Source organism: Actinia tenebrosa, unplaced genomic scaffold (assembly GCF_029948245.1).
Source record: "Actinia tenebrosa isolate PJP-AT-01 unplaced genomic scaffold, QUT_ActTen_1.0 PGA_scaffold10__47_contigs__length_13832649, whole genome shotgun sequence".
NCBI lineage: Eukaryota > Metazoa > Cnidaria > Anthozoa > Actiniaria > Actiniidae > Actinia > Actinia tenebrosa.
In genome coordinates, this window is record NW_028292570.1 from 2,354,014 (window position 1) to 2,424,417 (window position 70,404).

At 39.5% G+C, this 70,404-nt stretch overlaps 9 protein-coding genes and 1 long non-coding RNA gene across 10 annotated transcripts in view; 4 read left to right on the top strand and 6 right to left on the bottom strand.

Annotated features, from left to right (window-relative positions):
- Nucleotides 1-4,383, bottom strand: part of LOC148912769 (uncharacterized) — a 4,706-nt gene extending 323 nt beyond the window's left edge. Inside the window, exon 1 of the mRNA XM_089026502.1 lies at nt 1-4,383. This exon is cut by the window's left edge and continues 323 nt beyond it. Coding sequence (XP_088882628.1) covers nt 1-592 — 592 coding nt within the window. The 5' untranslated portion in view covers nt 593-4,383.
- On the bottom strand, nt 1,001-1,666 carry LOC148912770 (uncharacterized). The gene has a single exon (XM_089026290.1). It carries the CDS (start codon nt 1,664-1,666, stop codon nt 1,001-1,003), a length of 666 nt encoding a protein of 221 aa, XP_088882416.1.
- Nucleotides 4,384-17,890: 13,507 nt separating the features above from the next.
- LOC148912771 (uncharacterized) lies at nt 17,891-19,621 on the top strand. The gene is made up of 3 exons (XR_016119131.1): nt 17,891-17,995; nt 18,586-18,733; nt 19,371-19,621. It is a non-coding gene; the product is annotated as an uncharacterized LOC148912771 (long non-coding RNA).
- Nucleotides 19,622-22,701: 3,080 nt separating this feature from the next.
- LOC116294160 (glutathione peroxidase-like) lies at nt 22,702-24,128 on the bottom strand. Its single transcript, XM_031701704.2, has 2 exons — nt 23,529-24,128; nt 22,702-23,132 (listed from the first exon to the last, which is right to left on the bottom strand). Exons 1-2 carry the CDS (start codon nt 23,982-23,984, stop codon nt 22,884-22,886), a joined length of 705 nt encoding a protein of 234 aa, XP_031557564.1. The 5' UTR covers nt 23,985-24,128; the 3' UTR covers nt 22,702-22,883.
- A 1,040-nt stretch (nt 24,129-25,168) lies between these two features.
- Nucleotides 25,169-28,076, bottom strand: LOC116294183 (uncharacterized). The gene is made up of 2 exons (XM_031701732.2): nt 27,703-28,076; nt 25,169-26,735 (listed from the first exon to the last, which is right to left on the bottom strand). The coding sequence occupies exons 1-2, from the start codon at nt 28,013-28,015 to the stop codon at nt 26,446-26,448; spliced, it is 603 nt and encodes a 200-aa protein (XP_031557592.2). The 5' UTR covers nt 28,016-28,076; the 3' UTR covers nt 25,169-26,445.
- A 4,356-nt stretch (nt 28,077-32,432) lies between these two features.
- LOC148912772 (electron transfer flavoprotein regulatory factor 1-like) lies at nt 32,433-36,257 on the bottom strand. The gene is made up of 3 exons (XM_089026509.1): nt 36,119-36,257; nt 34,514-34,640; nt 32,433-33,943 (listed from the first exon to the last, which is right to left on the bottom strand). Exons 2-3 carry the CDS (start codon nt 34,556-34,558, stop codon nt 33,731-33,733), a joined length of 258 nt encoding a protein of 85 aa, XP_088882635.1. The 5' UTR covers nt 34,559-34,640; nt 36,119-36,257; the 3' UTR covers nt 32,433-33,730.
- Nucleotides 36,258-36,450: 193 nt separating this feature from the next.
- LOC116294180 (thymidylate synthase) lies at nt 36,451-42,492 on the bottom strand. The gene is made up of 8 exons (XM_031701729.2): nt 42,408-42,492; nt 41,291-41,465; nt 40,522-40,734; nt 39,861-40,052; nt 39,253-39,353; nt 38,874-38,948; nt 38,321-38,392; nt 36,451-37,503 (listed from the first exon to the last, which is right to left on the bottom strand). The coding sequence occupies exons 2-8, from the start codon at nt 41,457-41,459 to the stop codon at nt 37,366-37,368; spliced, it is 960 nt and encodes a 319-aa protein (XP_031557589.1). The 5' UTR covers nt 41,460-41,465; nt 42,408-42,492; the 3' UTR covers nt 36,451-37,365.
- A 110-nt stretch (nt 42,493-42,602) lies between these two features.
- Nucleotides 42,603-44,645, top strand: LOC116294176 (uncharacterized). The gene is made up of 3 exons (XM_031701724.2): nt 42,603-42,734; nt 42,878-42,939; nt 43,621-44,645. Exons 1-3 carry the CDS (start codon nt 42,608-42,610, stop codon nt 43,741-43,743), a joined length of 312 nt encoding a protein of 103 aa, XP_031557584.1. The 5' UTR covers nt 42,603-42,607; the 3' UTR covers nt 43,744-44,645.
- A 615-nt stretch (nt 44,646-45,260) lies between these two features.
- Nucleotides 45,261-47,591, top strand: LOC116294175 (uncharacterized). The gene has a single exon (XM_031701723.2). It carries the CDS (start codon nt 45,282-45,284, stop codon nt 46,635-46,637), a length of 1,356 nt encoding a protein of 451 aa, XP_031557583.1. The 5' UTR covers nt 45,261-45,281; the 3' UTR covers nt 46,638-47,591.
- Nucleotides 47,592-61,891: 14,300 nt separating this feature from the next.
- Nucleotides 61,892-70,319, top strand: LOC116294162 (uncharacterized). Its single transcript, XM_031701706.2, has 6 exons — nt 61,892-62,034; nt 65,017-65,621; nt 66,694-66,961; nt 67,279-67,480; nt 68,074-68,306; nt 68,986-70,319. Exons 2-6 carry the CDS (start codon nt 65,039-65,041, stop codon nt 69,215-69,217), a joined length of 1,518 nt encoding a protein of 505 aa, XP_031557566.1. The 5' UTR covers nt 61,892-62,034; nt 65,017-65,038; the 3' UTR covers nt 69,218-70,319.
- The last annotated feature ends 85 nt before the right edge of the window (nt 70,320-70,404 follow it).

A 70,404-nucleotide genomic window follows, 5' to 3' on the forward strand; every position in this document is an offset into this window, starting at 1 on the left:
GCGTGTTTGCTTGTCCAAAGCTAAATCTCGGTAGAGGACGGTAAATATCAATGCCACGCTTGTACTCCTCGATAATCGACGGAAGTCGCCAGTCGTTAGTCACCTCTATCGGGATTTTGTTAGAAAGAGCCCTCTGCAACACCTGAAGATCTCTGTCGAGCACACTGCGCTCCACATATTTGGCTTGATTTTGTTGCCTGAGTCGCGGTCTCATTACTGCAAAAAAGTTGGATTTTGCACGCTGTCGTGAAGCAACGAAAACATCGTTATCGTTCTTTGCTTTAGAGTACTTATTCTCAAGTTCCTTCAATTCCTTTTGCAACTCACGAATTTCGTTTTGTGTTTCTGGGTGTTTATCTTGTAGTTGACATAAGTTGATATCAGTGCACGGAAATCCTTTGCATCTGGCTTTATTATGTCCCGATTTATGACACACATTGCAAACTTTTCCTCGGCGACCATCAGATTTAGCAGAAAAAATTTCAACTGCCTTTCTCTTCACCTCTAGATGTTGTTTTACACTTTCCACCTGTGCGCTTAGGAGCTGCAGATTTTCTGTGTGTTCGATAGCTCTTTGATCGAGTGCGCTCATTCCCACAGCTTCCTGCCTGGATGAAGAACTGGAACAGGTAAGCGGCGAAGCTTGAGGAGTATCAGTCCAGTGTAATTTTCTCGCAGACTCTGGACGTTTAGGCTGGCTTTGATTTTCTGCTGTTTTGATCTTGTCCAATTCGGCTTCTAAGACTCGTCGTTCAGCCAGTAACAACTTGTTAGGCGACGGGAAAAATACATCGAGATCATCCGTTTTCACATAAGCCAGTGATCTTCGCTATCTAAAACCTCTTGCTTCGAAATGAGGTGAAAGTCGTTCGAGTTTCATACCCGGAGATAATGATTTTAGCCAAGAGAATACCTCCGTTTCCCGTTCTCCCGCCATCTTCTGGAACACAAGCTAGTTTACTTGGCGCCTTCGGGTCTTTGACATGTGCTCGAACTACTGTCAATCAATGTAACCGCAATGTCTGAAATATACAACCGAGTTTGCAGCAGTTATCGTAGAAACACCTTCCCGAATCGCAATTTCAGTTTCTTTGATAGTTAGTGTAGTATTTCGTCTCAAATAGCATTTTACTTGATGGAAACAATATTCGCATGGATTTAGATGAGGAGAGTAGGCAGGCTGGAACAACAGCCGAACGCCGCTATCTTGCAAGATATCTCGCAGCAACGGCTCTACGAATTGTCCATGGTGGAATCCGCAATTGTCCATAACTATAGTGTCACCATATTCGATTACAGCTGAACCATCTGGTCTGTAAACGGACAGGGCTTCGTCAAAAAAGTTCAACATTTCCATGCCATTTGAAGGACCTCTCACGATGTCATGACAGCTCACACCATGCATAGAATGAAATAAATTGAGAGTGTAGTCGGCATTAGAAGCGTAGCGCTGAAACTCGACAGCTCGTTCACCTTGGTAAGAATGGCCGAACGCGCGGTTTCCTGATGTCACAATAACACTGGATTCATCAAAGAAATGGATTTTAGTAGGGTCTAGCTGTGAGATCTGATCCAGAAAATTGTTTGTGTAGTCGACATTTGGTTGTGACAATGCTTCTGTTGGCACCAGTAGTATAGGGGGTGGGGGTTCCAGCGCAACGACCATCGGAGGATTTCCCGTCTAAAGTGAATTCCTCGATTCGTACCGTTATTACCCGCATCCCATGTCTATGTAGTTAAATATGTTAGTCTATATATGGAGTGCGAAGATTGTAAGAGAACTTTTAAGAAAGAAGCGGACTTAAAGAAGCATTTGAAGATGAAGACGAAATGTATGAGCAGCTATGATTGTGGATGTGGTAAGAAGTTTGAGACTAAGGTTAAATTGTTTTGGCATTGTCAGGATTGTGAGTATGACTACGACGATCTGAAAAGGGTCTGGAATTAGGTATAAGATATTTCCTATTATATAGATGGAATCCCAAAGCAATTTCGAAACGGTGTCAATACCCGGTAACGGTGAGATTGACGTTAGACAGTTTTGGCGTCAGTCAGAAAGGAAGGTCAAGAGAACGCTTCGAAAAGGTATAGAAGAATTAGGAGCCCTGAAAGCGAGTATAATGGTAGAAGTAAGTTTGTCAAAAGATGAGGTAACGACGACAGCAATGCTGCGATCAAAGTCACTGGTTATATTAGAGTCCACGAATCTGGATAGGTCACTCAGCGAAGCCTTAGAAGCAATAATGGAGTCGCTGTCTAACTACACGAAAGAAGGATCAGGTTGGACAGTGGAGGAGGTAGAAGGTATGGAGGTTAGCATGGCAAGGTACGTGCCAATACGAGGAGGAAGTTACGTGCCCCTGCCGGTGTGGGTAGAAAGGAAGAAAGCCATAGTGAACGTAAAGAATGACGACAACCGCTGCTTTATGTGGGCAATGCGATCCGCACTGTATCCAGTAGATAAGGATCCATGTAGACCAAGCAAGTACCCAACAGACGATTTGGAGTGGGACGGCGTGGAAGTTCCCAATGCAGCTGACAGACATACCGATATTCGAGCAGGAAAATGACCTAGCCATTAACGTTTACGGAGTCAGAGACCAAACGATAGTACCACTAGTGTTGTCAAAGAGTAAAGGAGAACGAATACACCTTTTCTACCACGGCGGACATTATTCTTGGGTTAAACATGTTAGCAGACTGTTTTACAGACACACCAAGCACAAAGGTAAGAAATACTTCTGCGATTGCTGCTTATTATCGTTTACCTCCTTAAAGTCTCTAAAGGATCACGACGAAATATGTCGCGGAGTCGAAGAAGTGGCGCAACGTATCCAGATGCCCACAGATAAGAACCTATTGTACTCAGACCATCAAAAGCAGATGCAGGTGCCTTACGTGATATATGCAGACTTTGAAGCGTTGATAACTAAGGAAGAGCAGAAAAGTGGTGCCACGAATAAGGTGGGATTACACGAGATCTGCTCCTTTGGTTACATAGTAGTCAGATCAGATGGTAAGGCCGATCCTCCTGTGATTTACCGAGGTAAGAATGCAGCTAATAAGTTTCTAGAAGCATTGCGAGAAGAGGAGGAAGAGATAAGAGAACAATTAAGACGTCCAAAGAAGATGGTATTTACCAAAGAGAACCAGGAGGCTTTTACCAAGGCAAAGAAATGCCACATTTGCCAACATACGCTTCTCCAGTTTGGAAGACGAGCCAAGAAAGCGTGGGACGAAGATGGAAAGTATCTAGGAGAAGCTCATTTTAAATGTGGTAGGTATACAAGGAAGGGGGAAAAGCCCAACAAGCCTTCCACCCACTGCATTCATCGTCATAAAGCATTCGTTGAGGATTTCTATGTGGATGAGGTTAGAGATCACTGCCACATCACGGGTAAATACAGAGGAGCGGCGCATTGGAAATGCAATATAAACTTCAAAGTAGATCCAGAAATGGAAATACCCGTATTCTTTCACAATTTAAGGGGTTACGACAGTCACTTACTCTTACAAGGAACAGACGGCTCCGAAGTAAAGTGCATACCCAACAACAAAGAAAGGTACATGTCCGTAACCGTAGGCAAGCTAAAGTTCTTAGATTCGCAGCAGTTCATGGCGGACTCCTTAGCAAACTTAGTAAGGTATAACACGGAGTTCCCCATTTCCAGTCAATACGGCGCGGAAAGGAAAGGAGTCTACCCATACGAATACATGGACTCCTGGGATCGCTTTGAAGAACCCCTACCACCCAAAGAGAGATTCTACAGCACCCTAAACGAGTCTGGTATAAAGGACGAGGAGTACCAGCATGCGTTAGATGTGTGGGAAAAGTACTCCTGTGAGAATATGGGAGAATACCACGACATCTACCTACGTTCAGACGTAGTGCTGCTCGCAGATGTTTTCCAAAGCTTTCGAAAGATGGCAATGGAATACTACGGGTTGGATCCAGCGAACTTCTACACGGCTCCTGGGCTTAGTTGGAGTGCGCTGCTAAAGAAGACAAACGCGCAACTGGATCTCCTAACGGAATACGACATGTACCGCTTTATGGAGGACGGTATCCGCGGCGGCGTTTGCGGACCCAGCAGACGATACGCAAAAGCGAACAATCCCACGGTGGAGTACGACCCGGAGAAGCCAACCACATACATTTTCTACTTAGACGCAAACAACCTCTACGGTTGGGCAATGTCGCAGTACTTACCTGTACGCGACTTCGAATGGGACAACATAAAGCCCATAGAGTTTTACCTAAACGTAGGCAAAGAAGACGACAAAGGTTACGTGCTGGAGGTTGATTTGGAATACCCAGAGCACCTGCACGACGCACACGATGAGTTTCCCCTTGCCCCAGAAGCAATAGAAATACCATTTAAGCAGCTGAGTCCGCTGCAGAGGGAAATGTGCCCTGGTTACAAACCGTACAGGAAGCTAACGATGAACCTGATGGACAAAAAGAAGTACGTGGTGCATTACCGCAACCTGCAGTTCTACGTGCGGCACGGAATGAGAGTAACGCACATACACCGCGTTTTGAAGTTCACGCAGGAACCATGGATGCGCTCCTACATTGACTTTAACACGCAAAAGCGTACGCAGGCAAAGAATGACTTCGAAAAGAACCTGTTCAAACTAATGAATAATAGCGTATTTGGTAAGACCATGGAGAACATCCGTAAGCGCGTAAGCATAAAGATAGCCAGCACCAGAGAGGAAGCAGAAGCATACGTGTCACAGCCTGGATTCGTCAGATACGTAGAAATGTTAAACTTCTACGTGATTCACATGAAGAAGGCGAACCTCTTCCTGAATAAACCCATATACACGGGGTTTACCGTGTTAGACCTATCAAAGTTGCTCATGTATGAGTTTTACTACGACAAGCTAAAACCGGAATACGGTGATAAGTGCTGCCTCTTATACACCGACACCGACTCTTTAATCCTGGAGGTGCAGACGGAAGATATTTACAAGGATTGCCTACCCGACATTGACGAGTACGACACCAGCGATTACCCAAAAGACCACTTTCTTTACTCTGCGAAGAATAAGAAAGTAATTGGGAAAATGAAGGACGAAATGAAGGGAAAACCTATAGTAGAGTACGTAGGGCTAAAACCAAAGATGTACAGCGTGCTAAAGTTAGACGGTGTAGAAAAGAAAGCTAAAGGCGTAAAAAAATACGTGGTTAAGAAGGACATTACGCACGAGTCCTACTTGAAGGTCTTACGAACACGCAAGGAACAGCGGCATAAGATGAACAGCCTACGCAGCTACGGACATCAAATACACAACGTTACGCAAGAGAAGGTGTCACTGTCCGCATTTGACGGCAAGAGGTGGATGTGTGATGATGGTATCCATACGATAGCATTCGGACATCACGCGATAAGCAGTTCTTCTTTGACGAACCCACGCGTGGGACCATCGTGAAGATAATACAAGATGGGCTGACCCTTCTTAGCTATTACACTTCGGATCTGATAAGTTTCCAAAGACCAATTAGGATCCGTAGCTCTTTTGGATCCTCCTTCTAATTCACCTGGCTCGTAGAGATATCAAACCGTGACATCACCTATTTTCTTTTCCTGGGGGAAGACCGCCCTTGAACTTCTGACGTAGGACTTGTGTTCCAAGTGTTTCTTTTTTATGGCATCCTTGGGTTTTATTCCCGTAGCCCTGGCCGCCTCGTTGTTCAAAGCCGCGACGACCTGGGGGAGTCTCTGAGTCCATTCCCTGTTGCGTTTGGAGGGATCTTCCAGCTCTTTCCAATACTGGTACCCAAAGAGGCGCTCGGCTAGGGTCTTATTGAATCTTTCGACGATGCTCTGACCCCTGTGGTACTCTGCTTCGGCTCTCCTAATCTTGGTGCTGTGGTCTTTCAGGGTCTTGGTAACCACGCCCATGAACTCAGTCCCCGCATCCACTTGCAGCAGCTTAGGCCATTTCAAGACGCGCTTATAAATCCTACTCAGGGCTTCTGCGACTTCCCCAGAATCCTTGCTGGTTATGGGTTCGGCGTCCTTGTATCTGCTTGCGATATCAACTACGGTCAAAGCGTATCTATAGGTCTTTCTTCTCACCTTGTCATGCGGTAAGAAAAGCAAATCCGCCTGATGAACTTCATTAGGGGCATTTACGGTGAAGCTGGACTTGGAATGTACTTTGGCACGGGAAGATAAACCTGCCAGAGGGTTTGTTTTTTTAACCAGTTCTTAGCCGTTTCTTCTGATACCCTGGCCGCGGCTGCAAGTTTCTTGATAGCCGACGCTCCTCTCCAATAGCCTTCAGGCCCATAGTAAATCCTCTTGAGCTTGTCCTCAGTTCGACCCATTATATGAATTCCAAAACAAGATTGATCTTGCGTCCGTTGAAATCTACCGTCTCTCCGTCCACTTTAATGGTGATGTTTATGCTCTCTACCAAATGAGACAAGTCATAGCTCAAAGAAATGGGAGTGTATTCTACTGGGTCAAATGGATTACCTTTGGGCAGGAACTTGGACATAAGAAAAGACTTTTTTCCATTGCTGTAACTATGGACTAAATCGCAATAGACTTCGTAAGAGGATGCGACTTTCCATTTCACGGATATGGCCGTGTCGGTAATTGTCTTGCCCGAGGCACATAATAAAGATCCCAATGGGTCAAACTTTCCAAAAGTTACTGAATAGTTTGGCATATTATGTTTGAGGGTCATTTCGTGTGGTAATCCCGTGGTGAGAGTATAACCGCGCTTGGCGAGCTCCTTAGCAAGGGTGATTGGCGTGTAATGTCCATCGGGTAGCATTTCACCTTGGTAATTACCGCTGCCTTTATGCACGGTGACCATACCCCCAATTAGGTTATACCAAGAATTGTACAAAGAGCAACTTATGAACCGAACCTTACAGGCTTTGATGGGGGGATTCAAGTAAGTAGTAAAGTCATTCTTGTCGCTTTCCAAAAAGACGATCATATATCCCAGGCAACAAAGTTACCTTCTAGAGGCAGCTTAGACTAAATACACCAAAGCTACGCCTCCGGCCAGCCCTGCAACTCCTACGAATACCAGCTCGCTATCTTTTTGTTTCTTAGGAGGCTGGTAGTAATTCTTAAACTGGGGCCTTTTCAACCCCGTCGATGCCGCCGGGTGCGCCTGCGCATAGAGTTTAAAGGCGTAGTCTGTATTTTCAAAGTTCTTATCCGCCTGCATTTTGTCTTGGTAGTTCTTGTCCAACCAATCCCTGTAGGCTTGTCTTTTTTCATTCCAAGCAGCAACGTCTCGCTGATATTTCTCCAGCGCTAATTCGTGTCTTTTTCTTTCGGCGGCTAAATCTCCGCTGTGATCACCTCTGACTAATCTATCCAAATATTGACCACCATAATTAGCTCCAGTGAATGCTAAAGCTGCGATAACTCCGCCTGCAAGCAAGGTAGCCATTTATATTAGACGCAAGCAAAGCTTACGTCGTCGGCAGGTACTTTTCCTTCCGCATGTAATCCTTTATCATGATAGCCCCGCCTACGGCAGCGGTCATCTTAGCAAAATTAGCGAAGCTCTTGCTTGGGTCTTCAGTAAAGTCTTCTTTGAGCACTTTCTTACCTACCCAACCAATACCCGCAACAATGGAAGTAATGATAGCTGCTTCTTCAACAGTTTTCAATAACGCGGTTGACATTATATTACAAAGCGAGAAGGTTATTCCATCACGGGTATTTTGCTTCTCTTAGGAGGCTCCTGCGCCACATGTACGGGTTCTACCTTTGGCTTTGCTGCCTTCCATTGTAAGTAAAGGCTACCTGCTGCTATGATGACTCCTAACGCGCCAATGACGTATCCCGGATTGATGGAGGATTCCTCTTCTTTCTCTTCCACCTTTTCCTCTTTCTTTGCTTTGTTCTTTCTATTCATCTCCGCGAGCTTCTTTCCTGCAGCGACTCTGCCTGGGGACTTAGCCTTGGTGATCTTTTGCTCCTCCTGAGGTTGCTCTGCGCTTGGTGCTTCACTCATTTATACTAAGGACTTGAAGGACTTGACAGGTAACTTAAGGTGACCTGGGTAAGTACTTAAGGATGACTTGACTAGGTACTTGAGGCGACCTGGGTAACTCCCGCGGATGACCTAAGCAAGTACTTGAGGAGGACTTGATAAGTCACTTGCAGGTACCTCAGCAAGTGCTGCCTTAAACACCCTTTTGACTTGCTCTGTCCTTCTTAAAGTCCTTCCAAGACACCAGTACCTCCTTCAAGTCGACGTGCTGAGCTACGTGAAGTGCCGCAGAGTCGACCGCCATTAACTTACCGCACTTCAAAGACAACCACCCGCAGGTTATCTTAAGTTCTTGAGATATGACATAGTCATCTCTTATGTCCTTCTGTAGTTGCTCCACGTCGTCTATGGGCAGCGCAAGTCCAAGGAGTTTGGTGGCAAGTCGGATAGCGGAGTCTGCTACGGCGTCCGTGGTTTTACTTGCAAGGGCAGCCTCGTACCTCTTATGGATCTTCTTGACTTCCTCTTCTGACAGCTTATTAACTTGCTCATGGGTAAGTTCCTTGCCTATCATTTCTTTGCACTTCCCAGAAAACACCAGGATGTTAAGTTGTTCCTTAAGGTTACTTTCATCTAACTGTGTGGGGACTTCATCTATCAGCTGCTCAATCTCCATATATATCTACGCTCGAAGCTCGCGCAGCGAGATTTGGACATCATACGGAAACCTCAAAGAGAAGATCATCTTGGAATGTTGGTGCGTTTTTAGATGCCGCATGTATTCATGCAGCTTTTCCTTGCTTATCTCGCCTCCATAGTCGCTTAAAATGGTCTCCAGATCACTCTTACTTGGAGTATAAAATACGACAAGTGAACCTATGTTTTCCCTGAAGGGCTTAGAGACGCTGGTAAGCTGCTGCGAGAGCAACCAAACGGAGATATTATCATGTCTGCCGCTGAAAGCGAGTTTAACGAGCTCCGACGTGCGTCTTTTTACGTCGTCCCCGCAGGCAATGTCGTCTAATATGAGGAGGGTTTGTACATCCTTAGGGAACTGCTTATGCCAAAATTTAAGATGTCCAGATAACTCGTTGGGGTCTAAGATATCTACGAAGAAGTCGTCATCTTTTACTCCTATGCCTTCCCAGGTGCGGTTATTCACGTAGGTGGGGCAAAGCAGTACGATATAGTCGAAACGGTATCTAAAGGGTCCTAATAGCTGCTCTACCACGAACTGGGTCTTTCCGCAGCCGGTGGGTCCTACTATCAGAGCGTTACAAGGCATGTGATCTGGGTTCATTTATATCCCTTCTCTCGAAGGGAACTTGTTCCCTGGTATATATGGAGCCCGTGGAAGCAGTCAAAGCAATGGTTAACGTCGTCAAAGAAAAGTCAGACCTGGAGAGGACGGTCGAAATGCAAAGGGAGGAGATAGACCGGCTGAATGAATGCGTAAAGGAGCTTTATGAGGAAATGTGCGGCCTAAAGCGCTCTGAGAGATTTGGCGCGCTGATAACGATGGCAACATGGGCTAAGGAGTCCGTCGTGGACTTTATGAGGTACCCAATTTAAATGTTAAGACCTCCTAGAAACCCCCTCAGAATGTTGAATGGAGGTTAAAATATTGTTAAGCTGGGTCCAAGACTCCCGTAAGAAATACCTCATAATGTTAAGATATGGTTAAGACTTTGTTAAGGAAGGTCGGAAACTATCTCAGAAACCCTCCCAGAATGTTAAATGGAGGTTAAAATATTGTTAAGTGGGGTCCAAGACTCCCGTAAGAAATACCTCATAATGTTAAGATATGGTTAAGACTTTGTTAAGGAAGGTCGGAAACTATCTCAGAAACCCTCCCAGAATGTTAAATGGAGGTTAAAATATTGTTAAGTATATATGGACTGCTTGAAATGTAAGAAGGTATTTAGTACCAAACAAAGACTGCAATACCATGTTTGGCATGGAGTTTGCACAAAGAAGCCAATCAGTAAGGTCTGCGATGACTGTAATAGGGAGTTCAGCACTCTTCAGAAGCTGCAGTACCACGTTAAAAAGGGGGTTTGCCGTAGAACTACGCAGTGTAGTTACTGTGCTAAGGTCCTTAGTAGCCGCCAACGTCTTCAGACACATAAAAAAAGACACGAAAGGGCATACCAATTCTTTGCAGAGAAGTACGATATGGAAGGAATGGATTGTTACCAGTGCGGCGATCTAATGAGTCGTTGTGAACATAAGGATGATTACCTAAGGAATCGAATAGACTACTTTAGGAAGATAAGTAGGACGCTACCCCGTTTTGACGCGTTAGAAGGTGTCCCATGGACTAACAGGGAATATTGGAGGCAGCAATGTGAGAGATGTGGATGCATAAGAGAGGAGGAGCACATATTCAACTGTCTCTTAACAAAGTCTTAACCATTCCTTAACATTCTGGGATGGTTTCCGGAAGGGTTTCCGACCTTCCTTAACAAAGTCTTAACCACCATTTAACATTCTGGGGCATCTTTTGGGAGAGTTTGGCGGGTGGCTTAACAAAGTCTTAACCATTCCTTAACATTCTGGGATGGTTTCTAGGAGGGTTTCCGACCTTCCTTAACAATATTTTAACCTCCATTTAACATTCTGGGATGGTTTCTAGGAGGGTTTCCGACCTTCCTTAACAAAGTCTTAACCACCATTTAACATTCTGAGGCATCTTTTGGGAGAGTTTGGCGGGTGGCTTAACAAAGTCTTAACCACCATTTAACATTCTGGGATGGACATATGATAGCATACACAGCCGCCTTCCTAGTCTTTCAATATATGGACTGTATTACCTGCGAGATATCCAACGACTGCATAATTACCCCTGAGGTCATAGAAGTCATAAAGGATGTCGTTAAGGAGCGCGCCAAGCAGGTTTAAAAAAAAGAGTCACCCTCGTCGCAGAGCGAAGGTATGACTGTCTCTACTGCCGCCACACCTACTTAGGCGACGACTTTACCGGCCATTGGTGCAGCGCAGACCCTAAGGCGCTACGGACCATTGCCGACGCGCTTAACTGCAGAGGGGAGATGGAGTGACTCTTCTTTCGATGTCAAACTCCCACCGCCCGTTCTGCTTACCATGCGAGCGCAGATGGGTGAATTCCTCGCCCTGTATGACGTACCTAACTCTATCAGGCGCCCACAGGGAATACTCTATGCCGTCACCGTCTTTGAGGACCAGCCGCAAGCGGTTGATATCCTCAAAGACAACGTAATTTTTTATTTCATACGCAATACCTTCTATTAGATCTCGCCAATGTATTTGCCTCACCATTATACCTATGGAATATCTTTAAATGCGTTTCCAGAGTCTGCGCGCTTTTAAAGCGCTTGCAGCACCACCTACATGGTAGACGCATTCCCCGTGCATACTCCGTGATGGCTCTGCAGATATCGTCGTAATCGTTGCTGATGATTACTTTATAACCATTCTGCTCATATTCGTGCAACAGGCGGCGTTGATCCTCAGATAATACCCCATTGCCTTTAGGGGTCTTCAGCTCTATGCAGAAGCCACGGTATCGCACGTGTGCATTAAGGATCAATAGATCGGGCTGACCGCAATGATATCCTTTCTGCCAGCACTTTATGCGTTTGCCGTCCGAATCCTGCAGTTCGCCTAGACCAGGGGTCACGAGCATTTGGGGGTAAAACCTGCGGATGTAGTCCACTACCTTTTTATGCAGGTCGAATTCATTTTCGATCTTAAATACCAACTTGTTAGGACTGTTAAAACGCCGCTCTATTTCATACTTGCCTGTCTTCCTTAATGCTGGCAAGACCTCCTCGAATACCCAATCTTGGAACTCCTCTGCCTTTGACATCTTTGAACTGAATATCAATTGATACAACCCAGATTCGGTTACGTACACGGAATCTGGGTGTAAGTTGGAAGGGAGGCGATTCACCTCCCTTCTAAGTTCGCTAAGCCTTTTCTTGTATTTATCGCGAACGTGTACCTTAATAGCATCCTTTGAATATTCATATTTCAAGGCTGCCGCTATTTCCTTCGCTTTAAAGTACAGTTTGTCGCCTTGCACTATGCATTGCAGTTTGGTGCCGTTGCTTTCGAATACGCGTAACATGGTATATTAGTCAAATATTTTAACTTCAATACGCAACGCTTTTCAATTGGCTCATTTCTACGCTAAGCTGCGCGTCAGACGACACGACGAAGATATAAGCGTTTACCTTAAAGTCGGTACCACTTCCTTTGGTGTGCTTGATCTCCAAAGTGATACCGTCTTGAGTGTTTACCAGCCGCAGACCCTGACCGTGCATAGATTCATCGTTGGTGGTGCGCATATCGATCCACAGCGCGTACTTATCCATGAAGAACTCCTCAGGACTTATCTGGTCGCCGAACTTGCGCATCGCCTCCCTGTACACGTCTGCGGGCTTTATTCCCTGGGAGTAGACCTTGTTAGGTACTCCATTAATACTAACACCTACGTTCGTAATGTTTGGGTTAAAGAACGCCTCAGAGTCCCTACCACCTGCTGTGTATGTTTTTGCGAATAATACCATTAACCCTGTGAGACTTCTTCGGGGAATGTTAATGCTTTCATTGATTACCTCGGGACCATTGTTCTGGAAGCTAAACGTCTTATACATCACGACATGATCGTAAAGGAAGGCCTTACCTGAGCTGTATTCCATTCCAGCACTACGGGCCAGCTCTTCACTGTAGATCGTTTCATATTGTAACTCCAGGTTCGTGATGGAGTATGGTGTCGTCGTACTAGGTGCGGCACTTAATCCACCTAGAATGTTGTTAGCATCTGCTAATGTCACTTCGAACTGCAGCTCTGACAGCTGTCTTGGGTAATACACACCGTGGTTCGTAATTAATTCGAAGTCCAGGGGAATGACATACTTGGTACCATAGGCGGTCTTTATTTCCGTTGCCTTAGCCACTGCAGTCTCGCCTGAGGAGTCCGTGGGTTGTGTCTTCGTAGGCGTACGCACCTTACGCAGAATAACGCTACCAATTCCTTGTTCTATCCTTTGAGCACGGTCGAATGCAGTCAACCACAAGTCCTTCTACGTGGTGTACAGGTTGTACCTATTCAAATCCAACAAGGATTCCCCAGCGAACTTGATGCGCATTTTGGACACCAGGTTACGACCTACATTATTGACGATAATCCTTTCATCCGTGGTAGTAGGTTGCACTGCTAGGTCAAACCTTAGCGCTAACGTGCCGGGTACCAACACTAGGTTATCCGTTAGACGGGGTACGCCTACGTATAAGGTTTCTCCTGGCTTTGCGCTGCTGGGCGTGAATGTGACCCGGTGAAAGGTGCGTTCTGCCTTTAGTCCGCCAACCTGCTTGGGTAATACGTTGGGGTTTAACTTTGAGCTTATCATATATAATGGAAGTAGACGAAAATACTGACTTTGACCCCACCACTGAGGAAGGCAAAGAAGACATCAACGACGGCGACGAAGAACCGCTGCTTCCCACCCAACAACCTGACGATTCCCTAAGGAATAGGATTACGAATGCCCTAAGACATCCCCGAGCACGCGAGTACATATTGGCGGGCGAGCACATAGAGCTAGAGAATTTGGGCGCCGTAAGCTTGGCCGTGCAGCGGCTAAAAGATACGTATTCCAACTTTAACCCAGACGAAGTAAAACTTACCGAGCGCGGCGGTAGAGTCTTCATAAGCGTCCAAGACCTGAGATTTTCCGACAAAAACCGCTGGACGAAACCACGACCCCTTTTCGACGAAAATGGCGAAGTTAGGGGTGACGTGGCGAGATTAAGAGGTTTTCAACTAGCTACCCGGAGCGACTTAGAAAGGTTGGAAACCCTGAATGAGAGGGTTGCGTTAGAGAGGCGCGTCGAGGAGCTGCAAGAAACTTTGGAAGAAAGGGAAGCAGAATACATGAGACAAAACCAACTGCTCGCCGATGCTCAAAAGAGAGAAATCGACGATAAAAACCAAAGAATGATAGAAATGAGAGAACGAACAGACAATGCCCTACGCGAAAGAGACCAAGCCCAAAGAGCCTTCGATCTTGTCCTGCAAGACCTGGACATTAGTAAGGAAGAAGCAAAAAACTTGCATATCACCATAGCCGGCTCTTTGGAGGAACGGCGCCAGTTGGTTGCCGAAATCAGCACCAAAGAAGAGCAAATCCGGCAAAGAGATCAGGCTATTGAAGACCTGGAGGGGCAAATAGAGCGGCAGCAGGAAATAATTAATGACCAGACTCGTCCCGAAGAGGAAAGGGAGGCTGCCCAGAGGGAATCAGAAACCCTTCAGGTGCGCCTTGCGGAATTACAGGCGCAAAAGGACAACCTGGAAAAGGAGCTGGGGCTTACTACCAAGGAAAAGGTAAAAAGAGCCCTTTTGAAGTATGGTCTTCCGCTGGCATTTGCGGTCGCTATTAGCACCGTAGTAGGAGTTATCCTTAACGCGCTTAAGGCTACGGGCGCAGGCGTAAAGAAACTGGGCTCTGGTTTGGCGGACTTGGGGAAAAAGATGGCAGCCGGCTTGCCTGGGCTGCTTGGTAGTGTTCTTGGCCTGGCACTTAGGGCCGGCGGTGAACTGTTGAAGTTCGTGGGGAATAACATTTGGATCTTGGTAGTAGCTATTGGAGTGGTCCTCCTGAAGAAGATGCGGGGTTGATCTTATCCTTGTGTATTACTGGGGGCTTATCGTCGTCAGGCATCCTGGGCATCCTCGACTGCGGATAAGCAAAGATAGCATTCGCGCCGCCTTGATAATTTGGTATCAAGGGCAGGACGCTCATGGTGCTAATGGGCTTATGATTCCAAGTGGCATCCGTCGGGGTATTTTTTGACGGGGCGGCATTTATCCGAAGGTAGGCAACGTCGTTGGGGAGAACTTGTAACTTCGCATATTGGCAATTGGCTATCATGTGAAAAGTTACCGGCGTTAAGTCTTCTACACTTAACGGTGGGGGCTCCGACGAGAAATGAGCCGGGTTCCTATTATTATCTTTTTTTCTGTAGGGTAGTAATGGGTGGTCATCCTCATCAACGATCCTAAACCCGACATTACACGAATACCCCGTCGAAATGCAAATGGTACACATGATCAATCCCAGGCCCCCAACCTTCACCCACAGCCCGGTGTCAAGCCAACGCTGTTCTAAGTAGTCCTTCTCCTCCAAAAAATGTAGAAACCAATCTTCCTTCGCGTGCGGATTCATATATTTAAAGACTCGCCGCCGTAAGAGTGCTGATGATTGCGTGGTTATAGATAGTATCCATTTGATTTTCTATGCTATTTACCGTAACCTTTCCCGTATCGTCTACTCTTATCTGCAGCTTTACCTTCCCATGGCAATCGGCGACCATGTGGAAAGTCCAAACGGAAAGATTCTCGGCGCTCTGGGGGTTGGGCTCTACGGAGAAATGCGTTGGCTCCCTGGTGTTCGTTTTCGTGCGCATAGGCTGCAGTATGCCATTGTCATCCAGGAACCTAAAGCCCACGTTGGCGTGACTACTCGTGCCAATGCAAATGCTGCATATTATCAGCTTCTTTCCTGAGTAGTTCAGGTCTATAGACATCCCAGTGACATCAACCCAAGATGCCTGGGTGTATTTTTTCTCGCCTGTGTAAGTCGTATAGACACAATCTACTCCAGCTACGTAGGGGTTGTTCATCGCCATATATAATAGCTCAGACCAACGCCTGCGGCGGCTAAGCCGGCCTTTAGTAGGTTATGGTCATATTTCTATGGTATGGTTGGTAACACGGGAATATACTTTGATGATTTCTTAACTACGGGTAGCTTCGTTTCGTGTGACTTTTTTGGCTTCTCTACGAAGTGAGGAATGCCCTTGGTCATGTCAGAGTTCACGTCATTCACCCCAAACTTCATATCCTTAGTAGCTCGCTGAAGTTTGTTGTTGTAACCCACAACGGAATTAGTGTTGATGACCAAATTACTTGGCATTAACCAACAATCTGGCGACAAAGCGTAATCCAGTCTAACCTTTGATTGCTGCACCGCTAATTGATATCTCTGCACCGACTTGGATATGTCATTTTCTATTATTGCGGACTCAAACAGGGTTAGGAATTCTTGTTGCGTTTCCCGCGAAGCACCTTGGGATCCAACGATGGGGCTGCGGGTATTTACCTGCGCTCCCAGGGTGCAGTAGACGAATGCTTCAATGCTGCGGTTGATCCTGGCTAGGTTTCTTAGGCCTTTTCCTTTTAATAATACAAACGGATCCCAAGGACTGGGGTAAATTGTCTCAATCCTATCGATCAGCGTAACGTCATTCTTGCGACCACCCAAGTCGTAAAACTTTAGGACCCCGGGATATTTTTGATGATACATGTCTGCCGGACGCACGCCGTCAACATGCCAAGCATAGATAATGCCCAAGCCATGCGTGGCGCCCTTCCGATAACGAAAGTCTCTCTGCTGCGGCTTAAACTCATTCATTAGTCTTTCTAGGGCAGCGGAATCGTAGTGGTTATTCATTCTATTGAATGGCTTTTCCCCCGGCAGCGGTACGCTAAGCTCCTTCAATATGCGCCGCATAGTAAAGGCAACGTGGAACCTTAGAAAGGCAATGTCGAACATATCCGCGGCAACCCCGCAGCCCTTCGTAGCCGCCCAGACGGCAAAGTTTAACTGCTGCGGCCAGTACTTAAAGTTAGGCCCCTTTAACCATTCGTGGGCTTCTTTTCCTGAAGTGTGCGTAAGGTTAAAATCCTTAAAGATATCCCTTATTACTACGTCAAAGGTTTGCTTACCCACTGGAATCTTTAAATGCGTTACTATTTTATCAAAGTCGTTTACGCCACCTTCAGCATCGTAAAATGGGTAATCCTGGTTGGTTATTAATAAATTCTCCGGGAAATTAGGCTGTACCTCCTTTGTTATTGACAAAGGCTGCTCACTTACCTTCTTCATTATTTTTGGTTTCAAGTCCACATTGCTGTACATTCTGGAGCCATTGAAGTAAATCCCATCGGGTCTTCTTTCGAACTTACTGGGGTCTGCGCGTGGAAACATCTTCCTAAATGCTCTCCAATTCCAGTAGTCCCGGTTGTCATGATGTGGCTGCTCCTCAATATCATTTCCAAAAGCGTCGTACATTAGTATATATAATGGATGTTATACCATCAGCACCTCCACTTTATCCTGAACTTCCTAAGGATGCTGAAAACTTCAGGCTCAATAAAGCAAATTTAATCCTGGCTTACTTGGAAGGGCAGACACAACACTACGAAAAAGTTAGGAAGAAATACGTTAGAGCCCGTAGCACGCTACATAAGATTGCGATAACTTCAGGATCCATATCTGTTGTGTTAACGGGCTCCGGCGTTGCTACTTTGCTTACTGGACCCGGAGTAATTGTTGGGGTTCCTTTGGCCGGCGTTGGGGCAGCCTGTGGTATCATTTCGGCTGTTGCTACGGGTATTATGAAAAAGCTATCCACGAAAATATCAAAACACGACACGACAATAGCTCTGTCTAGGGCTAAAGTAAATACTATTACCGACCTTGTCTCAAAGGCATTGCGTGACAGGAAAATAGACAACGTAGAATTCTCGCTTATCTTAGCTGAAGAAGACAAATACGAGAAACTAAAGACGGACATCAGGAATAAAAAAACAGTCGTAAAAGATCTTTCCGAGGAATCTCGCAAAAAGATCTACCAGGAGGCAAAAGAAGAGCTTCAAAGAAAGCTCGCTCAGTAAGCATCTGCTTCGAAAAGAGCGTGACAGGATTTCATTTGCATATTGAACGCCGGCTGTCTGGGTCATATGCAAATTAAGTAGTTTCCAAGAATTACGCGTAATATAAATTCATCGTATGAATTGCGCGTAATATGTTATTGTCGCCTCGGAATCCATCCTAACAGGGGGTGGTTGGGGTCTATTTTGTAAAATATTTCGTAAATTACGTCAGGGTAATAAGGAATATCCTTATCCAGCCGACAAAACATCCACTCGGCCCTAGTCATATCAGAAACCTCAGGAATAGACTTACCGGTAATTTCAGACAAAAGATAGGGAATAGCTTTGTAATACTTCCCCAACTTTAATTTTTTCAGCGTTTTCCTTAAGCTTTGCGGGGTTGGCTCTTCTAAATGGTCTATGATTTTCTTCTTTACTTTGTTGTCTAAATATACCGGTCGATAACCTTGGATATGACTCATCCAGTCCCTAAAGTATTTTATTCTCTTATAAGGTGTTTTCTTACGACCTCCATTGGCGTAATACTGCTCTCTAGTAGCATTTGGTACGGCATTGCGAATGTTCTTACCACACTCGTAACACTGTGCTGACGTGTCATCTTCTATTTGCATTTTCTTACCACAACAAATATGCTTATTCGGTTTATTAGGCTTAAACTTGGGTTTCAAGCACTTTACACAAAAGTCATAAACAAACTCTTTACATTCTTCGCACTCCATATATAGGATAAATATTATGGAATGCGGGGTTTGCGCCAAATGTCGTTATGGGTTTTATCCGTGCCTCAAAACTTGAGACGGGTAATCACTGATTTACGATTGCGCTGATACCCCCATTCCCTATACTACTGCACCTGTGTAATTTTTTTTCTTGTCATCATGCAGTCTTCTCGCACACATTTACGGATCGCAGAATCGGATGGCAAATTTCCAGGCAGGGAAACACCATCAAGTAGCAAACGATGCTTTATTTCAGATGTGTATATGCTGGGTTGGCATAATTTTTCTACTTTTACGTATTCTGCTACTTCAGGTATTACTATTTCTCTTGGTGGGCATCGTCGGGATTGGGGAAGCGATGTATTATGCTCGTCGTAATGTCGAACAACTTTGTTCACATATCCAATACTAATACGCATTTCGTCAGCGATTGCTCTTTGTGATAGTCCTTGATGATTCAAGTCAAGAATTCGCTCACGATAAATTTGAGGAAGCTCTTTTCCATTGTCATAAATACCACCTTGATGGTTTATCATGAGTTTACATTTACCTGATGTCAAGAAAACAAGAAAATACTAAACTTGAAATTTATATACTGCATATGGCATCTGCAAAATAAGACGATTATGTTATAGAAATATAGAAAAATGTGAATAAAGATAAGTTTATCATACCGTGAATGTTTGCCGCACCGTAAGCCATTGCTGACAAGATGTTTGAGATTTTCCCGCCGGAGTGAATATGCAAACCTAACAAATCTTATCGTGAAATCAAATCGATCGCAGAAAGAGTTAGAACTCGAAGAGAACAACATATAAATCACACGCCTGGTACGTGTGTAACTTTTTTATTATAATAACACATTTTTCATTATAATAACACATTTTACTCTCAATGCCAGATATTTACCGTTCAAAAAAGTCCCAAAATAATATATCTGGTTTTTTTAGACACTCGATGCTGATTGGATGCCGCCATAATTATGCAGAAAAAAGTCCGAAAAAAGACAAAGAAAAGACCTAAGTGTTCATGGTTCGAGTGTTGTGACTGTAAAAAGAAACTAAAAGATATTTGAAGGATGATAATATATGTAGCTAAATTTTGGATTTGTGCAAACATATCATGACTATTTTTCGACTGGGAATTATAAAATAAATTAAATAGTACGCAAGCTGTGATTGGTTGATAGCCATGTTTGCATGAGGGTATGTAAACACAGTTGTGACGTCACACATTTCGTGTTTTCCAGGTCAAGTTCAAAAATTTACAGTTTCTTTCGAGGAAAAAAATTCCCCCAAAAATGTATTTTGAAGACGAAGTTCCAAATTTTGACTTGTGTCAGGGCCACAGGCATAAACCTATGGTCTCATGCAGGTGTTTCTGATCGTAATATCGATCATGACAATCTCTTGTTGGTCACCGCAAAGAGAATTCCCTCAGGAGCTACAACACACGTCCTTCGTCAGGACAGCTTCGGTTGTTCAGCGATGTGCTTTCTCATGATTTAAATGCACCGCCCGATAAGGAATACAAGTATTTCAAGGAGACAGTCAGCAGCTTCAAACTTTTTCCAGCGATAGCTCTTCAGATTCATAAAATATCTTATTGAGGCAAGACGAAACAATCAACTTCATTGCCATGTTTTCTGGCTGTCAAATTGAGCAAAACCACGTTTCTTTCAACCGAGAATTCCAGTCAGTGACACTCACTTATCTACTTTTGATCACTTTCGTAAAGAAAATCAATTCTGAAATCTTTTATTAAGATTTCTATTCAATCTTTGGACATTTCTTTGTATTTGTTTTAAAGTTTTAGAATGATAAATGCCTAAAATATATAGCTAGCGATCGAAGTTCGTGATGTATGGAGAATTTGTATTTTGATATGAGAATCAAATTCAAATAAAGATTTATTTTCTTGCAAGTGGTAATGTTTTCCGTTAGTATTTATTTTATAAAAGCAATAGAAAACTTTTTTCTCTGTGTTTACATAGCCTGATAGCAACACTCGGGGGGTTGGGAGAATTCTCGACAGTTATGCAAACCCTCGACTACGTCTCAGGTTTGTATAACTGTCTCGAATTCTCCCAACCTCCCCTCGTGTTGCTATCAGGCTATGTAAACACGGAAAAAGTTTTCTATTGCTTAGTTCTTTTTGAGTGTTTACCTTCAGTTTCTAGCACGTGGCTATCAATTAGGTGTCTATGTTTTTATTGGACAATAAGTTTTGCCATAAAATATATTTTAAAAATTCAAATGAAATCGATAAGCAGACCCTGATAATTGTCAGCGACGATTCGTTCTACGTACAGATGTTCCTGACGGGGTGGGGGGATGAGGTATCTTTATCCCATTTCCAAGCCCCCACTTTGACAAAATCCTATAGTCCAAGCCTATGTTTGGCTCAAATCTTAAATCCCATTCCAATTTTTTATCATTAATTTGTTTGTAAATTTTATTCCCAGTGCGTGAAATCCCATTTTCTCCACCACCACCCCCCCTCCCCAAAGGCAAATCCCAGCTGCCATTTTATTCCTTCATGAACGATAAGCCTCATATCATATGGCGTATCATACAAGGCCAATGAACTTGGTCAGTAACCACAAAAGTATTTCTTTCGCTTATTTTCAATTAAACTCTTCTATTACACAAATAATTAAAAGAAGAACTATATCTGAGTCTTATTTTCTAGTTCAGACTATTGATATTATCGCTATGAACAAGTCATAGTTTTGGGTCTACGTGCGCTTTTTTCGTGCGCTTAAAAATATTTTGCGCGCTGATTTCCGTGTCTTAATTTGAAGCAAAAAATCCATGTAAAATAAACAAGCTCTACACAGAAATTCGCTTAATCTTGAAATATGAAAAAATCGTGGATTCTACAAGATAAGAAAGTACCCGAAGCATACAATGTTACTGAATGAAAGTAAATAGTGCATAAACAAACATGTTTGTGATCGATTTGTACTTAAATGGTTTTGGATAGCTTGTAATTAACACCAGCTTCGTCTACGACTTTGAGATAAAACCATAAATCATGATTGCAAAAGATGAGATTTTTTTACTTTATTGGTAAATATTTCCTTGGAGAATATGACATAGTAGACATAGTTATAAAAGTATTAAAGAATTCCAGACTTTAAGGTTTTGAGTTGTGAATCCAGTTAAGTTTTGATTTATTTGCACAGCTGAATGCATGAAGACTGCACAAGACTACAAACTTACATCAGAGCTCATCGACTGCAATAGCGACAGTTTACGATAAGCACGTCATCAACTGGTTTGATGAAAATTACCCGAAACTTGAGAATAAGGGAAGAATAATTATATCAGACATGTAGTGATTGCGCATCATCGTCATCATCTTAAACACCATCATCATCATTCATCATAATCATCATTACCAACACCATCACCACCACCATCAACATCACCACCATCATTACCAACACCATCACCACCAGCATCAACATCACCACCATCAACATCAACATCACCAACAGCATCACCATCACCACCATCAACATCACCATCATCATCACCATCATCACCATCATCATCATCACCATCATCACCATCATCACCATCATCATCATCACCATCATCACCATCATCACCATCATCACCATCATCACCATCATCACCATCATCACCATCATCATCAACATCACCACCATCATTACCAACACCATCACCACCAGCATCAACATCACCACCATCAACATCAACATCACCAACAGCATCACCATCACCACCATCAACATCACCACCATCATCACCATCATCATCACCACCAGCATCACCACCATCGTCACCATCAACATCACCACCAGCATCAGCATCAGCATCAGCACCAGCATCAGCATCAGCACCAGCATCAGCATCAGCATCAGCATCAGCATCAGCATCAGCATCAGCAGCATAGCATCAGCATCAGCATCAGCATCAGCATCAGCATCACAGCATCATCAGCATCACAGCATCACCATCATCATCAGCATCAGCATCAGCATCATCATCAGCATCAGCATCAGCATCAGCATCAGCATCAGCATCAGCATCAGCATCAGCATCAGCATCAGCATCAGCATCAGCATCAGCATCAGCATCAGCATCAGCATCAGCATCAGCATCAGCATCAGCATCAGCATCAGCATCAGCATCAGCATCAGCATCAGCATCAGCATCAGCATCAGCATCAGCATCAGCAGCATCAGCATCAGCATCAGCATCAGCATCAGCATCAGCATCAGCATCAGCATCAGCATCAGCATCAGCATCAGCATCAGCATCAACCAACAAGCTAGTATATTGACAATGAAAATGTGGGAAAGAAAGAAAAGGAGATAAGAGGAAGAAAATAAAACAATCTTATAATTTCTACTTGTATAATGCTCTAATTATCATCTTAACTATCCTAGCTACGCATTACAATATACTTGGCTCAGCATAGTTCTCCTTGCCTTAGTATCCCTCCTCGATATACCCAACGTCCCTTCTTCTCTTTTCCACACTACACTTTGCTATCATCTCTTTGATGTCTTCTGTCAGCTCAAGTGGTGTCAACGTGGGCAGAAATCTCTTCACGGCAAAACCCTTCTCGTCGATCAAGAACTTTTCGAAGTTCCAAGAAATGTCGTCATTTCGCACGGGTTCCCAAGTGATACGTTTTAAATCTTTCATGATGACTCCGCCAGGAAGAGGACAATATTTCTGAAAGAATTATATGTCATTTTTCAGAATTTAAGTGCCGCCCACAGTTTTTTCGCCTAACGACAGCTACGGACACACAGTGCAACATTGCGCGCAATATTGCAGGCAATGTTGCCGAAGAAGGATCGTTTTCTACTTTAATGCGCGTGCCACAAAATGCATCATGTGACATGGCTTGCATTATAGATTGCTTGCAACATTGCGTACAATGTGTATCCGTAGCTTGATAAGGAAAGCAGGTTGTGTGCAAAGGCTTGCGCAAGGCCCTTGCAAACTCATATCACGTATAATAAACGCAAGTTCCGTTTTACGTAGTGCGTTAAAAACTCACCACGCACGATAAACACAAGACGCAGAACAGAACAAAAAAGATTTGATTTAGATTAGATTGCTTACCTTTAAATGCGTGTAAATCGAGTCTTCCTTGGCTCCATTCACATCATGCTTCTCAAACAGTCGAAAGGCAGGTTCAAACCCATTCCCAGGTCGAACATACTTGATTCCGTTAATAATTTCTCGAGGATTCCGTCCTGGCTCATGGAAGTTGAACTGATTACAGGGGAATCCCAAAATGGCGAATCCACATCCATCGTCTTTAGGTTCGCTGTATTTTTCCATTAATGCATTCAGTTGTGGATAATCTCTCGGTGTGAAGCGTCAGTATGTCGCTACGTTTATCACCAAGAGAACCTTCCCTCTATATTCGTCCCATTCCACGGTTTTTCTGAATAAATCTTTAAGTTGAAAGTTATAGAGTGGATTCTTACTTCTTTTACAAGTTGATTGCTTATTTGCAGTCGATAAGGACGCTTGAAAGACAAGGAAATACGAGAAGAATTGAGCAGCCTTCATCCTCAAGCTGGCGCCCTTTTCACAGGCTAGCCTGGAAGTTCTAAATAAATGCTCGCTACCAAAAGATTATTAATCATGCATCAAGTTCACCATAAATATCTCAACTTATGAGTTTAAAGTGTTCTTGAAGCGTGCAACTGTGAACGCTTTACCGATTGTTATGCTAATGATTGCGGAAAATATCACACAGTTCAATATCAAAAACAATGATTTTTTTTTCGTTGAAAGCATATTTATTTTCGCTTAATCGTTGATAATCGATGGATTTGTATATTATCCTGCTTGAAAGTGGTTTTCAATTGGTTCTTATAGAGTTATATGAATGATAGATGCCATTTGCCCGGAGAAGTGAAAAATATGTTGAATGCTGTTTGGCAGCTTTATGTTAGCCAGGAGACAGCTTTCAAAGTTCGCAAAAAAAAAAAAAAAAAACCACTTGAAGAACAATAAATTATGTGTTCGGTGTGTATATAATGGAGTAGAGAGAATAAGAGAAAAATATCAAATGCCCTTTGAAGAACAATGATTACTCTAGTACAAAGACGTCCATATCGGCAATTGTGAAAGGCTCTCTTAAGGTTGCCAAACAAAATGTAATATTAGAGAGTTTTGGATTTACGTTCACGGCAAACGTGAAACGTCAGTTGACCATTTAAAAATTAATGATGAAAAGGTAAATTATACACCGTGAAAAGATGAAAAAACTTACTGACGTTTCGGACGCTAGTCCTTCGTCTTTGACTCCGACGAAGGACTAGCGTCCGAAACGTCAGTAAGTTTTTTCATCTTTTCACGGTGTATAATTTACCTTTTCATCATTACTGTTTCATTAGAAACACCGACGCAGCTCACACTAGTCTTTAGCTAGTTATATCCATTTAAAAATTATTTTAAATAGCTTAAAAAGAATCGCAAAAAAGTCCAAGTAGTAGAAAAACAAAAAAATATTTGTCTTTGGTGAGAAGGTTTGTAAAAGGTAAAGTAAAATAAAGGAAAACTATGAAAACGTGGTCACGTTTGCCGTTTGCGGAGAGAAAAAAAAATCAATCTAAAACTCTCTATTGCTTCAAAAAAAAAACCCTGAGTAACAACAACAGTAACAACTGGAAGGAAAGAAAGAAAGAAAAAATCTTTTAAATGAGTGAATGAATGAATAAATTTATTTAATAACGAAACCTCCTCGACCACCATCTGTAAAGCTTTTCGTGAGAAACCTTAGATCAATAACGAATCACTAACTAAATTAAAAAACCCAAAAGTACAAGAAATTTTTCAGGATCAGTTTGTGGACAACAAAACCTCAGCAAAGCGCTGTTAAACCAAAATCAGGGCTTGATTTAGTGTGGCCACAATTGTTTTTGATTGAATTTTTTCGTCGCTTTTTGGTTAAAACGGGAAACCACATATTTTTGATGAAAAGGAGAATTTTCAAAACTATGTGCGATGGTAAGGCATTAGAAAAAAGGCATCAAACGCGCGACAAAAAAGTACCCATTTCCTCCTCATTTTCCCGCAGTCGTTTCTATTCTCTACTTTCACATCCCCATAACTGTCCCAAATTGAAAGGTTTCTTAATTGAATTTATGTTATACCTGCTTTTATCTGTACAATACTGATTATCAGTTTATTCCAAGTTATTTTTGCGTGTACAGATCATCAAGAGTCTTGGTCTTATAGAAAATGTATTAACTTACGAAAAAAGGTTTAAAATTTACCTTAAACGTCTTCAAGCTTCTATATTTTTCTGTTTTTTACTTCTTCATTTTATTTTTGGATAAAAACAAAGTATTGTCAACATTGTCTGATCAGCCTTCAGCAAAATAAGTGGGTTTTTACCCTCTGGTTACCCCCCAAAGACGCAAAAGTATTATGGCGATGTGAAAGTAGAGAATCAAGAACTTTTTCAAAAAATCACGGCTCTGACTTCTCATCGCAGGCTCACTTGCTCACTGCTAGTAGTGGGTATAAAATCCTTAAAGAAGAACAGTGACAACAGCTTGCCTTACGACAAAGACACTCAGAAAAAATATTTCGCTTGTCATTGAGAAAAATGTATTGCTAAACTAAGCGAGGATTGGTAAGTGAGTCTGCGGTTAAAGAACACAGCGGTAATAGTACGTTCTTTGAGTGCACGTAAGATTGTCTATTCTTAACTGGAGCTAAGTTAAAGTCAAACTTAAGTTAAACTGGCAAATAATTTAAACATTACCTACTAATAAAAATTCTATGGAATGTCGAGTGGCTAGTTTACATTAAAATCTGTTGCAATATGAGATTATGATCCACGGATGACCAAAACCAACGCGAGCTCATTAAATGAGAATTCTACATTTTCTACCAATTTTAAATTGAGTTCTATACGCATGCTTCTCCAATGTTGACCAAAATACACGCGGGCTCATTAGATGAGCGTTCCTACCAATTTATTATTTTTTTAAAAGTGTTTTCAGCATGCGTCTCTTTAATGTGGGTAACACTGCTGACACAAGTACTCATGGGTTGTCGTCGCAATTCCATTGGGGGTGTTGGTATGGATTTCTTGTTTGCGCTTGACCCTCCGGTTTTGGAACCATATTTTGACTTGCTTTTCAGTCAAGTTCAACATCGAAGCTATTTTTGTTCTCTCGCTCTTTTGGAGGTACTTTTTAGCCAGGAAGCATCGTTCTAGGCCTTGTCGTTGTAGTTGAGTGAACACTGGTCGAGGTCTTGGTGGCTTTCTCTGTGAGTGATAGGAATTCGACGATGGAGTCACTAGAAAAAAAATACATTTTCATTAACTGAATTGTTCTAACATAAATACGTAAAAAAGAATATTAACTGTATATTACAAGTTGAAAGTTAAGAAAGCTGGAGTTCGACACAATGAGATGGATCAAGAGAATATGAACTAAGAGAAGGAATCCCCGTGCCCCATCATGTGCGCACTTTGATGCTAGCTATTTTTAGAATCTATTCTAAAAATATCATCCAATGATATCATTTATTTTATCGTTTGGTCTTCTGCACGCGCATAGTACGCGCGCGCTCTACGCTGTTTGCTAACGTTTTCTTGTGCTTTTCTTGTGTTCAAATGTTCAAATCTGCCCTCAAGATGACGATGCAGGTCGAAAGCTCTGGGAAATAAATGTAAAAATACTTCAGAAAGTTGAAAAAATTGCTACTTCAATTTCCTGTCGTATTTGCCAAGCTTTCGACGTGCACATTCATATTCAGGGCAGAGTCGAAATAACGGAAAAACCCCAAAAACGTAAGCAAACAGCGTAGAGCGCACGCAGTAAATGCGCGTGTAGAAAAACAAATGGTTTGAAAATAGCATCAAACTGTGCACATGATGGCTACAAGGCTATATAGGGGGAATTCCTTCTCCTAGTTCATTTTCTCTCGGATGGATCGATTAAATTTAAATTTTTGTTAAACGCCAAGTTTGAAAGTTATATATTTTTGTGGCTTCAAGTCCGTAATTCTTTACCGATAAACATCTAATTATTCATTAAAATTAAAACTATACTGTTAATTTTATTTATTTGTTTATTTCTCTTATCTGTATGTAATGTTGGGAAACAACGCGTTAGTTCGTAATAGTTTCCTTCCATAGGTTTTGTTAGTAAGTCGCAAAGATAGAAATTGTCAAAAATCGAAATTTTGGTATGAAACGATTCGTTGGAAGGGCATCTTTTGCCTCGAGCAAAGGATATGGAAAGGCGTAATCTTTACTTACTTGGCTGACTAGTCGTGGTACCACTAAGTATCGCTTCAATGCCAAACTTCAGCTTTGGAGTTACAGTTTCAGGGTTTGAAATTTCATCATCTTCTTCAAGATCAAGATTTTTGTCCTTAACGTCGTCGACTTCAGCTGTAACTCTACTCAACTCATTCTCCAGACTCAGCTCCTCGAGAAGTGGTTTAGGGATAATCCTGATAGGTGTCGTATGCCACTGCGTGCTCGTGCGTAGTGGACACAAAGGAATAGGCCTGATGGGATACATTGGAGTGACATGGCATTGCTCCTCTACGAACCAGTTTGGATTCATTCGCTTAAACGTATAAATTCTACTTATAGTGACTGGTTTTTGCAAGGTTGCTGTAGCTGTAATTGCTCGGACGGTCAAAGTCTAATTTAAGATGAGGTATATGTGACTAAAAAACTTATGTCTCATTGCTTGACCAGGTGATTGGCTAATTGGATATGGAAAGTCTAGCTCGGGAATGACTCGAATATCAAAATTGTTTATGATTAGTCCAATCTAAAAACTGATTGAAGTTTGTTAGCTCAACAAATAAACAATGGGGGGTTTAACCCACGGGGGTGGGGGACGGGGGATGCACTTCCGACAGGGAAGGGCCTGCAAGGGGCGGAGAACATAACCAAAAGCTGCACGTGCAAGGGATTCTGAAATTTATAGTATGGGCGCGCAAATGACTAATATAACCCAAGTTGCTCTAATTCCCAGGCAGAGGGTGAAAAAATAATTCTTTTCTCTTGATGATCGATGTCGTTTATGATGCTTTGATCTTCAGGTTGCGATTGAGTAAACTGGAGCGCAAGTTGTTTGTGGTGAGATCCTCTTCTACCACTCGTCCATCAAAGATTTTTTGTCTCTGATCTTTAACTAATGATATATCATTCTTCGCATGCTTACTTATGATACTTTTTCTATTTTGACTCTTTGATGATTGAAGGGTTCTCCTTGAACAAGCATTCTCCAAGCTACACAAGATAACACTGATTTCTACACTCGGAAATTCTCAAGTGCTTGGACTATTTTCCGTTGTGTTTACATTAGGCCAGAATATACCCTGATTTTCAATATAATACCAGCTATAAATAGTTGTGAATAGCCTCATTTTTGGCTTGGTTTACCTTAGGTCAGTTTAGCACAGCTCGCGTGTCTATAATTGTACACTGACACAAACATCGGCTTACTGAAAATCATTTTGTGTGGTAGTCCTTGAATGAAGATTATTTATTATTATCATAAACAATCGTTACGCTATTTTAAAAAATGTCGTTCTTGTTACACGAGGGTAGCACTTAATAGCCAGTGGCTAACAAACCTGTGGCACTCGTTCCATGATCGAATTGGAATTTTATCCTCGATTTTGTTTGTTTTATTTAAACATATTTTGTCGTTACATTAACCCCAAGAGCGTAACGCTCATCGAGGGGGTCTATGTTGATTTTTTATCAGAGGGATGAAAATCGGCCTGGAAAAAAACCCGAAGCACAAGAGAAAATAAACTAGAAATGTTACTCATATAAACACCGAGTTTGAGTTATGAACCCGGGTCGTGAGAGGCGAGCGCTTTCACCGGTACGCTACCCGCGCTATCAGTGGTTTTTAAATAATGTTGAACTATGGACTCTTGCCCGTTTAGGGTAGGGATGTGCATGCCGCTGAGCCCTCTGAACCCTGACCCTGTTCCAGAGTAAAATCGCTGAAATTCAGACCCTGTTCCAGAGCAAGATCGCTGAAAAGCATAACATTTTCCGGTAGTGCGAAAATAGATACCCTGTTCCAGAGAGGAGAGAGCGTGATTTCATATACCCTGTCCCAGAGCGAGCGCGATTTTATATACCCTGTTCCAGAGTTGAATCGCTGAAAACCATACCCTGTTTGGCGGCACGTACCCGTATAGCAAATATTGGGGAGTACTACCTCCCCCTCCCCTGGGAGAGTATACTAGAACCTTCAGAATCAACTCAAAATGGAGGCTAAAAATATCGTATAGAAATCATAAGCCCTCTTTTTTCCTCGAGGGAATTTTAGCTAATTTTATATTCAGTGTTGTGAGATAAACGGTCGTAGCATAATCGAGTGATGTTTTGACCTACAATCTTGAAGTGCGTGCTGCCCTATATCTTTCCTAATGGAGAATTAAGACACTCGCTCGAACTACAGCGCGCGAATCTGGTCTGTCAAAACAAAAATATTATTTTTTTGATTGTGGAGGAGAGTTCAACAGTTTTTCTAGATATTTTAATTAATTTTTTCTATTTCTGATAACCTCGAAGGTTTTCTTTGTAATTCAGAATAAAAAATAACAATATGTAATAAATATAAACTTTATTTGAAGTTCACCTCTTGTCTCGTCAATCAAAGCCGACCGTAGGTAGACCGTATCTTAAATAAACTACCTCTAAAAAAGATCTGTTTTTATAGTATTTGTAGCGAAAGATAAAGGGTTAGAGAGAACTGAGTGCGCTAAAAATGGGTGATGGCTCGGAGATCGGTGTAGCGGCAATAATACTGAGCTTTAAGCTCAACTTCGCAATACTTTGATATTTGAAACATAGCCTATATAAAAACTTTTCCAGCTTTTCTTTTCTTGTGCAATCGACGTCTACTTTCTAAGTTATGCCAAAACTGTTGTTAAGAAAAATAAGTAAGTTTGATTGATGGATTAGCCATAATATCAGAACATGTACGTGCAGTGTTGTGACTCCACAGATCCCATAAACACGAAAAACTCTCTCTCTAAACTCAAGACAAGTATTTGTTCTGCATATTTGTTAACTGGGTTTTACGATTCTTAGAAGCTGAATTAGGGATTCTTCTTCAATAAGCATCGCCATTAGTGAAAGCTTTCATGAGTTCCTGATTTTTCCGCGATGGCTTCGTTGAACGCAAGTTTTGGGTACGAGTTTTAACTTTTAAAAAACAAAGAAAAGCATACAAATAAGCTTCTATAGTTTAAAATAGTGGCGTACGGCTTTTCTGATGACAGAGTCTTCCGTAGCTAGTGAGAAAATGACTTCGGGATACTCTTTTAGCAAGAAATGCGAGACTAAAAATTTTCATTTTAAAAAATTCGAAGAAGACTTCGCAATCTCATTACAAAAGCGTTTGTTTGTTTATTTTCTTGTTGGGGTGTTGGAATTCATGGTTAACGTTTATTTTCGATAAGACGATTAAACACTTTGACGAATCTTAACAAGAAGCAAACTATCAAATAAGGTTATCTCATCGCGAAACAAATTTATTATCTAATAGTACGAATTACCTGAATTCCTATAAAAGAATATTTTGGCAGTCCTAACTTTTCATTTTCTAAGCATATTTTCTAGTGATAGCACATGATAGTGTTTGCCTGTCACCGAAATACTGATATAGCAATGTTATTTCCTGAAGTTAACTGTTTAAAACACCGTCTAGTCTTTCCTTCCTCTATAACCCAAAATAAGAGAAAGTTTTCTTAAAATAAATAATCAATTTTAGTTTTCTTTAATATCTTAAAGTAGATAGAGCTTTGGAGACGTAAAATGATCTTGTGCACGATGGCTAGGTATTGGGGGAATAACAAATAAATAAATAATTGAAGATTGAAAATCTTGATCCTAAAACAAAAACAAAAAAACAAAAAAAAAACAAAAAAACAAAACAAAACAAAACAAAACAAAACAAAACAAAAACGCGCACATGAAAAAATAAATAAAACCAAGTTCCTGTGGTGCCATACTACAGACACTGCAATGGCTTTCGCGTTCAAGCATTTTTGTTGTTGTTGTTTTTTGGTTTTTTGTTTTGGTTGGTTAATTCTGAATCCAGAAAAGAAATGATTTGAAAATTAAGTCATCGTTCTATGATTCGTTCTCGTTCCTGCTTATATAGAAAACGCTCCAGCTGAGATTTGACCAAAACGTCGTCGAACGTGCGTCCTGCACAAGCAAGTCACCGGGGGCCCTTCGGTATTCTGTCTGGGAGAGCGCGTCCTTATAAGCTATAATTATAACTTAGTCATAACTGTTATATAACATTCGTATAAAAAGCACGAGTCAGGCTGATAAAGGCAAAAATTATTGTCAGTTATAAGAGTTATTATGACGAAGTAAGTCGTCGTTGATATGATAACTTAACCGCAGGATGGCTGACAATCAAATGCGATATTGGAACATTCCAGGTAATCGATTACCAAACTGATAACCAGAACGCGATCGTATTCTTGGTCAGGTTTCTTGGTGTTGCAGAATGTATTGTATTCTTGGTCAGGTTTCTTGGTGTTGCAGGATGTATTGTATTCTTGGTCAGGTTTCTTGGTGTTGCAGGATGTATTGTATTCTTGGTCAGGTTTCTTGGTGTTGCAGGATGTATTGTATTCTTGGTCAGGTTTCATGGTGTTGAAGGATGCATGAAATCTTCTATAAAGATCAATCCAAGACAACTCGAAAACCACTTCGTTTTATTGTACAAAGATAGCGTGTCCTTGATTTAACAAAATAATAAATTCCCAACCGACGATAACGATCGAGCATGGATTTTTCACCATTTAGCTAGCATTTTGTAAACTAAGAACAAACTTAGTTAATTCTGCTTGCAAAAAAGTAAGAAATAAGAGGGGAGGGGAGAAAATCTTAAAACGGGCTAAATCAAAAAAATAACCACACAGAGCGAAGGAAGTGCTATTTCTCAATGATCGGGTAAAATTTCGATGCTTTATTTCACGTTTCAATGATTTTATTGAATTTTTTAATGAATCCCCATACATTTCCTTACAACATGACACCACAGAAACAAAGCTTGGGCTACCTGTGCTACAACTGGATAGGAAGTGGAGACCACACGCAACTGTTGCGAAGGAAATGTCAGAAGTCCCACCAATATCGTAAAACATTTGACAATTAAAATCATCTTACAATAAAAACTTGGAAAATATGTTACAAAGAAATGGAAAAGAAATTATTTGTGTTCATTCAATACTTTTGAAACAACAATTTCTTTCACCCAAAATTTTACAAATAGTTTTTTTAAGGCCAAGTAAAAAAATTACGTTTACAGGCATCCCAGCCACTTTTTAGACAAATTTGATAGGAAATATAGGCTGTGCAAGTTCTAAATATAGGAAAATATAGGAGTTTTTCCCAAAAATATATGCACTTTATAGGAGCTAAAATAGCTTTTCAGTGACGTAACCAGGGATCTTGCAGGGAGGGTACAGGCAATGATTTATTTGCAGAACCAAATAAGCCATAAAAAAGATAGAACCGAAAAAAGAAAAAAAACCAGTGTAAAATGTAAATGTATCACTCAGCAGTCGTCCTATTTATAGGAAATATGGGAGGTTTTCTTTAAATATAGGCTCTTTATAGGATCCTATACAAATTATAGGATATATAGGATATATAGGAGGTCTGGGATGCCTGTGTTTATCGTCCCCGGCTGCTTCATCTTTTTGGGCCGCCTGTTTTTTAATCATTATTTGTTATTCCACCTAGTTTTTTAAAATCGAAACAAGAAAAAGTAACAGGTGCTATTTTCGTTTCGAACCCAGTCTCCCTCAATTTGGTACGAAGAGAAATTTGCGTTACCTTTACTTAATAAAAAGTCAGTAAATAATAAAAAAACCCGCCCACACGCGCTCTTTTTTTAAGAAATCCGGACGATAAACATGTATTTTTTTGACTTGGCCTAAAAGAATTTTTCTATTTTGCATATGCATTTGCATGGTGTTATCAATACTTTTTTTCTGGTGTTCACCAAGATATGAAATGCTTTTGAATATGTTATAAGAATTTCCCATTTTTACACCTCACAGAAATTGTGAAGATTTTTCCTGGCGACAAAAATTTTGGTCTGATTTGAAAAAAAAAAATCAAAAGAAGTGTGGTTTCTTCTTCCAGTAATGTTCAACCACTATTGAATTTTTCTTCACCTTTTCCAAAAATGTTTTTTTTTGTCAACCAAAAATCGTCTCAATTGCAAGACCATCTTCATTTTTCTTCTTCTCCTTCTTCTTCTCCTTCTTCGATTCTAATGGTTGTCTGAATAATATCGTTTTTTCAGAGTTCTGTATTTTCTCAACATGTACAGAGCTTCAATTTCTTTTACGACATATTCACCCCGAGCAATCAGCATTTTGATTTTCTCTGGGTCTGACTCTTCACTGTTTTTAAAGAAGGCTTTCTTTAGTTTTTCCTTGAAGTATTTTTCTCCCATAGGGTAATCTCTTCCAAGGTATACCAACTAAAATAATAAAAACAATATAAAATTATCACCTTACTTAATTTTTAAGTACCGTAATTACTTGTTTAAGTGATGCTGCGCTTATTATTTTTTTGGGTTTCGTAAGCTGCGTTAATTTGGGGGCAGCATTTATTCAATCAAGGGCGGCACATCATGTGTAACCAATGATTTAATAGAAATTGAATACAAACGTCAAACAGTCTGAAAGTTATTCTGCAAGCCCATCGATCAATCAATCATGATCAGTTGATTGCATGGTTAATCAGATATTAACTTACTGACTACATTTACATTCGTTAATTCATTATTTCATTTATTTAATCCCATTTTCATAAAAATTTTCATTCACTAGTTGGAGCCGAATTAACATGTTCTTAAAAAATCTACATGTTTTATCCGTAATCTTACATTTAATATTATGTCTGAATGCGAAAGCCTCAAACATAAGTCTATCATTTAATCTTAATTCATTATTTATTTATTCATTCACTCGCTCATTCATTTCTCCATAAAGTAAAAGCCTTTAAAGAGGTCAAAAACAAAGCATGAAACCTTTTCCCTGTGACTTACTTGTCGGTACAGATGTTTAACTGCATAGCGTAAGTTATTTGACATCTTGTCCTTTGGGTATGAGCTTAATTCAACTCCAATAATGTAGAGTTGAAATGGTCAAAAGAAATTCAGAGATGTAAATTTACTGAAATGAGAAAATAATACATAGATTTAAGACATTTTGTCATTATATATTATACAAACATATCACTATTCAAAGTCCATTTGGATTGGTTATTAATAAGGAGTATGTCCCATCCCAATGCATTTGGCTTTAGTCACCATCAGGAAAGTGAAGTGACCCATCCACCCTTAATGAAGACGGGTTTGAATTTACATTGCGCGCTCTGGTTTGGGCTTAACCCTGGCCAGAGCGATTCCCCATACCTTATTTACAAATTAGAACTTGGAAGTTGATTTTTGTCAAGGGAGAAAAACCTTGAGGCATGACCAACAATCAACTCTACTCGCATACAACACAGAGGGCTCTAGACCAGGTCACATTGGTGAGAGGCTAGCAAACTTACTGCTACATCACCTGTGCTTCCTTTGTCCTTATGTAATGACAGCTTGGTCACATGGGAGAACCTATATAGCATTCAGTTGATGCAATGTATTAAGAAAATCTATTGTAATTAATTGTCGTTCTATCTATCGTGTTAGGTGTGATTCACATTGCATTTTTATGAAGACATTACATCAACTGCTTGCTACGTAGCCTCTCCCTTGGTCACATGATCTTACATCCCTTAAATCCAACAGTTGTGTCAATAAGCCTGAAGCGAGATGACGTTTTACCCCCCACTCTATACCATAATAGTTTTTAAAATTCTTTCATATTAAAATTTTTGATTCCTTAGAGAATACAGGAACAATAGTCATAATTAAAGAACAAAAGCAATGTGAAAAGGATTATGGTCTAGAGACGGGGGTAAAACATCATCTTGCTTCAGGCTTATTAGGTCACAGAAGCCATGTTGGTGTACCAAAACAATGCATTTTCTATCCTTGGGGAATTAAACTCTACTCTTATGCTAAAACTGTGCAGGAAGTTACTATTGTTTGGTATAACAATATGGCTGCCTTGTCACGTGTCTGAGTGAAAACGCTCTCTTTAGAAATGAAAAGAGCTCCTTAAAAGCAAGCGCTTAAACATAGCCTAAATGTATCCCAGAAATTTAGGTATTTTCTAACCAACACTCGCTCCCTACATGAATTCAAAATGTATAGATCATAACCTAAGTGCTTTTCTAATGAAAAACTCTTTAACACGGACGTCTAAGATATGATCTCATAGGCTAAGAGACTTGAATAAAGAAAAGATACGAAATTGTTGGCGTGTTTGATTCACGAAAGATTCCATACATCATTTCTCTTAACTACAAATTATGTTTAACTACCTACATACAGAGATAGAACATGCATATGAACAGAAGGGATTCAGAATATCTATTATTACAGGATAAAGCTGATAATCTATCAGTAATGTTTACGTACATAAAAAAAAAAAAGATAGAAAGACATGCAAAGCTCGTTTTGATCATTTTTCTCTCAAATTGCATAACACGTTTAAAAACTCGCTTCAATAAAACTAACAATTCTTAAGATCCAACACTGACTTACCAGTTAGGTTCTCCTACAGTGTTTATAGTCAAACAAATGTGTTTTATGTCGTGAAATGGTTGTTATCTCTCACATCTAGATATGATTTTCTGCATGTATATCTTTGCTATTTGTTCGAATGAGTCACGTACCTAGACAAGAGCACCGGAAAAGGCCAGGACACGTAAACAATAACCCACAGGTAACCCAATTCTTGCTTTTGCTAATGATTGAATTTTTGGCCTGCCAGGGTACAGCTGTAGGGTAATACAGGTTAGTAAGTCGTATTTCCATCGTTTTCTTTTGTGTCTATTTGACTACTAAATATAACAAATATATACTTTTTGTCAGTTTTTCCCCCCACTCATATGCTACATTTAGATAATTTGTGCTTTGTCCTTACTTTAAGAAAATTTTAAAATGTATACCATTTGATAACAAAATTTGATATTTGAATGTCTCATGCTGTAATCAGGCTTAACGACACCTTAATAATTATATTGACTGCAATATATTTATTTTACAGGATATAAATTTTATAAGTGTATACCTATATACCAATGGTCTGACTATCAGAAATCCTCCACTCTGGTTGGCCGAGCTACTAGTGATGTATTGGTGCTAGACCACTAGTAGCGAAAAGCAGAGGGCAAAAATAAATTATTTCAACCTAATTTTAACACTGTTTGTATTCATCCCAGGGGGTACTCTTGCCCATTTAGAGTAGGGATGTGCAGCTGAACCCTCTGAACCCTGACCCTGTTCCAGAGTAAAATCGTTGAAAATCATAACCTGTTCCAGTATTGTGAAAATGGATACCCTGTTCCAGAGAGGAGAGAGCGTGATTTCATATACCCTGTTCCAGAGCAATCGCGATTTTATATACCCTGTTCCAGAGTAGGATTGCTGAAAACCATACCCTGTTTGGCGGCACGTACCCGTATAGCGAATATAGGGGAGTACCCCCTGGGGTATTCATTAGACCTATTAGTAAGAGATTAGACCTTTCACACTGATGGTCTAAGTCAATGGCTTATTTGGCATGAGCTATAGACTCAGACCATTCAGACTGTGGGTGCATGAGTCAATGTGCTGTTCTTTTCAGTTTTAACAATATTTGAAACATTACAAAATTTACAAAAAATTTTATATACATCATTACTGCTAGAAGAAGGAACAAAATTATGAAAAGGAGCAAACAATGACTATAGTAATATACAAGTAGTGCAATATTAGTGAATGAAATTAGATTCTTCCTGTTCTTCTATTTATACAGCCATCTCCATCTTTATCTTTGGGTGTGGCTTGTAATCCATTATTTCGAAGTCTTCAAATTTAAAATCATTAATATCCTTCACTTCACGCTTTATCTTGAAAGTTGGGAATGGGCGAGGCTCACGCTTTAGCTGTGAAGGGGAAAAAAATGTTACATTGTTAAGCTTTCTGTCCACTGCCTTGAAGTCTTAAAAACTGACATCATTTTACTACCCACTACAAGAATGCTTTTTAAAATATTTTTCTTATTCAAGGTATGACAATAGACCTTATTGGCCATGCCGCAATGGTTTTCCATTTAAGACAACATGTCATTCCCTAGGTCATCATTTCTTTGTCTATTGCTTGCCAAGAGAAGACATGAATATGGATTTACAACTCAATCAATGAAAATTATTCTCTAGGGAATGGCACGTGGCCTGTAATGGGAAAACATAGCAACACAACAAAGGTCTGTTGGTGATAATTAACTGAACAACAGAGAAAATGCAAGGGATTCTAGTAGTGGTAATAAATGACCCTATAATGCAAAATGCTTTAAAGTAAAACCACCTCAAGTGTGAACACGTAGAGGTCATTAATGACTTTATTTTTGGATTCTTTATTTCATTATTCGATTTGAAGATTCATTAATGAAAACAAATCTTCAATATTTTAAAAAAAAAAAAAAATTTGAAAATTCGATTAACTTGGCTTGTAGGCTCTTGTTTATAGCGCAAACAGAAGGTAATTCATTAATATTACATATTCCTTGCACAAAAAGTTGTTTTTGCATTTCAGTTGCATATATGCTTGGCTTTTGTATATGCCAGGCTTTGAAGATTTGTTTTCAATAACAAATGTTCGAATCGAATAATGAATTCAAGAATCCAAAAATAAAGTCATTAATGACCTCTACGTGTTCACGCTTGAGGTGGTTTGACTGTAAAGTAACAATACTCTACTAACCTGCTCTTCCAGAGCATCAAAGTGGTTTAGATAAACATGAGCATCTCCAAGAGTATGAACAAAGTCACCAGGCTAAAATTTAAAAGGTTTAAAAATGTTTTAGGATAATGTGTAGTTCCAGAAATCATCCATACCCAACCCACTGAGGAATTTGGAATTTCCAGAGAGTAGGGGATCAGAAAAAGAACAAAAATTACAGTCAAGTTTATATGGAAGAAAATTGGAATTTCTGGGGGGTAGGAGGGTGTCTGAAAAAAATTCCTCCGTGAGGGGGTATGGATATTTTTTGGAACTACACAATTCTAGTAAGAGAAGAGCCACAAAATTTGAACAAATGTTTTTTATGAAATTTTTGTTTCCATTCAGCCTAAAATTTAAAGGTTTTTTTTCTTTAAGTGGTAGCAACACCTCTGTATGAAGTTAGAAATTCAAAAGTTTGAAAATTGAAAATCCTGAGATGAGGTTGCGGGTTGCTTTGAATCATCTTTTGCTAAAACTAGTCAAATGAACAAATTTAATAAATATTATTAAGCACAAATGCAGTTGCAGGTACCTTCAATTCACAAACATGAGCTATCATATATGTCAACAGCGAATAACTTGCAATATTGAATGGAACACCAAGACCCTATAAAGAAAGATGAGTGGACTGATGACTCTACTATTTACTTACTTAATCATGCATATAGATGCATTGCACCATAACATGACGGAAGGAATGACACAATCACTTTACACGTGAAAGAATTTAATTCCCAAGAGCAAAGGGATTTTATTGTTCTGTCATCTAACCACAGGCAGTCCAAGCCGTATTATGGGCACCGGCACATTGTGGTGCAAAACCTCTTTATCACATTATTCTTCAGCAACAAAATAACCTTCTTGTTTTTTGTGAAATTTTTTTATAAATACATGAATGGTTTAATTTTTACCATATCTCCGGATCTCTGATATAACTGACAGGACAGCTCTCCATTAGCAACATAAAACTGCACAAAGGAATGACATGGTGGTAAAGCCATAAGAGGTAAATCTAAAAAAAAAGAGAAACGAAATAAAAACTAAGAACTGATGGACAGCATCATAGCATCATCCTGTACAGGAATTGTCAGGAGAATTTTATTCAAATTACGATATGCCAATTCATTTGATTGGTAGTCATATCCTACAATAGTATATATTATACTATAATAAATATTTTTGTGAAAACAATAATGAAGCATCGTTTTACATTGTAAATGACAAAAAGAAAAAAAAGAAAGAAAAAAGAGACAAACCAAGGGAAAATTTCACTTTGTGGCTGAGTGGTAAAGGCTTAGGGTTGAGATAGACATTTTAATATTCATTTGGCACCCAGGATGCCAGGTTATTTCTCCTGAAAATTTTTCATGATTTTTTATAGGTGAGAAGAATCAAAATCCACTAAAAGTTTTTAAAGTCCCACATGGGTGTTTGGAAACCTATGAAGTACTTGGTTAAACCCACGATGACGATAGTACCAAAAATTTAATTCCAATGCAAATGAATTTTCTTAACTTACCGACAGGGTTCCAAGCTGACATAATAATGCGCCTGTCGTCAGGATTAGTCTTGATCTTGTGAATAACTTGTGCTAATTGGTCCACACCTTGGCCTGTATAGTCAGTATGCATGTCGACATATTTAGCTCCAAAATGACGCCACTGGAACCCATATACAGGACCTAAATCGCCTTCTTCTCGTTCTGTCAATCCTGTTTTCAGAACCAGAGAAATTTAGAGGTCAATAAACAGGATGAATTGCAGTCTAGCTATGGTACAAACAACACAGTAGACAACATGAAGAAAAAAAAGATGTTTGTGCTCAAGTTAGACCACAATGCACCGTGTTCACTATCTCACAACACCATATAAGCCATGGTGAACAAAAAGATGTAAGTACCCAACCAAGACCACAATGCACCATGTTCACTATCTCATGATCACAACACCATGTAAGGCATGGTGAACAAAAGATATTTGTGCTCAAGTTAGACCACAATGCACCATATTCGCTATCTTACAACATCATATAAGACATGAGGAACAGAAGAGGTTTGTACCCATGATGAACAAGCTAGAGCACAATGCATCATGGTCACCATCTCAGAAACAGTATAATTTTGGTGTAATATTTTAAGGCCACAAATCCTTCTATTGAGTATTATTGTTCTATCTACTGACCTTGTTTGTCTAAGAATGCCCTGGAGCCATTAGCATCCCATATGTGGACATTCTTCTCACTGAGTTTATTACCATTAGTGCATCCCTGCACAAACCATAACAGTTCTTCTGCAACAGCACGCCAGAAGACCCGCTTTGTGGTTAGCAAAGGAAAGATTCCATCTCTCAGGCTGAATCGCATTTGAGCTCCAAAAATTGATTTTGTTCCAGTTCCTATCAATAGTGATATAAATCAATAAAGATTAATATAACATCCTCTTTATGTGCATATATTATCTATTTATAATTAAGGCCAAACTGACACTGACACTTAATTATGATATTAAAGATAAAAGAGTTATAGACCCCTCGTAGCATGTCGGAATGCAGCTTGATTTAGAGGGCAAAACAATAAGTTTCAAATTCAGTTCTTATGAGATTGAAATTCTTTTGTTTTGTCCAGCTCCAAATACCAGGGGTCTATAGCGCAGAGCACTGATTCTAAAAATAGCTTAAAGATTCAGACAAACATTGAATTTTGTTTAGCCGCTACAAGGATTATACGAACCGATTTTATTATTTTTACTTAAAGTTACAATAATAACCCATTTAAACTAAGATCAACTGCGATTGGCTGTGAAAATTATCTGCTGAAAGTAAACTTGTAAGTTTGTTTGTCCGAATTTCGCCTTCGTCTTCATTTTTATGACGTCGCGGTTGCGCTGCGCTATTGGTACATGGACATGACCCAAACTCTGGTGGTCCCTTCATGTTAAACCTTTAACCTCACCTGTTCTATCACTTTTAACAATGCCGTTGTCCATAATGTGACGAATCATTTCCAGATACTGAAGTTCATCATGCTTCTTGGTTGCTTTCACTTTTTTGGCTTCTTGCAAGTCCTTGACAGTGGATTTTGTTTTGTTGTTTTCTACAGGCATCACCTCAGCAGTTAACATCTTTCTCTGTAAAAAAAATAAAATAAATAAATAAATAAAAATCAGAAAAATAAAGTCAAACATGTTGAAGAATGAAGAATCAAATTCTTGATTAATTGGATGTTGCCAGTCCTCATGTCTGGCCATTGAGCATCCATTAGGCACGTAAGCTTCGTAGGCAGAGAGATGCGATGAAAAATACACTGAGAATTCATATGAAGAATTAATCACTAAGTAGGCTACACACATTCCTTAGGTGTATTCTATAGTTATTCCACTCCCCCCTTAGCTTCATGCTGTAAAAAACCTAAACATCTAAGTAGTCACATAATAAGTTCATTTATATAAGGCATTTGATATTTTTCTCTTATTCTCTATACTTCATTATATATACACCGAACGCATAATTTATTACTACTATAATAAGTTCAATACTTGCCAATGATCTGAAAAAAGGCTTTGCCCTCCTCCCTCCCCTCCCCCCTTCCGAAAACAAAATCCTAGCTATAACCCTGATAATTAGGGTTAATTTAGGATGTAGGTTATTTAGGATGAAGGCTAATTTATGATGTAGGTTGGCAAAACTTTGAGAAAAAATGGTTTGAGGATTTTCTTTTATCGTATTTTAAGTGTAGCTTTTAGAAAAAGTCGAAGCCATTTATGATTCGTAGAAGAACAAAGTTCACTGAAGTACGTAAGCTTATACAAAACCCTATACCCTCATATAAAGAAGCACTGTGCATATCCAAAATACTTAAACAAGTAAAGACCCAGCCATATAGCTTCTTCGACGAGTGAATAAGACCAGTTTCGATCCATTTATCAAATCATGTTGTACATAAGTTATTTGATTTTAGGCGCGAAAATATCGCCAAAAGAATGCTCCAGAATGGCAAAAATATTCGCTAAAAACGCTTCAATACCTAAAAATATTCCTCTACATTAGAAAAATATGATGTTAACACTTACTCTTGAGGTTTTTGAGGTAAAAAAAGACCAAAAAAATGAATTTTTTAAGGAGAAACAAAAAGAGCAAACCCTCTTCTTCTGCGATATTAATTTTGGCGGGAAAGAACTTGCTATTCCCAGTTTCACACGGCCGGGTTTTTTCTCTCGCGGGATTCCTGTTTAAACTTTGTCCGCGCGGAGTTTGGTCACATGATTTCAAGATGGCGGATCAAGGAGGCAAGATTCCTGTTGGTAAAGGAATCCCCAGCCAAAAAGAGCTTCTAAAACCACTTATATTTCCTAATAATCAGAGAGCGTTTAGGTTATTTAACGCAGCATTAGCTACAGGTGGGTCACAATGAGAAATCTGCTGATTTCCTATAATTTTGATCGATTTATGAAAACTCTGCACCAACTATACCCAAATATAAGGTTTTAGTATTATAGTGGTTTCGTAAAAGTTATAAACTTGATTCTATATTTTTCGCTAGGGATCACAGTGTATTTCGTTTTCTTCCATAAATTCCCACAACAGGATCATTGCTTTGTACCTGTAAGTTTTGATAATATTGCTATTTATATCTTTGATTGACATGATTAAGCCAGCCGACTGTCATCTGGCTGTGGCTGGCTGGTAGACTGTGTGCAGCCAGACTTTTCTCTCCTATAGACTATAAGAGGAAAAAGTCCAGCTGCATGCACACAGGCTTGTTGGCTGGCTGACTTACTAACTGTCCGACTAGCTGGTTGTCTGTCAGTCTGATTGTCTGTATGTCTGTCTGTCTGTCTGACTGGCTGACTTTCTGTCTGTCTGACTGACTGACTGACTGGATGTCTGTCTGATTGTTTGTTTGTTTGTATGTATGTCTGACTGAATGACTGTCTGGTTGTCTGTCTGACTGGTTCAAAGACCGACTGACTGACTGACTGGAAGTCTGTCTGATTGTTTGTTTGTATGTATGTCTGACTGACTGACTGTCTGGTTGTCTGTCTGACTGGCTGGTCCACAGACTGACTGACTGACTGACTGTCTCATTGTTTGTATGTATGTCTGACTTACTGATTGTCTGGTTGTCTGTCTGACTGGCTGGTCCACAGACTGACTGACTGTCTAAATAAATGAATAAATGAGTGGTTGGTTGGATGGATGGATGGATTACCAACTGGCTGACTAACTGATTGATCAATAATTGGTTAAATAATAATAGTTTTCATCTTTTCTAACTTTTCTTAGATAAGAAATCTTGTCGAATCACAAAAAGCTAGATTTTTGAGGATCAAACCAGAGGACGAAGAATATATCAAAAGAAGAACAGAAGAATTAAGTAAAGCCAGACAATCAGAAACAAATTCATAACTGAAATGAATTCTAATATTTCCAAAAAGAAGTTTTAATCAAGTTAAATTTGGGCCTTTCTCACACAGCAGACATCTTAACAGAATATTATTTATAAGTATGTACAGAATCAAATTATGGTGTCTAATTTGAATAACTATTGTTCTGAACTTACTAGCATCTCATACATGTGAAAACCCTTTTGTGTTTCCATGTAAAGACAAGGCTAGTCAGTCTCGTCCAGATAGTTATTCGATGTGGTAGCCATATTTTGATTTGGTGAATAAACCTAGTTATGTCCAGTACGGGTCTATACTTTATGTTATAGGGGCAGAGCCAGGATTTTCTGAAAGGCAAGATTACACAATTTTGATAAAAACCTAAAAGATCCAAAGATTAGAAAAGAGTGAAGGCAACATTATTTTAAAGATGTCCTCTCCAAAGAGGGAGCTGATGCCATTTTAACTAATTCTCCCCTAAACCAAACCCAACCAAAAAATGTGTAAACACATGGGTTATTACAGGGTTTAAAATAATGGTGGGCAATGATCACTGTCCAAGCTACTTTTAGCAAGGATTGGTTATTTCTGGCTCATTGTACTGTTCAAAATGGCCAGCAAGGCAAAGATTTGACAGGACAAGTTGCAATTCTGGTTGGACATTGTCTGACGATCAGCTGTTATTTTGAACCCTGTATTCATACAGATGGTTAATGAATATAATGATTTGATACAATAATATCTGTTCCATTTATATCAAAGGTTTTCTTTTCATATAAATAATAATCTCTTTGTCTGAAAAGTTCATGAATTATCTTTTAATGTGCTTGTAAATAATATGAAGAAAAAAAGTTTTCCTTTAATAAACAAGCATATTGTGCCGTTGCTTCTTATGGAAATTGCAATGTGCTTCTCACTGTGAAACTAGGGCTGTATCTTTTTATTTTCTGCTTTTTCTCGTGCAATGTTCAGGGTGCTTCTGAAATTCCTAGAAAACTCCTGAATTTTTGAAAAAATTTCCTTTGGTCCTGGAAAGCTACTTGAAATTTTTATTTTTGACACCAACTCCTGGAAAACTTGACCAAAAAAAAAAAAGAAGAAGAAAAGGAAAAAAGAAAGAACAACCGAAAGAAAAAACTTTCTGTTTCGGGAAACCTGCGTTATTTAGGGGTTAGAAGACCGGTGCGAGTGATTAATGACAACTCTAGCAAGCTCGCCGTTGATTGGCTTAAAATGACAAGCGCGGGAAAAAGTGTCCTGGTTTTACTTTATATCGGTCAAAATTCTCCCAACATGTACAACCCGTATTTCTCAAATATTTAATATTTAAAAGAGCAAAAAATGCTAGCAATCTTTAATTGATATATTGCTTTCATTATTTGTCGTATTTGTTTGTATTCATTTGCTACAGTTTCTGCGAAAAATTTAAAAACTAATTTCTCTCAAGTCTGGTAACCGGAAGTAGCTTTGACAAGTTTGACAGCGATAACACAAACAAATACATGTGAGTTGCCCACTTCTTTCAAGCATCTTTGAAGACAAGGAGGAGTTATTACAGAGATGGAGCAGAAAAAATCAGCTAGTTTACAAGAAAGAATTAAAGGGAATAAGCTCTATATCGATGCTGGAGCCCAAGGACTTTCTCCCGTGTTGAAAAGAGGTCGTCTAGAAAGCGCGATGGCGGCTTACATCAGAGCTGAAAATTTGGCATCCAACGTGGACGAGTTGTCCTCGGCGTCCAAAAACCATGGCAAAGCAGCTTGGCATCTTAGTAAAACTCTCCGAGAAGAAAAAGAGCATCCTATTCAAGTGATCTATTACCTTAAAGAAGCGATTAAGTCCTTCAGTGTGGCGTACAATAAAGGTTTAGCGAAAGAAGTTGACTGGAGGGAAGATGTGCTTAGAACTTTGAACACATGTTTGGGAGACTTGATTCAAGTTTGTGAGCAAATTCCAGACACTGACGAAAGATTTAAGATACTAACCTCGTTCACTGATATTGTTACTGTCAATTCAGCCGCCGTAGAGCTACAGTTGAACCTGGCAACCTTTCTTTTCCATGACGGAGCGCAGAAGATACAACAGAACGACTACAGAGGAGCTTTGAGTCGTTTGAGGGACTGCTATCGACCGATTGAAGAAGCAAGAAGACTCAACCGAGATACCGATGAATTTTGTCGCGATCAAGACATCAGAATTCTTGAAAAGGACGTTTATTTTAACACTTGTTCAGCTGAGTCTATCCAAGCTCGCGAATATGGTCATCAGCTTTTGGATATCGCAACGCTAGACGAGGAATCCCTCAACATGAATCTAGTGTGGGACGCCATTGACTGGTACAAAAGAGCTGCTATTCTCACAAGAGAGCTAGACTTAGAACAAGAAGCCATCGCTCTAAGCCATTTAGGATTCGTCTACAACAAAGTCCTGAAGCTCAAGTACAAATCCAAGGAATATTATAAGAAGTGCTTTGAGCTTGCAGAGTCTATGAAGCCACGCACTTTCTTCACTCAAGATTGGTACCAGCAATGTGTGTCAACTTTGCAAGAGTTCCAGTTGGAAGAAAGACTAAGAGATGAGAAGGAAAAGCAGAAAGAAAGAGAAAAGAAGCTTGAAGAAATAAGAGAAGAGCTTGAAGACCTCAAAAAGAACAACACTGGAAAATCTGAAATCTCAATTCATGTTTATAACACTTATCCTCCCAAGAATCCAAAATGGGTAAAGCCAAGTGAGGAAGATATGGCAAAGTGGGCCAAGATGGAAATGAAAGAATTAAAGAAAGTCCTTTTAAAAGGAATCAATGCTTACCACCCTGACAAGATTGACGCTGAGGAACATGGTGAGAAATGGAAGACCCTGTGCGAAGAAATTACCAAACTCCTCACAGCACATTACGAATTCACTAAAGTTGGATAAGGTATTGCTGAGATAGGAAGTAGATGAAAGTTAGCAAGTTAAGGTAGGAAATTCTTATATTTTGCATTAAAATTCAATGAACCACATTGATTTCCATTCCATTCTACTACGGGGTCAGACCATGGCTGAAGCATTTTTGAGTGCTGTCATGCTTGGTGTTGTAGGCCCTGCTAGAATGGCAGTGATTTGAAAATCTGCTCGGGTCGTTTTCAGAAGTCACGATACTTGCTCCCTTAATGAATCTTAATATTGACATCAATATCAATGAGACTCTAAGAAAGACACTTATTCCTAAAGGAATGCCATGCATTTGATTGAGAAAACTTGACATTTGAGCAGAAGGGGAATATTGCTTGCTTCCTTGCAAACCTTAGTGGAAGTTTCATTCATTTTGTTGAATGAATATATACTTTTGTCAATTTTGGGTGTTATATTTTCTCTACTCAGACCCATTTATCACTCATTGACCTATTATAAACATATATTGCTATAGAGAAAAATCATCAACAACAACAACAACAAAAATTCAAATGTTGAAGTCATTGCAAAAAATAGTTGGTCATCATGATTTTTCAACACTCCAGAGATTGTATATATTAACAAAATAATATTTTACTGAAAATACCAGGGGGGTAACCAGGGGGGTGCATGTGCACCCTCACCCCCCGTGCAAAAGCTGAAGGTCCACTGACTCAGTCATATTATTGGATTTTTTTTTTTTTTTTTTTGGTTCTGCAAATCATTGCATTGGAATACTTCTTTTAAGATGGCTTCTAGTTTCGACATAGTTCCATTTCCATTCCATGTGCACCCTCCCTGCAAGATTCCTGGTTACGCCCCTGAATACTGTTATTTAAACTCATATATAAACATTCATACATATATACAAAATTGTTCCAGTTTTCATTGATTGTTAAATTTATTCACTATATCATTCGTTATGTATAATAACAGTTTATGAGGTATTCTAAAATTAGTTCATAAAAATAAGAGGAAGTGTCGTTTTAAAGTCAGTTTATACAGAAATCTGTCAAATTGAAGAAAAAGTGGTATAGTTTTTAATTTAAAAAGAAGTCACAGTTGTTAATTAAAAAAAAATAAATATAAAATAAAAACAAAAGAGCAAAAGTGTAGTATGATTTTAGAAAGGAAAATATTTTGATGTATTTTGATATATTTTCAATTTAATTATACAGCTTCTCATTAATCCCATATGGGTAACTGTCCAATTATTTTCTTAAGTCCTATTACATATACTAATTTGTGTGGTGCAAATTAGTGACCATTAATATTAATTGGTGGTGGTGGTGGTGGTGGTGATTGATGTGGGATGCACTTGGTAAACCATACAAAAAATATGACTCTTAGTTAGATTTAAAAACATTTCCTCCCTTGTTCTCCATTTTGTTTATTGCGACTCGAAAGTGCAGTGCAACTCGGATTCTTTGTATTGTGCTCACCTCTTCCCCTCCTCTTGAGCCGTTTTTTTTTTTTTTTTTTTTTCCCAATGAAATCCTCCACCCCCTCCCTGGTAAAGGACAAATGGTCCCTAATTTCTGGTGTTTTTGACGTGCAACACCTCCATCAATGTGTTGTGGAACACAGGAATATTGCTATTGGCCAACACATGGTATAGACAATAGAACATCAATGCAAAACCAAATTTTTTTTAAAAAAACCACTGAAACCTAATTTCAATACTTGGTGATTAGATTTGTGTCAAACTTTTCACTTGATCGCTTTTGTTTTGTCACTATCAAGCGAATTCAGGAAAGGTCAAGGACTCTGTTTTCTTTTACAACCTATACTTTCCAGTTCATTCGCTTACATCTATTTTTTATTTTATTCGTTTTGACTTGGTAGTGACGTTCAAGTCTATTTATTACATTTTCTTAAATTTTTTCATGATGGACTTAATATTTATAGTTTATCGGCGTTAAATTTTAGGGTTTAAACGTATTAATTTTTCTTTTAATTATTCATGTGAAAAAAATATGGTAATGTTTTTCTCTTTAATAGTTCCTTCCCAGCTTTCTCTCTTTCGTTTTTGTTTTTTGTATTTTTTCATTTGTTTGTCTTTCTCTTCAGGGATTTATTTTATTTCATCGACAAAATACTGCTTGCACCGTGCGGTCTGACTATTATTGATACGGCTGACAAATTTTATTGGCATTTCTTGAGTGCCTGACTTGCCAAGCGTTAAACATCGCCAACTATTCCGGTCATGCGTCCGCTTGCAAATGCAGCGGTGTCACTTGTAAGTGTTAAGCGAGTTTAGTCACAGGGAGCCCGGCTTAGTGATGCAAAATCCGTAAAACGATCATGTTTCATATGTTGATGGCATTACATAATAATCGTAACTCAATACACCCCTATTACAAACGGTCACTACTAATAGAACTTGTAATGCAATAGTGTTAGACGCCCGAGTGCGTTACACTTAGCCGTTACGTATTTGAATTTGAATTTATTACGGTATTAAGTTACGCGTTACAAACACTGGTGTTCTATTACGTAGTGACCGTTTGTATATGGGTGTATTGAGTTACGATAGCATCACTAAGCCGGGCTCCCTGTGGTTAAGTCAGATTTTACAAAGAAATGATTATCAATTTGATTATCAATTTGGTTTTAGGAAAAAACGAAATACAACTTTGGCAGTTCTCGATTTTGTTCAGAGAATAATAGATTCCTTTGATAATGGATGTATTTCTTTGGGTGTCTTTCTTGATCTTTCAAAGGCCTTTGATACTGTCAGTCACGATATTTTGCTGGATAAGCTTTCCTATTACAGTCTTAGTAGTGATACTTTAAGCTGGTTTGAAAGCTATCTCAGAGATCGTAAACAATATGTGTGTGTCGATGGAACTAATTCAAACCTTAAAACAATATCTTATGGGGTTCCTCAAGGTTCTATTCTCGGTCCAATCCTTTTTTTGATATACATGAATGATGCTCAATTTGTCACAAAAACAATTCACTTATTGCTCTACGCTGATGATATGAATCTTCTATGCAACAATAAATGCCTTAGAAAAGCTACTAATATCCTAAACAAGGAGCTACTGTCATTAAATGATTGGTTTAAGGCCAATAAACTCACAGTCAATTTGTCAAAAACAAAATATATCTTATTTGGAACGCAGCAACGGCTTAGAAATATCGTGGCTGGTGGTGTTCAAGGTCAGTTGTTCCTTAAAAAAGGTCAAAATATTGATAAAACGTCACATACTAAATTCTTAGGTGTGCTTTTGGATGAGAACCTTACATGGAGTCCTCAAATTTCTTTTGTGTCAAGAAAAATTGCAAAATCAATTGGAATTCTCTATAAATGCAGACACTATCTTTCTCTTGAAGCTCTAATAAATCTTTATTATAGTTTCATATATCCGTATCTTTCTTATGGCACCTTGATTTGGGGTAGTAACTACAAATCAAGGATTAAACCCATTCACATTCTACAAAAACGAGCTCTCCGTGTAATTACGTTTTCAAACTTCAGAACACCCAGCAGACCACTTTTTAAAAAACTTGACATCCTAAATATTTTTGAAATAACTAAATTTCAGCTCTGTGAACTAGCTTACAAACATTCAAACTCCAATCTACCAGATATTTTTGGTAACCTTTTTCAAGGTACAGATTTGATTCACAATTACAATACGCGGTCTAAATCAAATAAGAATTTATATGTCCCTCCAGTAAACCTGAATTATGGGAAGTTTGGTGTTAAGTATGCAGCTGTCACAAGCTGGAATGAATTACCACATAATATAAAAACCAGTTCAACACATAAAGTCTTTAAAAATAAGCTTAAAAAACATCTGTTGCTTTAGAATTTTGATTCTATTTAGGTTTTGCTTCAATTTAACTTTATTTCCTACTTTAATTTAGTTCAAACTTCACTTTATTGTATATAACTTTTTATGTGCATTGAATCTATTTTAGTTTTGCCTCTTTCTCCCTTCTTTGAAAGTATTATATAGTTTCAAGGTGCAGAAATATTCTCTTAACCCTTTTGGGTTGTTTTTCTTCTGCTCCTCCCAGTTAATTTTTTAAAATAGTGATGTAAAGTATAAAATTCTCATTCTGGGAAATAATTTTTAAAAAAACAAACCTTGAAACCTTGAATGTATAGAGAGTCAATATAGTTTTCGATTTATAAATTTCTGTGTAAACAGTTTTCCACTTGCCGGGGGTAGAAAAACATTGTATAACATTAAAGCATATGATTTTTACCAAACATACTTTTATTTGTTTAGAAAAACCTTTTCGTCTCGATAGTTAGATTTTAACAGCCTCCTTGCCATATGTGCTTTGTTAAATTGCAAGAAAAACACAAAAGGTCAAATATTATGAACAGGACTTCTCAAAATCAAAACTAGTTACCTCATTTGCCGGGGTGGATCCATAAAATACACACATTCTAAACTACTGATGTCGAATCTGTGGTCGATTGAACGAATTTATACTTTTCGTTTTTTACTCTCAAAAAGCTCCGATTTGAGACGAGTTTGTGAGATCCTTTCTTCAAGAATAGGCACTTTGTGAAGTAAAAACCTTGGTCATTATTCGCAAAACACGGTGTCACAGGGATTTGTGTTCCCCCGAGTTATGTGTTCCCCCGAACACTGGGCACTAGTGTTTTGTGTTCCCCCCTCCCCTCCCTATGAAACATCTTTTGACACGATTCTCTCCCCCAGGTCAAGGACATATATAACTCTGAAAACGAAAAATAAATGGATTATCTCTACCGTACATCATATCGTACATCGTATAACCGCGTGATGCTCTACTGCCGTTGGTATTTTGAGAGATAAAATTTTATTTACCAAATTTAATAAATCAAGCGAGTTCTTTTCTTGGTCTCGTGGCAAAATTCATATGCATAATTTCTTTGCAGTATTATCTAGCCCTACATCGTCGAAAACAGATGAATGACACTCCTCAAAGACGCTTTGCTTCTCTTCACGTCCTCTGATTACCACTTTCTTTTCCCCTCCTTCTACGTACCATAGTACACGATGCTGGTGATTTTCCGTTCGAGCGAGAACTTCTTGTACATTCTCCGTAAAACATATTTTTCTTTATTCACAAAATCAGGAGGATATTCCTTTCGGGATAAATAGTTAAAAACATCATACTGTGAAGCTTCCATGATTTTTTGAATTTAGATTTAAAGAATTTCGTTGAATTTAGATTTAAAGAAAATTCTAAGATTTAGCCGGTTTGTAAACCGAAAACCAATCATTTATAGAGCATCCTTGACCTGGGGGAGAGAATCGTGTCAAAAGATGTTTCATAGGGAGGGGAGGGGAGAACACAAAACACTAGTGCCCAGTGTTCGGGGGAACACATAACTCGGGGGAACACAAATCCCTGTGACAACGGCATGTTTGGTACCAAAATAAAACGATCGTAAGCCATTCGGATCGGCCGAAACCAAAACACTAGATAGAACAACCAAGAACAATACCTTTCCTTACACAAACAAAATTTTAATGTGCTCCCTTGACTTGGCGAGCGGCGCATGGCCGAAATAGTTGGCGATGAGCCATACAAACGAAAGCAAGCAGTAGCAGAAGAATCCAAAGGCGGAAGTAGCGACTGGTTGTGTTGTGTTGACTGGAAGTTCCAAACTTCGTCCTTGACAAAATGCAAACAAGTGAATCAGCTAGCGTTGCCGAAAGAAAAAAAGGTAACAGAATATTCGAAAATGCCAAGAAGTGGGGTCTTTCCTTTGCCATGAGAAAAATATTATTAGAGAATGCTATGGCATGCTACGTTCGCGCAGAAGATTTAGCCTCGAACAACTTGGATGAGTATTCTTCCGCCTCAAAAAATCATGGCAAAGCAGCTTGGAAACTTTTCGGCCTTCTTAAAGAAAAACAAGAAGAGCAAGACAACACTGTTTTATATTTAAAGGAGGCTGCAAAGTTCTTCTGTGTCTCATATGAGAATGGATCTCGTAAACACGACGAATGGCGAAACGATTTGTTGATATCTTTGAACAATTGCGTTAAAGAGTTGCACGATATCTGCCAGAATGTTAATGAAGTCGACGAAAAGTGCAGAATCTTATCCTCTTTTATTAAAGTCATCACGGTGAAGGATTTCCACGTAGAACTACAGATAAACCATACAGAGATTTTATTCCACGATGCCCTCAAATTCCTGCAAAATAAAGATTATAAAGGAGCTTTGAAGCGCTTGAAAGAATGTTATCGACCGATTGAGGAAGCGAAAATGGTCAACCAGTCAGAATCCTGCGCCGCTGAAATCAGGATACTAGAACAAGATGTGTACTTCCACACTTGCTCAGCTGAGTCTATCCAAGCTTGTGAATGTGGCAATGAAGTCTTGAACATTGCAACCCTGAACGAGGAATCCCTTAACATGAATCTAGTGTGGGACGCCGTTGACTGGTACAAAAGAGCTGCCATTCTCACAAGAGAGCTCGACTTAGAACAAGAAGCCATCGCTCTAAGCCATTTAGGATTCGTCTACAACAAAGTCCTGAAGGACAAGGACAAATCCAAGGAATATTATAAGAAGTGCTTTGAGCTTGCAGAGTCTATGAAGCCACGCACTTTCTTCACTCAAGATTGGTACCAGCAGTGTGTGTCAACTTTGCAAGAGTTCCAGAAGGAAGAATGGTTAAAGGATGAAAGGATAGATGAGGAAGCCAGGGAAGTTAGGATCGTAAAGATAAAGAAAGAGCTCGAAGACCTCAAAGAGAACAACACTGGAGAATGTGAAATCTTAATTCATGTTTATAACACTTATCCTCCAAAGAATTCAAAATGGGTAAAGCCAAGTGAGAAAGATATGGCAAAGTGGGCCAAGATGAAAAAGAAAGATTTTAAGAAAGTCCTTTTAAAAGGAATATATGATTATCATCCTGACAAGATTGACGCTGAGGAACATTGTGAGAAATGGAAGACCCTGTGTGAAGAAATTACCAAACTCCTCACAGCACATTATGATTATTTGAAAATGTCAAATGAAGAAGAACAAGAACAAGAAGAAAGGAGATGTTACGTAATGTAATATGATAACCCACATCAGCACCCTTTGGTGCCGGTCTTATTTTAGAACTAGACGCATATCGGCGTGAACTCTAGTCTCCCCCACAGCCGCTTTCAGTGTCGTCACGCAACGCTTTCTCCCCTGACTACTCGATGAGCGCATGTGGCTACTACAGAATTGCGAAACTGGGGTTTAGTTCATTTATTTTTACTGGAATGCTTTAACAAACATGTTTTTACGGGTTTGCTAAGGAAGCAAGTATAATCTATATATTTTCGTCCGCGCCCTGGAGAGCCTCGTTAACAGGCTATCCGAGGTATGGACTGCAATTCCGCTTCATTGATCTTCTTTTGTCTTTTATTTAGTTTCTCACTAAATTACTTATGTTGTGTTTTTCTATGACAACGTTTTTGCAAGTAGGTATATATAGGTGTTCTCAAGTTTCGTTGAAAATGTCCCAATAATATTTTCTGTTTGTTGTGGTCGTGTTGTGTGTGTGTTTTTTTTTTTTTTTTTTTTTTGAGCGGGCAGAGTGTAATAGTGCCAGCTTTATATTGAGAAACCTGTAGAATGTAGAACAAAGCAGACCAATTAACGTATATATACACAATTTATTAAAATAAGAAGTAGTTCAAGGCATTTTACAACTTCTTTCTTTGTTAATGAGGGGTTATCAGGTTGCGTGACGTTTTAAAATTTAATCCAACATAATGAAAAATAATATTCCAAAAAAACATGCCAAAATTAGTAAAAGAGGCTCAATTATCCTCCAAAGAGGCTCATTTATCCTCCGAAGAGGCTTTTGCTTTCCCAATAAAGTAATTTAAAGCAACTAAGGTGATTTAAGAGAGCAAAGTTAGTTTCTTGTAAATAAATAAATAAAATGATTTATCTAATTAAAGAAAAACAAAGGATTGTCTTATTTATACCACTTACGGTATCTAACAGGTGCCAGTATAAAATCAGAAATGCCAATGCAGACTGTGATTGATTAATATAAAGACCTGTCTCAGTAGCCTTGGTTCCCTAGTTCGCATTGGCATTTCTGATCTTATACTGGCACCTGTTAGATACCATAAATGGTATGAATAAGGGTGTTAAAACATCCTAGCATGCTCGCACTAAACCTATGAACATAAATTAGTACAAAATATTGCTAAGTTACACTATTTTGTTTTTGTTTTGTCTGCGTAGATATTAGTGCTGTTAGCAACAATTAATAATTCTCTCATGAGTTTAGTGCAAGTACTCAAGCAGCTAACATTTCTCACTATGATAACCAGTGTTTATTATAGCAAAAACAATATAGTGGCTTAACCTGTAGAAGCAGTCATATGATAGTTGTGAAATTGGTCTATCATTTCTATTTCTAACTCTTAATAGACTCTTTGCCCTGATTCCCAAAACAATAAGCTGTATTTTCTCATGTGAAAAAAAACTCATTATTTTGTCCTCCAGTTTAATTCCTCTTGGGAATCAGTGCAAATGGTCTATACCAACATAACAACACTGGAGTAAGCAGACTTTGTAACCCACAACTTTAATATCTAACACTACTAGTTTCATTGCATTGTTTTATATTGATTTGTGTTCAGGTCAAATGACATCATTATACAGAAACAAAATCTGATTTCTTTCATAAAAACTAGCTTAAATGTATATGTATTAAGCCTTAATTGCCTACAAAATATTCTAAAAACAGTACCATATAAGCTTAAGCTTATATACCTAATGCAAATCTAATGTTTTACATACCAAAGATGAAAAGATATAACTAGCTAAAAACTAGTGTGAGCTGCGTCGGTGTTTCTAATGAAACAGTAATGATGAAAAGGTAAATTATACACCGTGAAAAGATGAAAAAACTTACTGACGTTTCGGACGCTAGTCCTTCGTCGGAGTCAAAGACGAAGGACTAGCGTCCGAAACGTCAGTAAGTTTTTTCATCTTTTCACGGTGTATAATTTACCTTTTCATCATTACTGTACCAAAGATGAATATAAGAATATATATATGAATATGTAAGAAATCTGTGAATCAATTTTCCGTAAAATAGTGCTCAATACATCGATAGAATATATATATATATATATGAATATAATTAAAATATAAGCTTAGACAATAGAAATCTTAAAAAAGGTTTCAGAAACTGTTTTTGCTGTTTCCTTGATGATCCTTACACGAAAACGTGGTTGTTGACACATAAGCTCAATCTTTTTATATCAACTTAATTTTCCTTCTCAGGAACCCATCCTATTTGATGCTTTTACGTGAGACCTTAACCAGCAAAATACTCCCAATCCATATCAGCTTCCATAAGCAAGCTTTTTTCTGAATTCAAACACTTCTTCTGACAATCGTCGAGACTCAAAAGCATTTGTTATTACTTCTTTGGTTGATAAAAAAACTTGGAAGGTGTCTTTGACACAGCGTACGTCTTTCTCGTCCTCTTGCTGACTTTTTCAACATCCACAAGAAATCCGCCATTTTGTTCGTTACCAGTCTTTTCAAGCTTTCAAGTACACTTCCCGTAAAAGTCTCAAAAGGTCCCGAATCCCGCGAGTATGACTATGGCGGAAAGAGTGTTAAAAGAGGCTTCAAAGGACCTTTTGATTTCTTGCCTCGTACGAAACCGTAGGAAGAATCTTCCTATCGGCAATGCAGCTAGTGATCCACTCCATCGAAACTGATACAGTTTGATCTGGAAGTCCGGGCAATTTCATGCTCTGCAAGCCCTCTTTAAAGGTCACGTCACCCCATTTGTCGGCTGCGACTACTCCTCCAAACTTGAGAAATTTTTCTTGTTGTAACTTACTGCCTTTACCGACGAAGAACATCCTATCTTTTATATTATCCAAACCCACCCCTCCCTCTCTGCCAACATTTGGAAGACCTACAACAGAGAGAATCTGGGGCGAGAAGTTGTAATTACAACCACAGCTAGTTCCTTGCGTGCCAAAATATTTCCAAATGGCGAATGTTATACTGTTTTGTGAATGGCGCTTTTCGGATGGTTTGTTTTCTTTGAATTTCACAGCGCATTACAATAGTCAGTGTAATAACACCACTAAAATGGAGGAGATGACTAGCTATAAACTAGGGTGAGCTGCATGAGAATGTGAAAGTGATCGGAATGAAGGGACTTTAATTCCTATGGCTGCATGGCGTTAGCTCGCAAGTGAGTAGATAATGTTATAGAATGTTCTCGATCTGCCTGTAAAGTACGACTTATTTATCAAACATAGTAAAAGCTTTCATTAATAAAGTCAAATGTGTCTAGGTATACAAGTGTATGTGTATTTCTAGGCCTTAAAGTTCCAGCATTATTCATATACATATGCTTACTTTTTTAATTTTCTGAGCCAAATTTAAAGATGAGTTGCAAAAAATATAAAGTTAAACTTTCTAAGAACCTCAGTAATCTCAGTCAAAAAAGTATTGGTTGGAAAATCAAATATTCTTATTTACCAAAAACCACATATTTTAGCAAGATTGACTTCAAAATACATTAAGACTTATAGAATTTTAAAACATTATCCATTTTAATATTATCTAACATCAAATGACCCAACAGAGATAAATAAAACTTAGTATGGCAGCTTATATCAGCGAGGTATTCTGGCTGCTCATATATAGCATATGTCTTAATATTATTTACATATTATATCTGTTTATTTTCATATTATGAGTATATATCAGTTTGTTATTATATATATGATTATAGAGTACAAACACTAAAAGTGTGCAACACTTGATGATGATTATGATGATGATGAGCAAGGGCGGATCCAGGGGAGGGTCGGGGGGGTCGCGACCCCCCTGTCATTCCTGAGACTTCTTGTGGTAAAAATGCGACTGGGATTCCTTTGCCCACAAAATTTACCCCTGAGACCCCCCCTTCAAAAAAACTCTGGATTCGCCCTTGATGAGTTAGCTTTATTACCATAATTTTTCAAAGTTATTTACAATATAATACTGAAACAGGTATTGGTAATAGCTACTCAGTAGTAAATAGTGCTAATTAAACAATAGGAAATAATAGGATTAGCATAATTTATTATTTAGTGGTATTTATGTTACACACTTGTGTTTGTACTCTAAGTGACATTTCTTAAATATTTACATAATATTATATGTCAAGTTTATGCCAGTTTTTTATTATTCATATGACTGAGTGCTCCACTATAATAGCTAGGACATTTGCATCGTGGTGTCATGAACCTCTGCTACCAGAATTCCTTTGTTTTGTTCATTTCATCAATTTTCTTACTTTTCTCACGAGGGAATTTGCAAAGCATTCTGGTAATGGTGGTCAAATAATGCATGAATGCATGAATGATAGAAGTAATGAAAACAAAAATGAAAAAAATAAGTCTGAAAAGATCAAACTTAAGGCATTTTAAGGCAACTTTAGGCATTTTAAGGCGATTTAAGGCGATTTAAGGCGACTTATGGACCCGGGGTAGGCCTTTTGAACAATCAACCATGAACAGTCAAGTCTCCCACCACGAGGTTCCAAGGCCGTCATCGTCATCCCCCTCAGCAATAATCGGAGTACAGCGAGATTTTGTTGTTCAAGCGTTGATTGGTTCCGATGTTTGTTCATTGTTTCGAATCAAATTGTTTATTATTGATGATGATTGCTGATTGGTTCCGAAGTTAATCACAATGCCTCGAAATCCTTTCAACTAATTCCGAACGTTTGGTAGAATTAACTCCTTGCTTGTTATTGTAAATCAAAGAGCACAAACTCATTGCAACACATTATTGTCCAGAATTTTGTCAAAATACCAGCTCATTACCTTCAGTCTCTTCCAAGAAAACAATGATAAATACCGAGTAGCTCTATATTTTAATTTCATTATCCCTTGATAAACCCTCCTAAAACAATTAAGCAAAAGCTTCTTTTCATGTTCTGCGACTTTATTGAAGCTTATTCTCTTTATATTAAGTTTATGGTCAGACTTTTTAAGTTTTCTAACCTTCACATAAGAATGCAGCTTGGAGGATAATGATGATGCAGTGATGAGGCATCGGAATCACAGATGAAGACCATGGAATACAGGCATCGGAATCACAGATGAAGACCATGGAATACAGGCATCAGTAGCGTAGCACGGGGGGGCACGGGGGGGCACGTGCCCCCCCAAAATTTTTGAAAAAAAAAATTTGAAAAAAGAATAACAACAAAAAAAACATATTAAACCGAAACGAAAGAGGAAAATAAATTATTACTACCTACAAAAGTGCGAATTTATACGAAGTTATCCGGACGGGCTACCTGTGCACTGCGAGCCCGGTCAGAGCCTGGAATCTGCACGTCTAATTTGAAACTTTTTCTTATTTTGGATCAGTGCACCCCCAGCTCCTAGGTCCTCGCTACGCCCCTGACAGGCATCGGAATCACAGATGAAGACCATGGAATACAGGGATCCTAAAACGTCTGAAGACGTCCATAAGGAGAAGAAGGGATCTGGCAAATATCAACGACAAGCTTGGAAGCGTGACAATAACACTGGAACCCAAAGTAAACCGACAAATAAGTGTTTTTATTGTGGAGGAAAACACAAGCAAGACCGGAATAATTGTCCTGCATGGGGTAAAACGTGTCAGTTGTGTGGAAAGAGGAACCATTTTGCCCTGCAATGTCAGGCAAATAAAGCAAGCGCAACGCACGCTGTCAAAGAAGTATAGACTATGTAGCACTAAAACCGGAAGCAATTAGCACCGTAGATCAAAAGCAATTAAAACCAAATATACGCAGAGGAGTTTGACTTTTGGTCGCGGGTAAATGATGTGGGTGCGGGTAACACTGTAACCTGTGATAAAGCATTGCAAGACACAAAGGAATTTTATACATAAGTAAATTCAAAATCTCAGGTTGTTCCTGGGTTATATTGGGGGATAGCATTCAGGGCTTTCGCCTCATCCACATGAACTAGTGGTCCTCCCTGGAAACGTTAGAAAATGTTACGGGTGCGGCGTGGAATTCGCGCAGTGCCATCGTTCATCGCCAAAAAACATCGTCATAAAGCATGTTGACCGCCGACTGATGCGGCGGGATGAACGTACTGGTAATTTTGTTTATACTGCCGATTTTATTAACATGTATTACCATTTAGATTCAGCGCACATCAAACGAAAAAACCCCTTCTTTAATGGGCAAGTGAATGTATCAATAGAAATTCGTCATTCCCTCGATGCGGCAAAATATGCTTTCGTTGAAGCTAGTGATCTAAAAGTCAGTGTGATTACCTAGATTAATTTTCATTCGCACTGAAAGGAAATGAAACATTTGCTAGTAGCTGATAAATCTTTTGAAAAAAGTTGCTACGTCTAAAAAAATAACACATCTTCCTGCAGTTATATTAAGTTACATTAAGTTCCTGAGGCTATGTTCAGACGTTTTTCCTCTTTCGGAATCTTATTTAATTTGTCAGTTTCCTTCAAATGGATGGGTTTATAACTGACTGAACCGATACTGTCACCTTGTGGTGAACAAAACATGATGACATCTTATACAAAAGCTTGAAAGCGTCGTTTGCTGCGTTGCTGACGTCTGAACTCAGCTTCATTGTTTTGTACTGCTGCTCAAGGTCCAGAAGTTCGATGTCAAAATTGTGTACAAGCCTGGCCCCCAAATGTACCTTGCAGACCCCGGGGGGGAGGGGGGGGGTACTCCCCCATATTTGCTATACGGGTATGTGCCACCCTTTAGGGTATGGTTTTTCGGCTTTTGGGTCTGGGGTAGGGTATCATTTTTTGACATTTTGTCTGGGATAGGGTATCATTTTTGTCTGGGATAGGGTTACGATTGGGTCGTTTTAGTCTGGGATAGCGCCGTTAACGATTTGGTCGTTTTTCTCTGGCGAATAGGCTACGCTTTCTGACGGCACAAAAACAATAAAAACGTTATTAAATATTGTTTGCAATCTATTGACTAACCGGGTTTAGTCTGGGATAGGGTGTACAATTCTTAGTTTTAGTCTGGGGTAAAGTATGTAAAATCAAAATTTTAGGTCTGGGATAGGGTCAGGGTTTTGAGGTCCTGGCGGCACACCCCTACCCAAGTTGGGGTGGTAGTACCCTCCCCCGCCCCCCCCCCCCCCCCCCCCCCCCCCGCCCCCCCCCCCCCCCCCGGGTTGCAGACACTCTTAGTCGAGCGTACATTCCAGACAGCAGCAACAGTCAAGGAGAATTTGAAACCGTCAACGCTGTGAAATTCCTGCCAATATCTGAACAGAAACGGCAAAGGATATCACGGGCAACAGACGAGGATGACGTGCCACAAGCGCTGAAACAGACCATCCTCAATGGCTGGCCAGAGGAAAATGGCAACCTACCATCAATCCTCACACCTTATTTTTGCTTCCGAGACGAGCTAACAGCCCAAGATGATCTGATATTTAAAGTGCCTACCACCCTTATGATGAATATTCTCAGTATTGATTCTACATGGGGTAAAAATTACCCGAAAAAATTACATAGTTTGAGTGCGGCTTCTTGAAGTTATGAAGGTTTTTCCATGCCATATGCTAATGCTGTGACGTATGAGGAGTAATCATTTAATATACAAAACACTACTGGTACAGATAAATTAAATTTGAAATACGTCATTGTTTTCCCCATTGCTCTTATAGAAATGATTGCAAGTTAGTTTTCCCATAGAAGCCGGTGTTTCGAATTACGAGGAACAACAAATAACCATAAATGCCTCCTCATACATCAGTGGATGATGCAACGTGTCGCCGGTCACATCATGCATCTAATTAACGTACTTCCCATGTGCGATTTCGGTCTTAGCTTCTATGTTCTATGTTTCTGAACGCGACAACGATTCTTCAATTGAGTGTATTCAAGAGCAAGCAGAATTAAGACAATTCCAAATCAATTTTTACAACTCATCGTCCCATTTTTTGACCTATTGAGCATGCGCTTAGAGCAGTAGCGCGGATCTCCTGATGAATGTATAGGCAACAATTTAGATTTGATTGCCAAATACATTTATTTTTAGGAATAAAATAATGTACCATATGTTCCTACCTTTTGCCAATAAGAAAATTTTGGTAGAAATACTAGTCAGTTGATGGCGTCATTTGACTTCTATTACCAGAATCCCTTGCACACTTTCTTTTGTTCAGTTCATTAGCAACAATTGTCTTACTATACTTATTGCTAGACAAATGACAACATCATCCAAACGTCTAATTGGCTACGCTGAATACCAAAGATTACGCTAACATATTCAATTTCGGTTGTTGAAGTATTGTTTGCTTTGCAAACAGCTGAACAAAGGGTCACTTATTATTTCTGAAGACCCTCACTTTAACAAGAGTTCGAGCGCCCAAGATTATCGGGACTAACTAAGGTAACCAAAATATGAATCAATGTTTCAAAACACAAAAATACTGATCTAAAAATCCCGGCCCACATAAACTATGAATTTAAAAATAAGGTAGTACTAACATTTGTAAGGGTTCAATATAGATAGCATCGCCATTCATATACCATCAAGTGAGCGCTGGTATCAATTAGAAATCAGTGCTTTGGCCGAAATAAGCAATACAAAAATAAGCTCAGCCTCTTACGGCCCAAGGAAACTAGAAAAATAACCTCTGTTCGCAGGGTACAGAAAAGAAGGAGTCTTTGCTTCTTATTTGTTAAACGAGGAATTCGCGGGGGAAAATCAAACAAAATTTTCGAAAGCGTGATAATGTAACTTTAAAATCGTCTATTGTTGTAGCTGTTGGAGTTGGGCATTCCTTATCTAAGAAATAAGAGGCACAAAATCCTTCATTTTTGTATCCTGCGACTAGCAGAGGCTATTTTTTTCTTCATTTCCGCAAGGCCAGCTGAGCGAGAGGACGCAAAGCCATGCAGGAAGGAGGCCAAAAATATACCCGTGTCAGCCGTTTTCACTTTTGTCGAGGCCAATAAAAATTAGTGACAAATATATACCTAACTATAAAACCAAGAAAATCATTCGCGAAATTTCTTTCGTGATAAGGTTTTTATTCTTGTAAGATGACAACTTTGACAAGGGAAAAAAAAATGGACATATAGTAGGGTCAAAATGTTTGAAGGACGTCATCAGCTTGACAGTCTATAATTTTTTAATCCCGCTTAGTATTTTGCTTCTTAACTTTGTTTGAACAATCCAACAAGTTTCTTCAACAGCTCTTTGTTTTCATAAAAATAGATTGTCTTAATTAAGTTTAGGACAAATAGTAGGGTCATGATGAATGGATGACGTCATGACGTCGTTCGAACAATCGTCCATAATTCATAAAACCAACTTAGTAATACGATAATAAGTTCCTTTATTTGAACACTTGAAATTCTATTTTGTGCTATTTTCTCACAGCTATTTCTTTTAGTAGTAAAACTTAAAGTTTAGGACATATAGACTTTTCTTATAAATGGCCGCCAAACGCGGTTTGGAGTAGGGACAATTGAATGGAAGCGAGGTCAGAAAGGCCTCATTAGTAAACAAAATCTACTCAGTACAATATTAGGGACTTTAAGATTTGCAAAATCTACGACTGCGACGTCAACTGGAAGTGTAAATAACTTTTCTTTGGGGTTTCTGTTCATTGGAGATTTCATTCAAAACATTGTCAGTAAAGTCAACTCATCCATATGGAATACAGTCTATGAAGGCGCGAAACCCTAAAGTGAAGTTGTTTACACTTCCGGTAGACGTCGCCGTCGTAGATTTTGCAAATCTTAAAGTCCCTATTGTCAAAGTCATGACGTCGTCCGAATAATCGTCCATAATTCATTAATCCCACTTAGTAATACATTTTAAGCCCCGTTTACACTGGCGATTTTTGCGGGGACTTTTGCGGCGATGTTTGTGGCAATTTTCGGAAATATGAAATCTTTTGTCTCAACCTTCAAAAGAGACATTCGTCTAGGAAAATCTTGGTATCCTAAGTAAATTCTTTACCATTATTTATTATGGACAAAATCGCAAAAAAATCGCAGCAAAAATCGTCGCAAAAATCGCTGGTGTAAACGGGGCTTTATGACTTTATTTGAACATTCCGGAAATTATTTTTTTGTGCTTATTTCTCACAGCTATTTGTTTATATACTAAAAAAATACTTTCTTGATTAACTTTGGTGACTAGTTGCTCGCGTAAGGGACTTTTTTGCGGTAGATCAAAGACAGACAAAAATTAAATTGTGTACCAAATTTAGAGCTGTGTTCAGCCATGATTTAAGCCGGGATTTTGTTGTCGGGATTTAAGGCCTCGTTCGCCGTCGGTTATTTTTAAAACTGGAATTTTTTATTGCGTTTAACAAAATCATTGTCCACACGTAGCGGTTTAGTCACTTTTTTTAGACTGTCTACACGAATCCATTTTCAATAAGTCGCGTTTTCGAGTGGCTTATTAACCGGATGGGTGTTAATTGAAAGCCAATCCCCAAAATTCCGTTTTGAAATTATCCGGAAAAATATTTAACGTTCGGATGACAAGATGCTCTTTCTCAGAGGCCGCCTGACAACGTAATCATTTTGTAATCAAATTTTTAATTAGTCTATTGAGGCTTTCTTACGCGAAAGGTGTAATTATGCTATATCCATCTTTTTATTCAATTATTGTGATGAAGATCAAACTGCCGCATGGGAAACTCGAGGATAGCCTCCTCTGAATTCTACTTGCACTCTTAAGTATTGGGTCCCTGTGTTCCTACGTTCCGCTATGAAGCACATATCGAGCATGCTCAGTGCTAGAAATCAGTGCTCCCGATATAAATGGCAGAAGAACTTCGTATCCTCTTCGTATGAAGTCGCGTAACGTTCGTGAGCAGATGATATAAGACGATTGACTAAACGTTTAATCGATCTGCTGCGATCATGGACAAAAGTCATTGGGACACTTGAAAAGTCACCTCTAAATTTTCAAATATTGTCTTAATATCCATAATGTTTCAAAGTTTACACGCCATTTTACCAATGAAGCTCCCTCCCCCAACTCAATGTTGGTCAAACCACACATCATCCCAAACGCCCCCGTTTGCCCCAACATTGGTTTGGGGGAGGGGAAAAGAACAATTTCATGTAATTTTATGTTGCTGTCCTAATACTTTTGTCCAAGATTGTAGCATCTTGGTGGGCAAGTGAGCGAAAGACACATTTGCATATTCAAACCCCGCACAATAACTCGTTTCTACGCTTCGCTTGTCCACGAGATAAAAAGTGGCCGAGTACTACAGCCGGGCACGCAATGAGATATTCTATTGTTTTAGTGGTCAAACAAGTGAGGCTATCGGGTCGATACAATGCTTGTCGTCTCATTTGCATGCATCCATAATATCTGTTATTAATCTTTTTTGCTTTGCAGATTATAATCAAGTCATAAGATCATGGAAAACGGCCCTCGTCGGTCCGTATTTTCGTTCGAGCCCTTTCGCATCAAATCTGTCGAAAAAATCAAAACCACCACAAGAGAAGAACGACTAAAGTATTTGAAGGAAGCTCATTATAATCTATTTATGGTCCAATCTGAGCATGTTCTCATCGACCTACTTACTGACTCAGGAACCGGTGCCATGAGTACGGAGCAGTGGTCAGCCATGATGCTAGGCGACGAGATGTATGCGGGCTCGAGCAGCTACAGTAAATTTGAGGCCGTTGTCAAGGAGATATACGGTTACCGTCACGTGCTTCCGACCCACCAAGGCCGGGCCGCTGAGCGGATTCTGTTTCACTGTACGTTGTTACCAGGGGACATTGTGCTTAATAACTCGCATTTTGATACAACACGAGCGAACGTTGAAGCTAAAGAAGCTACTGCTCTTAATCTACCTTCTCCTGAGGCATTGGATCCAAATTCAGATTATCCATTCAAGGGGGATATGGACTTGAAGAGACTGGAAGAGTTGTTGTCTGGTGATGAGAGAGAACGGGTGCGATTGGTTTTTCTTACCATTACTAACAACGCTTTAGGTAAGTAGGTAGCGCTAAGGACATGTGATCATAGTGATGGCCGCCATATTGAGCGAAAATGAAAACGTATTTATTTATGGGAAAAACTAATAAAATCGCTTAGGGGGAGCCAGAGAGGATAAAGTGTGTAAGGCAAATAGCTAAGGAATAAAGGAAGTGAGGGAGTAAAGGAGGGGGAAGCAAGGAAGCAAAATAACAAGGAAGCAAGGTAGGAAGCAAGGAAGCAAGGTAGGAAGCAAGGAAGCAAGGAAGAAAGGAAGGAAGCAAGGTAGGAAGCAAGGAAGAAAGAAAGGAATCAAGGTAGGAAAGCAAGGAAGCAAGATAGCAAGGAAGAAAGATAGCAAGGAAGCAAGGAAGCAAGGGAGAAAGATAGCAAGGAAGCAAGATAGCAAGGAAGCAAGGAAGCAAGGAAGCAAGGAAGCAAGGAAGCAAGGAAGCAAAGATGCAAGGAAGCAAGGAAGCAAGGAAGCAAGGAAGCAAGGAAGCAAGGAAGCAAGGAAGCAAGGAAGCAAGGAAGCAAGGAAGCAAGGAAGCAAGGAAGCAAGATAGCAAGGAAGCAAGGAAGCAAGGAAGCAAGGAAGCAAGGAAGCAAGGAAGCAAGGAAGCAAGGAAGCAAGGAAGCAAGGAAGCAAGGAAGCAAGGAAGCAAGGAAGCAAGGAAGCAAGGAAGCAAGGAAGCAAGGAAGCAAGGAAGCAAGGAAGCAAGGAAGCAAGGAAGCAAGGAAGCAAGGAAGCAAGGAAGCAAGGAAGCAAGGAAGCAAGGAAGCAAGGAAGCAAGTAAGCAAGGTAGGAAGCAAGGAAGCAAGGAAGCAAGGAAGCAAGGAAGCAAGGAAGCAAGGAAGCAAGGAAGCAAGGAAGCAAGGAAGCAAGGAAGCAAGGAAGCAAGGTAGGAAGCAAGGAAGCAAGGAAGGAAGATAGCAAGGTAGGAAGCAAGGAAGCAAGATAGCAAGGAAGGAAAATAGCAAGGAAGGAAATTAGCAAGGAAGCAAGGAAACATAGATAAACGTCTTTTTTATGGTTTTGTTAAGCTACTTTTCTTAATAAAAGCTATTCTCATTCATCATGATCTATAGGTGGCTTTCCTGTCAGTATGGACAACATCAAAGCGGTTTCCAAACTCTGTCATGCGTACAACATACCTCTTTTCTTCGACGCCTGTCGCTTTGCTGAGAACGCCTGGTTCATTAAGACGAAAGAAAAAGGTTACGAGGCAAAAACACCCAAACAAATATCACAAGAGATTTTTAGCTTGGGAGATGGTTGTACAATGTCTGCCAAGAAAAACGGCTTGAGCAACATTGGTGGATTTCTTGCGTTAAATGATGACAATGTTGCTGACAGGTGAGATAAAATTCGGCCCAAACGACGGCCGTAAGTGATTTTCATTTAAATTACTTGTTTTGGGCAGATTCCTCGTATGATTGTGAAATATCGACCGGCGTGACATCCCATGAACATGAAGGCACCGTGGCCGAACATTTTGATTGGATAAGCAGTGATCTCGCGCCCTGTGATTGGTTGACGTGACGTTTACGTAATCTTCCCTTTATTTTTTGGCGTCCTGTGATTGGTAGGAATAATGACGTTAATTCCATACCGTGACCATACGTTGACGTGAAGTTTACGTAATAAACAAACTCTCTTCTTCATTTTATCAGGTGCCGCACGGAACTAGTCATATCCGAGGGATTTGTAACCTATGGAGGATTGGCTGGTCGTGACTTGGAAGCTATTGCTGTCGGGTTTCAAGAAATTCTGGAAGACTCTTACTTGGAATATCAAATCAACTTTGTTAAGAATTTTGCAGAAATGCTCAAAGACCATGGGGTTTCGGTCCTCACTCCGCCAAGTGGACACGCGGTAAGCTGGTGCTCGTTTCAGTTTTCCTCGATATACATGTATGTACCTATTTCAAAAAAACGTTGTCGGTTGGATATCTGTAATTAGAAATCTGAAACCGATTGGAATTGTGGGGGAATGAGTGTTTTCTCGTTCAAAATTCAATATACACTTACCCAGATAGTTTGCCAGCGCAGGTCATCGCTCAAAGTTAGTATATCAAGATTTGACCTTTTTGCGAACTATTTATTAAAACCACAAACAATTTACAGCTTACAACCCAGAATTCCTTTCGGTCTCGGATTTCAGATCTCTGACCGACAACGTTTTTTGAAATAGGCGTAAAACATGACAAGTTATCTAGGTTTTTGACGGCGGAGGGAGGAAAAACAGAGAGACTCGGTTCAGCGCTCGGACGTAATGTTTTCCCTTTTCAGACCACGTGTCATTCCCTAGATTATCATTTCTTTGTTTAACGGTTGCACATGAGAAGACACATGAATACGGATACAACTCAAACAAAGAATCTTATTCTCAAGGATTGAAATGTGGTCTGAAAATATACGCCCAATCCGAGGAAATCTATTCAATCTATTTACGCTGTTTTTACGCAGGTCTACATCGACGCAGCTGCTATGCTACCTAACATACCCAAGGATCAGTTCCCTGCTTGGTCTTTGGGCTGCGCCCTGTATCTAGAAGGTGGTGTTAGGGGAGTAGAAATAGGTGGAGTCATGTTTGGTGGAGCACCAAATAACAATCAAGATGGTCATTGTGTAGGTGGTTCGGAACCTGAACTTCTGAGGCTGGCCATTCCAAGACGAGTGTATACCGAATCTCACATGAGGTAATCAGTAATCAACTATCTTGCTTAGTACATTCTTGTCCATCCATGCATCCATCCATGCATCCATCCATGCATTCATCCATTCATCCATCCATCCATGTATCTATGCATCCATCCATCCATGCATCCATCCATCCATACATCCATCCATCCATACATCCATGCATCCATGCATCCATGCATCCATGCATCCATGCATCCATGCATCCATGCATCCATGCATCCATGCATCCATGCATCCATGCATCCATGCATCCATGCATCCATGCATCCATGCATCCATGCATCCATGCATCCATGCATCCATCCTTCCCCCTCCCTCCCTCCCTCCCTCCCTCCCTCCCTCCCTCCATCCATCCATCAATCCATCTTTTTTTCTTACTTAAATACCAGAAGAGTAATATAATGATTTTCTTTGTATTTACTAGCACATATATTAACTCTATATTTAGCTCTACATATATTTAGCTCTTTTATTGGATTCTGGATATCGATAACTCACAAAGGAACGAAAACTACGACTTATGGAATCAATTTGATATTTACTGTAATGTACTTGCACAAAAAACAAGCATGGGTTCCCTGTGCCTTCCCTCGCTGTCTCTATATAGCCATCAATCACGTGGTATCAAACGTAGTGTTTGAATCTCCTATTTAAAAAGCAACTTTTTTATTTTAGATACGTCGCGGAGGTGCTCGGTTACATTGCGAAGCGACGACATGAAATTCCCGGATACAAAATCACGTGGGAGGCGAAAGCATTACGTCACTTCACAGCACGACTCGCGCCAGTCTCAACCGAATTTTCCCAAAACAAGATACTGAAAAATGAGAAGGTCAAAGCTGACAATGAAGAATCACCAAATTCTCACATCCCCAAAAGAAAAACTTCTATTCTGATCTTGGATTAATGATGGTAGTTGAACTGAGTGGAGTGCAATTTGGACCAAAATTGCACGACACGAAGTTCAATTACCACTTCATCATATCCTTTTTGTGATCATACAAAAGAAAAAGACACAATAAAGAGTGCAGAATAATCGATTTAATGTAGAAGAAGAAGTAAATCAAACAGGTTTTTCCTGGTATTAAATATACGATTTATCAGCAAATCATTAAATATCCATAAATAATGCTTATTATTCTCTTCTCTGATTGGCCGAATATAAGAATTCTGTTCTGTGATTGGTTCTCTCAAAAAGATGCGATTAACAGCTCAAAAGGATGCGATTAAGAGCTCCTAAGGATGCGATTTGGGAATTAATGACACTCCTATGAACCAATCAGATTGCAGGATTTGGTAGTGATTACGAAAAGGATATGATTAATGTTTTAATTTCTCGATAATTTTTCAGTGTATTTTATAGGTGAATTAGGCCTTTTGCAATAGATTGACACGTGATCGTTACTGGATGGCAAAAAAGTTTGGACTTCCTTTATTTAAAGATTTTTTGCTGGATTACTAATGTCATATCAAAAACCTTTTCAAAAATTCTTTTTTCCTCTTATAAGATACTTTCGATTTCAAGATACGAAGCAGTGTAAAGTTTGTTTGCCATCCAGCAGAGCCTTCCCCAAGAGACCTTGAGCTGAAATGATTCGTTATCAAAGTATAATATGTCAGCACGTGACTGTTGCAAACGGCCTATTGCAATCTCGTACCCAGAGCCCTTATTTCTTACTGCGCATGCTCGACGAAATAAGAAATAAGGGCTCTGGGTACGAGATTGGGCCTATTGACGAAGGACAGGGCGTCTCACTGGAAAAATTACCAAACTACAAAATTTGTAAAGTTCATGCGATCTACTACGGGTTCAACTGCTCACAAAAAACACGAAAGTGAAGCTAAAACATTGTCAATAATTTAACCTACATGGAAAGAGACTTCTTTACCTTGGGCGTAATGTGCCATTCTTATCTCTAAGATTCTTTGTTTGAGTCGTACTGATCCATATTCATATGTCTTCTCATGCGCAACCGTTAAACAAAGAAATGATACTCTAAGAAATGACACGCTGTCTAAAGTGGTTTATTGGAACTTGGGATACAAAATACTGCCACAAAGAAAAAGCAAAAAAAAAAAAAATTTTTTTAAATC

Coding starts and splice junctions, on each gene's coding strand:
- LOC148912770 (XM_089026290.1), bottom strand. CDS start 1,666: ATGGTCGTTGCGCTGGAACCCCCACCCCCTATACTACTGGTGCCAACA.
- LOC116294183 (XM_031701732.2), bottom strand. CDS start 28,015: ATGAATCCAAACTGGTTCGTAGAGGAGCAATGCCATGTCACTCCAATG. Junction 26,736..27,702: donor TACCACGACTAGTCAGCCAA/GTAAGTAAAGAT, acceptor TTTTTTTTCTAG/TGACTCCATCGTCGAATTCC.
- LOC116294180 (XM_031701729.2), bottom strand. CDS start 41,459: ATGTTAACTGCTGAGGTGATGCCTGTAGAAAACAACAAAACAAAATCC. Junction 38,949..39,252: donor ATCAGAGATCCGGAGATATG/GTAAAAATTAAA, acceptor CTTTCTTTATAG/GGTCTTGGTGTTCCATTCAA. Junction 38,393..38,873: donor CTCATGTTTGTGAATTGAAG/GTACCTGCAACT, acceptor TTTAAATTTTAG/CCTGGTGACTTTGTTCATAC.
- LOC116294175 (XM_031701723.2), top strand. CDS start 45,282: ATGGAGCAGAAAAAATCAGCTAGTTTACAAGAAAGAATTAAAGGGAAT.
- LOC148912772 (XM_089026509.1), bottom strand. CDS start 34,558: ATGTCAAATAACTTACGCTATGCAGTTAAACATCTGTACCGACAA. Junction 33,944..34,513: donor TTAAACATCTGTACCGACAA/GTAAGTCACAGG, acceptor TTATTATTTTAG/TTGGTATACCTTGGAAGAGA.
- LOC116294176 (XM_031701724.2), top strand. CDS start 42,608: ATGGCGGATCAAGGAGGCAAGATTCCTGTTGGTAAAGGAATCCCCAGC. Junction 42,735..42,877: donor TAACGCAGCATTAGCTACAG/GTGGGTCACAAT, acceptor ATTTTTCGCTAG/GGATCACAGTGTATTTCGTT. Junction 42,940..43,620: donor AGGATCATTGCTTTGTACCT/GTAAGTTTTGAT, acceptor AACTTTTCTTAG/ATAAGAAATCTTGTCGAATC.
- LOC116294162 (XM_031701706.2), top strand. CDS start 65,039: ATGGAAAACGGCCCTCGTCGGTCCGTATTTTCGTTCGAGCCCTTTCGC. Junction 65,622..66,693: donor CATTACTAACAACGCTTTAG/GTAAGTAGGTAG, acceptor CATGATCTATAG/GTGGCTTTCCTGTCAGTATG. Junction 67,481..68,073: donor CTCCGCCAAGTGGACACGCG/GTAAGCTGGTGC, acceptor GTTTTTACGCAG/GTCTACATCGACGCAGCTGC.